The 72,089-nt window shown below is 44.1% G+C and overlaps 1 protein-coding gene across 2 annotated transcripts; it reads right to left on the bottom strand.

The window, feature by feature from the left end:
- Positions 1-11,153: 11,153 nt before the first annotated feature.
- Positions 11,154-45,322, bottom strand: LOC137432771 (V-set and immunoglobulin domain-containing protein 2). 2 transcript variants are annotated; one of them, XM_068124970.2, is made up of 8 exons: positions 45,138-45,322; positions 29,375-29,529; positions 28,462-28,660; positions 17,811-17,957; positions 17,487-17,612; positions 16,232-16,385; positions 15,967-16,105; positions 11,154-11,633 (listed from the first exon to the last, which is right to left on the bottom strand). In XM_068124970.2, exons 1-8 carry the CDS (start codon positions 45,256-45,258, stop codon positions 11,520-11,522), a joined length of 1,155 nt encoding a protein of 384 aa, XP_067981071.2. In that variant the 5' UTR covers positions 45,259-45,322; the 3' UTR covers positions 11,154-11,519. The 2 variants fall into 2 exon arrangements, with proteins under 2 accessions (XP_067981071.2, XP_067981078.2); XM_068124977.2 differs by having other exon boundaries at positions 17,487-17,609; positions 45,138-45,297.
- Between the last annotated feature and the right edge of the window lie 26,767 nt (positions 45,323-72,089).

The following is a 72,089-nucleotide window of genomic DNA, read 5'->3' on the forward strand; positions in this document are numbered from 1 at the left end:
ATCCAAAACCTTGATCTTTTCTACCCCCTTTAATACATCTTCAAATTCCGTTTTCTTTCATGAAAGTCCTTGTAGTGTCCATCTTGTTTATCCAGTGTACCCACCCCACCCCCACCCTTCCACAGATCTCCCGCTATTCCTGATCACTACTGTTGTTCTTCCTTCTCTCACCCCTTTTGTCTCCCGCCACTTTTATTATACGTTGTATGTGTTAGCTCTCATATGAGCCTCGACTTGGTATACAAAAAGATGAAGTGCTACAAATAGATTTCAAAGCTTATAAATATTGCTCATAGCACAGCATAACTACTGTTGACCTTGGGATGGGGAATGGGGCGCATCATCGTCGATCTGACAGTCTTGCTCTGCCTTTTCAACCCCTCAAGGAGAATTGTGCTGTTGTGGCTCCAATGTGACCCAACCTCTGGGGATTCCTTAATATTCATTTTTTGGGTGCTTGAGCATGGTTGGTAGGATAGCCTAGAGGTACTCACTTAGAACCTTACACTCACCTTTGACCTTTCTAGCTTTGGGTTGAAACTTGACCCAGCTATAAACTGTCATCTTGGTGGTTCGCAGGCAGAGCGAAATACACCAATGTGTATGTCATTCCTTGAATCGATGGCAAACTGGGCGTCCTATCTGCTGACAGTGATTAGTGGATGTTAAAGGTCCCATGGTCAGGGGCACGGGGGGGGGGGGGTAACCACCCCAGGGCCCAGACCTAATAGAAACCTGTAGCTATTTCCTTCCATTTTTCTTTTGTTTCATCTAATGATTGTGACGATAAAATACCAAGGGCGACATTATTTTATATCTTCCTTCAAGACACTCAGGGTGATTCCCGACATGCCATTGCCATGGGCAGTAACGCTCTCCCTCATAAAATAAACTACTGTGGGAACAATTTACATAATGATATTCACTGTAATGACGTAAATTAATACAGGAGTGTTGGCCACAACCCATCTGGATAAAATGGGTGAAGAAACAAATCCGCAAAAAGAAATAAATAACCCCAATTTCCCTTAAACATGGCATGTGTTTCTGACGATGAAAATCCGGAAACCTCTATCGGTTGTTTACTAAAAAAATAAAAAAGAATGGGGACCGACACTTGGTATTGCACCCTGGGGCCCGTTCCGGCTCTAAGTGGGCCTGCCCATGGCCATAGCTGTCGCCAACAAGCAAAGCTTCCACATCCGTGCGCTACATATGAATGGATCTGGACAATGCATTTTCAAAGCGTTGGTTTGAAGCATAGTGTGGCTCAAAGGTGTAAAGCATGGGCTAATTATGAGCTTCCGTTTCACTGCTTAGGCCCACTGAATTGCTTAGGGATTCGTCTGTCTGTAGTGGTCTTTACTGCTGTCTGCAATTCCAATTGGCTTGCCTAATTGCTGCCATTATCCCCAACCTGCCTCAAATATAACTTTGTATATGAAATATTCACCGAGTTGATTTGTTAAAATACATTTGGATTTTACTTTTGTACAACTAGCTTTATTTTATTTTATTCTGTCATGCCACACGTAAAGACCACCCTCGTCCCATCAAAAGCACTATCGGTTAATTTTGGTAATGGAGATCATTAAGGAGGCACTTTGCATCTGGTTTAATGAGCTGTCTGATCACACCTCATGGGAATAACAGCAATCTACCCCTTGGGCTTGTTACCGTCAACCATCAATGTAGCCTCTGTTCCCCGAAGCATTCTTTTTGTGCCCCATCTCCATCAAATGAAGCGCATAGCATGTTCAGACAAGTGTAGCACATTGGATTAGGTGAAAATGCTTACTCTATAAGCCAGTATCGGGGACCGTATACCATGTGCTTGTGCTAATTGTGTTTAATTTTTATTTTTTTATTTTAACTGAGCTATGAATTGAATCCAAGCTGTCAAGCCACCCTTAAGATGTATAGCACATTATTGTACGAGATAGCTTTAGAGCAGTCAGCAATATATTTGCATCAATGATTTTCAAATATATTTACATCGAATTTGTAAACTCACTTAGAAGCAAATGCATGACTGAAATTACTTAAATACATTTTAAATTGATGCTATTTTATACTAGATCTTTGTTTTAATATATCTTATATCGGTAATGGTGTGTGCATGCTGGAAATAGTGCCACCTTTGGTGGTAGCCACTATTACAAATTATCTTCCTTTATCTTGCTATAATTCACCAAATGTCCGTCTGTCCGTTCGGAGGTACCGCAAAAACGGCTAAACCGATCGCAACGATATTTTGGGTGAGTATTCCAGGGACCCCCTGGAGTAAAATAGGCTATATTGTTTTTCAGAGTTTTCGCATTTCCCAGTTTTTCCAAAACGATGGAATAATATTTACCGATATGAACAGTGATGTGGCTTTTATTGAAATTCTACAAATACTGTTTAGATTTTGATGACAATTATGAACCTGCCATGAATGTGGAAGTGGACAGATGACGGCAATGCGCAGGTTTGATAATATACAAATACAACAGTCATTCAATCGTAATGTTAAATCGTGAAACGTTAATCGTGTTAATCGTTTTGTTAAAATATCAATTGATGATTTGAATTAAGTGAATACAATTACGATTTTGAATTCGTAATTGTGTTCACCCAACCGTATGGAATGTCACATCAGGATTTAAATGTTTGTTAATGTCACGACTGTTGTTAAAAGTTTATTTTTTATATGAATGTTATTTAATTTGTGATTTGAGTTATGCTGTTTGGAATGAAAAAAGAGATATCGAGTTCAAGTTAATGATGAAATGCCGTGACGGTTTCTACTTTCTGAATGTGAACTTCACAGATCGCCATATGCAGATTCGCCACGGACCCATGATCGATGTTTCTATACGTGACGTGAACGTACCCGTTTGTTTGCGGGTACGTTCACGCTGTTGGTGTTTTCCAGGTATGTTCACGTGAAGGACTTCCGTTTTTCATGGAAGTCCTTCACGAACTTGCTGTCCATGTCTGACGTGTGACTGAAGGTGCTACAGGAATGTGGAATTTATTGGTTTCATGCTTTAGCATTTGCTGTTTCTGCATTGCCTGTTTGCTTCTGGCCTCCCACCTGTGCGTAGCACAGGTATCGCACTAGTCTTCTAAATAATAAAATGGAACCTTCTCAAAATTATATATTGTAATCAAGAAAAATTCTATAAAAATTATAATGTGCATTTCCAAGAATGTGCCGCACATTGCCCACTGAAGGTGGGTCGAGAAGGGTACTCCGCCTGAATGGTAACCCAGAGGGCAGGAGTGCCTGCCAGTTATCAATGTTGTTAAAATGATTTACCATGTTGCAACTGGTGGCATATGTTGGGGATTTCAAATTATCCAAAAATTATTCCTGGAGAATCCTGCAGCCGAGTCAATAATATCAATGAAAGTAAATAATGCTGCAACCCTAGATTTTGTATGAGTTTAGTCAAATCTCCAAAAAAGGTTGAATCCTTGCTTCACATGGTGTTCCCACCCACGGAATGAAAAACTTAGGAGCAGAGAACATCGTTCAAAAAATGTATTCAAACGAGCTGAATCGAAGGTGTCACTAGAACTTTTAAGGTACATTTTGCATGTTTGGTAGAGCTGCAAAAAATTGGGAACCTCTCCATTTTTTTTGTACACTTTTCCTTTTTTGCATCCCTCCCAGGTTGTGTACCTTATACATCCACTTGATAAACAGGAAGCAAATCCATGATTAACATAAAGTAGATTTTAAGCAAGGTATTTACATTCAACTTGGCAACAAAATTGACTTCTCATACAAAATTGTAATCTCTAACCATGTGATTGGCTACTGCGACTTGCCATGTTTAAGCTTTTAAGTAAATTGCTGAGTACAGAATTTCCATATTTATACTGTGTGAATGGGAATTCTTACCAGTACATTACTGTTCAGCAGTATAATTTTTTTTAAATCTGATTACAAGAACATCACGTGTAAGTTCCTCATTTAGGTAAGAGATTTAAGCTATTTTGTCTGAATCTCACCAAAATAACGAGTATGACTGGCACATGGTACCTATAAACTGACTTATGTTGATGATTTAAAGTAAATGACTGCACTATGGTTTATGTTTATGATTGTCCAGGACCTTACTATTCCAACGTGATTGTTTCTATTGAAACAAAATAAACCATGCCTTTTTCTGAAAAATATTATAAATGTTGTTTATTTCCTTAAGATACAAATGGACTCTTCAGGATTAATTAACTGATAAGTTGCATCATTATTTGAACTACCTGCCATATGGGTGATCTTGTTCCAAGTGTGCAACACATTTTGCTGCCCTTGGATATTTTCTGCTGACACAACTGCTTTGACTTGAATTTCTTGCTGATTTCCTTTGTAATATTGCTCTTGCTGATTTCTGTTCAACTTAGGTGGCCTTGGTTTTTGAGGCATCTCAATTTTCCGGGGGGGGGGGGGGGGGGGAGAGAATATACCATCACACAAGTTACCAATAACCCCACACCCCTCCCCTCACAATCCCCCATCACCCTAGCTAACAATACCTACGACAACCCACACAATCCCCTTTCAACCGTCACCCAAGTTACCAATACCCATCACCACCCCACACCCCTCCCTCCACACCACCTCCCCCCCCAAACCCCCACTCCCCTTCATCATCTCCCATCAGTATCGGAATCCGAGCTCGCAGTGTACCATTTCTCTATGTACCGCCGCTGGCAGGATCACGGTGAGTTCGCAATGCAACGTCTCTGGCAAACTCGAAAATCGACACTGCGTATTTTTTCAGCACTTTGTGGTTGGCAAATAAATAAAATTGCCTTCGAATTAGACCGTGATTAATGATTGCCAATGGTTTTACAGAAAGAAAAAAAAAATTGCGTTTGGGTTCCCCTTTAAAGGTCTTTTGGGTCTTCAAGGTCTTTTCAGTCTTTGGGGTCTTTTTGGTCTTTGGGGTCTTTTCATTCTTCAGTGTTGCAATTGTGGTTGGCGTCAAGTCAGCTGTCCAACCAATGGGTGAAGATTGAACATACATGTATACATACATACATACATACATACATACATAGTCGTGGCCAAAAATATTGGCACCGTTGCACGTTTTTCAAATAACTCACAATTTTCTCTAAAAAGAAATTGAAATTGACAAAAGTATTTGGTCTCCACAATTCTTTATTTCACTGTTAATATTACAGAACCTTTGTTTTTAATTCAGAACTTAATATATCCTTTTAAATCAGAAAATAAACAGAAATGGCATTGACAAAATTATTGCCACCCTCGACTTAATATTTGGAAGTATTTGGACAACCTTTGGACAAAATAACTGCAGTCAAGCGCTTCCTATAGCCATGAATGAGCTTCTTCCTACACCTCTGTGTACTGGCAGTTTGGCCCACTCTTCTTGTGAAAACTGCTCCAGTTCTCCCAGATTTGAAGAGTACCTTCTCCCAACTGCTGTTGGGATTTAGATCTGGACTCATTGCTGGTCACTTCAGAACAGTCCAGCCTTTTGTCTTGAACCATTTCTGGATGCTTTTTGATGTGTTTGGGGTCATTGTCCTGCTGCAAGTCCCATGACCTTCGATGGAGATCCAGCTTTCTGACACTAGGTTGAACATTGCGCTCCAAAATGCCTTGCTAATCTCCTGATTTAATGATGCAATGCACACATTCAAGGCACCCAGTGCCATGTGCTTTTCAAAAAATCTCTAATTTGGTCTGATCTGTCCACAGGACTTTCTCCCAGAAGGATTTTGGCTTGTTCAGGTGTGTTTTAGCAAACTCAAGTCGCGCTTTCTCAGCAATTGGGTCCTCCTGGGTCTCCAACCATAGAACCCCATTTCATTGAGTTGGTGACAGATGGTGCGAGTTGAAACTGTCGTACCTTGTGTCTGAAGGTCAGCTTGAAACTGTTTGGCAGTTGATCGAGGTGCTTTCTCCACCATTCCAACAATCCTTCGCTGCAATCTTCGATCAAGTTTTCTCTTGTGGCCACATCCAGGGAGGTTGGCTACAATGCCATGGGCCTTAAACTTCCTAATAACATGGCGTATGGTGGACACAGGAACATCAAGGTCTCTGGAGATGGACTTGTAGCCTTGAGATTGTCCATGCTTGGCTTCAATCTTGTGTCTGACCACCTTGGACAATTCCCTTGTTTTCTTTATTTTCTCCATGCTCATTGCGGTACACACAGTGACACAAAACAGCAGAATGACTCCTTTTCTCTATTCAAACTGGTTGAATGAGTGATTTTTATATTGCAGGCATCTGCAACTCACCATAGGTGTTTTTTGTTTTGTTTCACTGCAAACCAAAGAAATACATATGTGGATATCAAAAGATTTTTTAATTACAACAATTTTCTGGAAGAAATGTTGCATCATTTGAAAAAAGTGCAAGGGTGCCAATATTTTTGGCCACGACTGGACATACATACATACATACATAATCACAAACACTTGCTCCATTATATACGTATAGATGTTTATAGCAGATGAATTGTAAACCCTAAATTGGGTCTGCCAAGAGTGTTTAGCAAGACTTTGTCTCCCCTCCATCTTTGTCTCCCCTTCATCCTTCACCATTAAATGTTTTATTTTCCATTTATTTGATCGATACCATTTTTTCATTTCTTTTTACCGGCCTCACAACTGACGGTACTCGAACTGGTTATGAAACATTTCTCTTCAATCGGACCAATCGACGGTGTGCTCTAGCCGTGCTTGAGGGAATCATAGGTGGGACGATTTTGAAACACGTTTGAGGAGAAAGCTGTTGAGAGCAGGGTGTCATGGGTTTGTGCTTGGAATCTGGAGAGAAGCTTGTGCTGTCTCTAGCAGCCTCTCCACAGAAGCCTTCAACAGAACTCCTTACTGGAGCATCGCCAGAATTATTCCCCTTCCCTCCCTCCCGCACCCCTTAGTAGGAGGAATGGTCCTGAGAGTCTGGGCACAAACCCCAAGTTCGCACAGACACACGGGAGACCCACCTCACAACAAATCGGGTGTGGGGTAAAGTGAAGCCTGTTCACCCCATTGATTATAGGCAAGGGTGCCTCACTCGGCTCGAAATCCAGTATTCTTTTATTACGCGTATTTATCATGTTTGGTGTTGGTTATTATTAAAGTAGCACCACAAGTGTGTAAGATCGCTGACCATGCAGTAGCCATTGTTATTTACGTGGGTCCCAGCAGTGTGTTTCTATGTATGTCCACACACAACGTCGTCATCTTTCACTGGAAACGTTTGAAAAACAAAAAACCCGATAACTTGATCAAGCGAGAACCCGCGAACTTCCTTGAAAAGGATAGAACACGAACAATCTCCATCGGTTGGCATTCTTGGGGAGGAGGAAATGCCCCGCTGAGTATGGAGAGAAAAGCGGCGCCATTGTTGACATCACTGACACCCAGAGTTTCGCGGGAAGGGAAAGTAGTGACGACACTTCCCCCAGACTTCGTGGCTGTGTTAAGTTTGTCTCGTCAGTATGTCCGTGTGTGTGTGTGTTTTATTACGAGCCTTGGCCCAGGTATGTATAAAAAACATAGGGGCAATACCCCTGGTGCTCAACTGGTAGAACTAGATGGTTTTCATAGAATACTTACCCTGAGCAGTCAACTTGGTGCGAGTGAACTCTTGTTTTTGAAGTTTTTTTTCTTTGATCCAATATGGCTGCCAGACCACGTGACATAAATTTATATTCTCTAATATAATTGTTGCGTAGATCACGCTCAATAAATTTCAAAATGATCAGACTAAGCGTTGTCCTAGTCAGTTTATGACGTTGTAGGAGTTGCGGACAACGAGAGGGTGAAACACTTCTTCCTTGTTCAAGGCTCCTTTATTTCAACAGAACTAAAACCCGAACGGAACTCATGCATCTTTTATAACTCAAATCACTTCCGCCCCAGCCTCTTAAGGGGGCGTGGCTCCAACAAGCGAGCGCACGCCACGCCCATACCATCAATCGACCCACTGGTCCCGTGCCTGTGGATTATGCTTCAATGGGGTAACCCCCACAACGTCATCATTAACGTATCTTATTCCCCATGGGGAGTACTTGACAATGAGCCATGTTTCAATTTATTCCATGGAGTGGGGTCGGAGATATAGAGGGGCAATTTTTTTCGGTTTTTCCAAGATGGTGCCTTTACCGCTGAACTATGACGTCATAATTATCATTTAAATATTCTACAGGAGGAGGCGCTCCTATGGTGAAAATTTCGTGTCAATCGGTCCAAGAATTGCAGAGAAAAAAAATTCATACTGATCTAATCGAGCGTTGTACTTGCCGAATTATGGCATTACAGTGCAGCCTGGTGTTGGCTTAGCAGTTAGGGTGCCCGCTTGGGATCCTAGGATCCTGGGTTTGAAATCCCGGTTGATCACTGAATTAACACCAGAGGGTTGACTCAGCCTGTCATCCTTCCGTGGTCGGCAAATTGAGTACCAGTTCACTGGTAATTCCCTGTCGCAAGAGGCGACTAAGGTTTGGTGGCAGGAAGGGCATCTGGCCATAAAACATTGCTTTGAAAAGGGGACCACAGTGCTCAAAAAAGGCCAACCCCTGTTCTGTGGGGGAAAATGGCCTCGAAAGATTTTTTTTTTTTTTTTTAGTGCTGATGACATCATTAACATATCTCATTCCCAAAGAGAGTGCTTGACATTGAGCCATATTTCAATTTTTTCCATGGAGTGGTTTCGGAGATAGAGGTGCAACTTTTTTCGATTTTTTCTAAGATGGCGCCTGTACCACGTGGCCAATGACGTAATAATTATCATCAGAACAATTCTACAGGAGGAGCCGCTCATATTCTGAAAATTTCGCAATCAGACTAACAGTTGCAGAGGATTTTTTTTTTCGTACTGATCAGATCAAGCGTTGTACTTGTCAAATTATGATGTCATAATGGAGGCACCTATGACATCATCATTAACATATGTTATTCCCCATGGGGTGTACTTGACAATGAGCCACGTTTCAATTTTTCCATTAAGCGGTTTGGGATATATAGAGGTGTAACTTTTTTCCAAGATTGCGTCCGGACCACGCAACGTATGACGTCATAATTATCAGCAGAAAAATCTACAGGCATAAAATTTCATGGCAATCGGACCAATGGTTGCCGAGAAAATGAATTTTTAAAATGCAGACACAGCACAAGTACGCAACCGAATGCCTAATCCTGCTTTTCGCTTCGCGAGCGCAGGGTAATAAACAGTATACTGCACTGACTAAAGGTATTTTCAACCAATTTCAATGCTTGCTAGAAGACACGGCAGCATGTAGAATCACACTAACATAATCATAAGACTTAAAACAAACAAAAAAATACCTATTTTGGGGGGCAACCCTCCCCTCCCCCACCCTCAACCCCGTATATCTCCTCAGACCTACATTTTTCTTATGCCGTGAACAAACATTGATACATCACGGTGGTGAAGGTTGTGGTCAAGTTTCATCGAAATAGTGTGTGTAGTTTCAGAGAAAAAGCAAATACCTATTTTGGGGGTCAAACCTGGATCCACGTCGACACCCAATAGACTCCCTTAGACCCCAAGGTTTTTTTTTAATGCCATGAGCAAACTTTAGTCACAACACAACAAATATCATTTGTGCCAAGTTTAGTCACAATGCCACCAGCGGTTTCGGAGAAGAAGTTGCAAGTGTTTATGGACGGACGACTCGCCATTGCATAAGCTCCCCTGAACTTCGTTCCAGGTGAGGTAAAAAGCATTACATACAGCGTAGAACAAGCCTTCTGATCTCATGAGCAGGTCCAGAACAAGCCTTGAAAGTCAGTGGGAAGAAACGGTGTTGGTAGTGATGGGACTAGAAATGCCCATTCACATTTAACGCCACTGGGGATGAGTACTTTTGCTCACTTCCTGAAGTATCCCACCCCTGCACTCCGGGGGACAAATTTCAGCAGATGGATTGCAGCGCACGACAGCCAACCAGTGTTAGATAGCAAAAAGCGGACATGATTAGAGACACTGTGCAGGGACAATGAAACCCCTGACAGAGTAGTTTGCAGGGAGTTCATGTGCAGATCAGGTGCAGTTCAGTTCCGGAGAATAAATTTCCGAAGAACACCAGGTGTCCCGAGTCCAGATGCTGAGGGGAGGAGACCGGGCAGAGATGACTAGGCTGCTGGAGTGCCAATCAGAATGAGAGAGAGAGAGAGAGCTCCTAGCGGAAAGCAAAGCGTTCAGAGCAGAACGCAAAGCGTTTCCAAGTGGAACATAAAAGGGCGCCAACCAGGGTGCTTCCCAAAGCACCAAGCAGGACGGGAGCTCCTAGCAAAAGCAAAGGGAGGTGCTACTCTCCCGTGACAAAAGAGAGGCGCTCCTAAAAATGCCAAGCAGGATGAGTGCTGACCAATTCCCGGTATACTTGACTTCTTACACTTCTTACATGTCTTACGCAAGCGTTCCCACACACATAATATATACCCTTGCATATACAACATTGACTCACACTGTTGTGGAACATCAACTTGAATCAAACAACAGTTCGTTTCAGAGATGAGCACCACACAATACCACATGACAGCACACCTCCCACCTGCATCTCTTACACACCTGCATCGACACCTCATTGAACCCACGTGAGCCAAGCCTGTTCACTTTCGGGTTAGAAAAGGGTTGCCAATTCGCCCCATCTTTCTCTTTCAATCCCCCTTTTCTATCTACTTTCCTCGGAATGTATGGGGTGCCCACGTCTTGCTTGTGACAATGTTGACTGTACAAGGGGCTCTTCTGTGCTCAGGGTAAGATTGATTATTATGTGACACTGCAATCTCCTGTAAATATGGGTGACACTGCAATCTCCTGTAAATATGGGTGACACTGCAATCTCCTGTAAATAAGGGTATTTCAACACGAGACTTCTCGTTTCCAAACCTGTTCGTGTATTTTTTTTCCATTGGCTTAAGTATCCCAGTGCATGTTTCAAAGAGTCAGCAATCTTCGCCAGCTCACTGGTCAAATTGAAAACTCCTGTCCGAATGTGCTGAGAATCATTTACAAAGCCACACCTCAGTAATGAGGCAACCAGCAGGCCAAAATCACAAATGTATCCCTTTCCCATGAGCATTCACAAATGACAACTGAATGTCGCTCCACCCTCTTCCCCAAAAAAAGGACAATTTTTGCCACAAACCCGACAACATACCTTTATTGTGTTGACATAAAAACATTCAGGCAAACATCATTGAAGTCATTTATGATACATTCAAACAATTTGTACTACTTGAAGCAATTCAGTTTAAATAAAAAGAAGAAACTGGAAACTGGAAACCTTCAAATTGTATTGATTAGCACCAGGTTGAAATTCGACTTTAGCAACTCGGCTTTAGTGTTTGTATAAAAAGTTCATGGCACTGCAGATTTTTTCAACTTCATCACAGAATTACAAGCTCAGAAAGGTACAATTCTATAATTAGTGCTTTAAAATGCAATATAAAAAAACCTTACACCCTCTTAAAACAAATAAAAACAGCAAAATGCTCCAAAGTTCCCAGATCTAGACACTGTCATCTGACTTGCGAATGGATGCGTACAACACCTTTTCAGAGGGCTTTCTGTAACCATCCTCGTCACTTAAAGGCAGCTCCACATTTGTGTACAAAGGCTGGGACTGCATCGACACAGGAGCAAAGTGCATCACAACATCTCAGAGTAAAGTGCATCACAACAATCCGCCGCATCCCCTCACATTTCCCTCCTCATTCTACCCCTCCCATTTACCTCTTGCTCCACCCCCTCTCCAACCTTCCTCCCCACCCCACCTTTTCTAAGCTCCCCTTGTCCCATCCCTCTCTCCAAGTCCCCTACCCCTTCTCCACATCCCTGCACCCTGCCAATAGGGCCTCCTATTCCTGTGGATATCCAGCATCCAAGGCCTCCTCTCTAACCTGACAGATCTCCTAAACCAGGTCACAGATGATAAACCAGATATCTGCTAAAGATAATCTTTTCTCCCAAAGGACATCCATGATGCCTTAATGTCTCTCCCTAGTTATTGTTTTCTCAACTCTGACAAGCCTGAACACTGTCCCGACCACAGAGTTACAACTTACATCACAAACTCCAATTTTCACTGTGCGTGTGCTCCTCTTACACCTCAAAACCCCAGTACTACCTTTGGCTGCGACTTCCCCTCCACTCCCACCTCTTATTTGTGTGTTGTCCTGTCCTATCAATGGCTACACCATTTGCATCTCTCTCAGTCAACGTGGACCATCTTTTCACCACTCGTATCAACTCTCGCTTCCTCAAAGTGGGGATTTCAACTGTCACCATGCCAATTGGCTGGTTCTTGGCACCTCTATCACTAGCAGAGGACTTGTGTGACTCCATGAGACTGACTCAATCTGTGAACTTTCCAAACCAAATTTATGCAATTGGCAAATCCTCTCTTCTGGATTCGGTAATGACCCTGTTTCCTGTTCTTCCTCTACTCAAATTGGTTTGTCTGATGATGTGGTTGTGAGAGTCAACAAATCTCTGACCATTTCCAGAGCCACCTCAGTGCTGACAAGTCTGGCAGTTCACTCAGGTTGAAGGGCAGGGACTGCAAGCAGTCATCTCACTTCAGGACTGGTCTCCTATATCCACCACCCCTGAAATATGAAACCTCTCAGTCTGGGAATTCTTCCACAGACACCTGCTCTCTCTCTCTCTCATGCACAGATTCATTCCATCTCGTCTTCAGTTGTCATACCCTTCCTCCCATCCATGGTACACTGAATCTTGTGATGAGGCAGTTGCCCTGAAACAACTTGCCTTTGCCTCTTGGAAGGCAAATCCAAACTGAAGGCAATCTCAGTTCCATCCACCAAGCTCGGAACAAGTTTGTGTCCACCCTCAGGAGTGCCAGGAAGCACTATCTCTCCACACTCAAGATTGAACTCTCAAACCTGTCTCCCTCCTCTAAATCCAGGTGGCGTCTGGTCAAATCTGTTTCTGGTATTTGTTCCCGCTCCATCCCCTCCCTTACCTCAAACGGCTACACAGCTGACACTGCACGTGACAAAGCCAAATGTCTCAACTCTGTGTTTGCCTCAAAGTCTTGTGTCCCAAACCCATCTCTCTCTGTACCCACCTTACCCAGTGGAAACCAGATGCTCCTGGACTTTGTGTCCTTTTCTCCCAACAAGGTGGAGAAGTTTCTGTCAAACCTCGACTCTGATTCTGCAACTGGACCAGATGGCATCAGCCCACATGTCCTAAAATCCTGCTCTGCCACTCTTTCACACCCTCTTTTGCAAGGTCATCTGCCATCTGCTTGGAAATCAGCCAACATCACCGCTTTACACAAAAAGGTGCAAAAACAGATCCTTGCAATTACAGACCAATCAGCCTGTTCCCAATAATCAGCAAGGTAATGGAATTGATAATCACTTCTGATATTAAATCCTTCCTCTTCTCCAATGGCTTGATCTCGGATCATCAATTTGGATTGCAACCAGGTCATTCTACTCTGGACATGTTGCTTCTGCTGTCTCAACAATGGATGGAGGTCGTCAATGCCAAACAGGAAATCAGAGCTGTCTCCCTCGACATATCTCGTGCCTTAGATATGGTGTGGCACCCCGCCCTGCTATCCAAACTCTCATCTTACGGTATCCATGGTAATCTCCATGCATGGCTTGAGGACTTCCTCTCCGGTTGTAGTCAACGTGTGGCCCTGAATGGAATTCCCTCATCTCCCCTTCCTGTTCAGGCTGGAGTTCCTCAGGGCAGTGTTCTGGGCCCTGTGCTTTTTCTAGTCTTCATTAATGATCTCTCCGACTCTCTGGAAAATCCTCTCTATCTTTTTGCTGATGCCTCCACGCTCTGCCACTCCATATCTCAACCCTCTGATCAGCAGGCAACAGTCTCTTCACTCTCTGCAGACCTGGACAATATCACAAACTGGTTAAACAAGTAGAACATGTCTTTCAATCCTGACAAATCTCACACACTCACTATGTCTCTCCGAAAAGACTGTCTGGAAAACCCTCCCATCTACTTTTCAACAATCCTCTCAAATAAGTAAAAAGACAGAGCTACCCCAGCTCTGTCTGGGCTCTGTCCCCCAAATATTCTTACAGGACACACAAGATCTGCCAGCAACCCTCTTCTGGTGAAACTGCCAAAATCATGACATTCTGCTCATCTTCACTCCTTCATTTCTCTTTTTCCCACCTCTGGAACAAACTCCCTCACTCTCTTCAATCCCACTCTTCACTCCAGGTCTTTAAAACAGCTGTTCACCACCATCTCCCATCTCCCCCCATCCAAATCCTTGATCTTTTCTAACCACCACCCCCCTCCCCCCCATTAATACACTATACACCCCAAATTCACCTTTTTCAAATTCCGACTTCTTCCCTGAAATTCCTAGTAGTGTGCATTTGTTTTGTACCATGTACCCTCTGCCCACCTTTATCCCCCCCCCCCCCCCCCACACAAAGTCCTCTCTCTTCCACAGATCTACCGATGTCCCTGTTCTCTATTGTTGCTGTGCTTGTGTGCTTCCCTCGCTTCCCCTATTGGCTCCTGCTCCCTTTATTATATGTTTTATGTGTCTCTGTTTATGTTTTTGTGTTAGCTCTTATATGAGCCTCAACTTTGGAGAAAAATATATAAAAAGTGCCATTCAGGCCACCTCCACACAAGGCTTCCAGACTTCCACTCTCGTAGCCGAAACATGGCTCTCAATGGGATCCTCTCATCTGTTCTCTATTTCTAGGCTGGAGTGCCATAATTCCCCAAGGCAGTGTCTTAGGCCCAGTCCTATTCCTAATCCTAATCTTCATCAATGATCTTTCTTACACTCTGTAAAATTGTCTGTCTCTTTGGTGAAGACTCCACACTCTGCCCAAACATTCCTCACCCTACAGATAAGCAGGTAGTTGCTTCTTTCCTCTCTGCAAACCTTATTCAAAATGGCGAGCTGGTCCAACACTTGCAATGTCTTTCAATCCCAACAAATCTCACACACAGCCTGTGACTGTCTGTGACTGTCTGACTGTCTGTGGCTGTCTGTGACGGTCTGTGACGGTCTGTGACGGTCTGTGACTGTCTGCGACTGTCTGCGACTGTCTGTGACTGTGTCTCTCTCTCTCTCTCTGAAAAGACCATCTGGCAAACCCTCTCATCTACTTAACAATCCTATTGAAGAAGTTCATTCACTCAAACATTTGGGCCTCACTATCGGCCACAATCGTTCGTGATAGAGCAGTGCTCACTCTCATGTTGGTTGAGGTGCCTGCGTCACACCATGCTTAGATAGAAACCAAGGAAACCAAGGCCTTCAATGTCATTAAAATCTCTCGCGATGAAGCCGAGTGCCTGGGTCTATCATTTTCACATCGCAGATATGTTGTTAATCTGTCATATGCGACCTTGCTGGTCTTGCACCCTCTGCCCTTTCCATGCTGTCTCCTCCCCTCCCTCCCCAGATATTTGCAGAGCAAATGCAGTCTGTCAGTAACCACCTCTTGGTGAAACAGCCAAAAGACACACTCAATGCTCACTCATTCGGTCTGCTTCCTCCTCCCCCCCCCCCCCCCCCCTCCCCGCCGCACCTGTGAAACCAACTTCGTCAGTTTCTTCAATCTCATTCGTCGCTCCAAGGCTTCAAAACAGCTGTTCGCCACCATCTCAGGTCACCACCTCATTCACACAACCATGATCACTTGTACTTCCACTAATACTCCCCATGTGCACCTCTTTCCAAGTTGGCATTTTCCCTTTCACTTCTGTAATTGAGAGATTGTGGCTCTGTCCATCTTGGTCATTCCGTATGACCTCCCCTTCCACACATTTTTCTCCAAGTCTCTATTTTGTCATTCAACTGCACTGTGGTTGCGCCATCCCCCTCTTTTATGTTGTCTATTCGGTGTTCTAGCCCCTCCATGAGCCTCGACACAAAATACACACAAAAAGACATTGATGGGAAAACTGAAATGTACAGTGTTTACCTGGTCATTGGTTGGTGGTGGAGGTAAATGGCTTGGTGGTAGTTCATTCTTGTAATCTTCGTCATCAGAATCATGAGAGTAGACGTGATCAGAATGACGAGTTGGAGGACGGCTTGTGGGAGGGCTGGACCCATCCTCACTTGACAGACAAAACACCATCGCTCAGAACATCGTATGCCCAACCCCAGGCTCAAATGAAGACGTGACATTAATCAGAGCTTTACCAAAAGCATAAATTGCAGACCGTATTTCGTAACAAACTTACTACAAATCGGAGGGGCGATTTTTGGTCTTCATGCTCCCAGAGCTCCTTTTTGTATAATACCAGTAAAGAAAGTATCCAAGTGCAGCCAGTGCTACTAAGAGCAACAACACTCCAATGACAGCCCCTGCGACATTGCCTGCAGATGAACTCGATGCTGAGAAAGTCCGATGCAAGGTGGCACACAGTTTGCATAGATCAGCATTGTGGCCAAAAGTTAGTGAACAAACATGCAACTCTGCCTTACCCACAAGGAAAACTCCACGACAGTTATATCTGTTAAACACACGTATCGGTTTTTTTCATTTCAGTTCCAAAAAAAAAATAATAATAATTAAATAACACAAAAACAACACACACACACACACACACACACACACACACACACACACACACACACACACACACACACACACACACACACACACACACACACACACACACACACACACCACACACACACACATCTGGTTTTTTCATTTTTGTTCCTCACAATTCTATCTCTCTCTTTTATTTATTCACACACACACACACACACACACACACACACACACACACACACACACACACACACACACACACACACACACACACACACACACACACACACACACACACACACACACACACACACACACACTCCACCTTCTGAACTTGCACATGGAGATAACAACACACACTTTGTGCTAATTAAGTGGTATTCCCACAACCTTTAGCGTTTAAGTTCCACAGGGGCACAAAGGTAAAAAATGTAAGCTCCCAACGTGGAGAAGACCCTCACCCTCCCCCCATCCTCCCCCCCCCCCTTCACCCCTTCCTTCGACCTCATGGCTTGGTTTTTGCTCTGATGTGCATTGTCAGCTGTGAGACCTTATATAGACAGGTGTGTGCCTTTCCAAAACATGTCCAATCAATTGAATTTACCACAGGTGGACTCCAATCAAGGTGTAGAAACATCTCAAAGATGATCAAGATAAATGGGAGGCACATGAGCTAAATTTCAAGTGTCACAGCAAAGGGTCTGAATACTTATGTCAATGTGATATTTCAGTTTTTTCTTTTTAATAAATTTGCAAAACTTTCTAAAATCCTGTTTTCTCTTTGTCATTGTGGGGTATTGAGTGCAGATTGATGAGGGAAAAAATGAATTTAAACGATTTCAGCATAAGGCTGCAACATAACAAAATGTGAAAAAAGTGAAGGGGTCTGAATACTTTCTGAATGCACTGTATATATATCATATTGTTTGCTCAATCACCATTCTTAGTTTTCACCGAGAGGAGGGAAGTGCACACTCCAAAGCCTATCTTGTTCGACGCATTGCACTGGTAGAGTCCACTGTCGACCACCGTCACATTTTTCAGCCACAATTCCCCAAGGGCTGCTGCATTCAAGGGATAGATGGAGCAAAGTAAAAGCTCATCAATAAAATTTAAATGGCAAAAATATACAAAGCAATTAAAAGACCATCTTAAGCAAATGAAATGAACAGGATGCTCAAATAATCTCTGAGGCCTTAAATGAAAACTGCTGCATCGTTCTATATCACATGAACACACACACGCACTTCACCAGTACCTACTTGCAATCGGTAGCGTCGACATGGAGTTCAACCGGGTCCAGGTGTAAGATATTTCTGGAGTTCCAATATCTGCATTGCATTTCATTTTCACGTCATCGTTGATACTGGGTTGTCCACCTTCCAAGGAGCATATTGGAATGGGTTTCACTGGGTTGAAGAGAAGTGGGCACACAGGATGAGATTTTTTAAAATTCTGAAATAAAGGGGCACAAGCCAAGCAATGGAATTTTAATACTTTGTAATTAAGCAACGTTAATCTATTTTTGAATGATTCCATTGCAAAACCACTCAAATGTTCAAATTAGGAAATAAAGAGAAAAACTACTTTATATTTTGCTTTGCAGGCCATGACAGTTCTTTCTAATGAATCCCCCTCTTCCCCCCTCACCCCCACCACCACCGCTCCTTCTCCCGACCTCATGGCCGTTGATCGGTTGGGGATGGGTGGAGGGGAGAGGGAATGTCCCCTCCCCCCACTTTCGAAAGAGGGGGAGGGACAGCATATCGACTGTCACCCTCACAAAGGATTATCAAACGGTTTTCCATGTGCTTGATTTTATACATTTTATGAAAACTTTGAATGAGCAATTAATTACTTGGAGAGAGGAGTATTAATGGATTTATATGAGATTTTGGAACATAATTAATACTGGACAACAAAACGGCTCCACATGGCACACCGCTCTGTGTTAGCATGGGCAGACCGGCACATGAGTGCAATTTAGCACTTGAGGGCTTGTCTAATATTGTTACAATACTGGGGTTCAAGGGCTACCAGGAGAGGGCTCCTCGGACCTGCTCAATGACCTCTGGACCTGAGGCCACCAGCCACGGATAACTCCGCGGTCCAGTGGGTTGCAAATCAACCACGGATGACCGATTGAAACCACCAAACCGAGCAGGGTTGGCACTCCATGATTAACGCGTTACATTACTGGTGGTTTGGTGATCCCAATTGGGGACTTTACACTCTCCAGTTGAACATCCGTTCACGAACATGATACTTTATAATCATATTTCATCTTTGATCGTTAGATCCAATCACATAAACACGACGTTTTTGAACTTTTTTGATCATACCACCTGATAAGTGCTAAATGCAGGAAATTGAACCTCGAGAGTTAATTACCCATTCACACCTCGTTAAGACAGACTTCACTTCACCACTCTTTCGCCATTTCACATGGCATTCTCCCCACGTGACGTAAGGGAAAGCATTCTCCCCACATGACGCGAGGGAAAGCATTATCTCCCCATCACAGAGGGAAAGCATTCTCCCCACGTGACGCGAGGGAAAGCATTCTCCCCACGTGCGCGAGGGAAAGCATTCTCCCCACGTGACGCAAGGGAAAGCATTCTCCCCACGTGACGCAAGGGAAAGCATTCTCCCCACGTGACGCAAGGGAAAGCATTCTCCCCACGTGACGCAAGGGAAAGCATTCTCCCCACGTGACGCGAGGGAAAGCTTTCTCCCCACGTGACGCGAGGGAAAGCTTTCTCCCCACGTGACGCGAGGGAAAGCTTTCTCCCCACGTGACGCGAGGGAAAGCTTTCTCCCCACGTGACGCGAGGGAAAGCTTTCTCCCCACGTGACGCGAGGGAAAGCTTTCTCCCCACGTGACGCGAGGGAAAGCTTTCTCCCCACGTGACGCGAGGGAAAGCTTTCTCCCCACGTGACGCGAGGGAAAGCTTTCTCCCCACGTGACGCGATGGAAAGCTTTCTCCCCACGTGACGCGAGGGAAAGCTTTCTCCCCACGTGACGCGAGGGAAAGCTTTCTCCCCACGTGACGCGAGGGAAAGCTTTCTCCCCACGTGACGCGAGGGAAAGCTTTCTCCCCACGTGACACGAGGGAAAGCTTTCTCCCCACGTGACGCGAGGGAAAGCTTTCTCCCCACGTGACGCGAGGGAAAGCATTCTCCCCACGTGGCGCGAGGGAAAGCATTCTCTCCACGTCATGCGAGGGAAAGCATTCTCCCCAAGTGACGCGAGGGAAAGCATTCTCCCCACGTCACGCGAAGGAAAGCATTATCTCCACGTGAAGCGAGGGAAAGCATTATCGCCATGTGACGCGAGGGAAAGCATTCTCCCCACGTCACAGACGGAAAGCATTATCTCCATGTGACGCGAGGGAAAGCATTCTCCACACGTCACAGAGGGAAAGCATTATCTCCATGTGACGTGAGGGAAAGCATTCTCTCCACATGACGCGAGGGAAAGCATTCTCCCCACATGACACGAGGGAAAGCATTCTCCCCAAGTGACGCGAGGGAAAGCATTCTCCCCACGTCACGCGAAGGAAAGCATTATCTCCACATGATGAGAGGGAAAGCATTATCGCCATGTGACGCGAGGGAAAGCATTCTCCCCACGTCACAGAGGGAAAGCATTATCTCCATGTGACGTGAGGGAAGCATTCTCCCCACGTCACAGAGGGAAAGCATTATCTCCCCGTCACAGAGGGAAAGCATTATCTCCATGTCACAGAGGGAAAGCATTATCTCCACGTGACGCGAGGTAAAGTATTCCCCCACGTGACGCGAGGGAAAGCATTCTCCCCACGTGACGTGAGGGAAAGCATTATCTCCCCATCACAGAGGGAAAGCATTCTCCCCACGTCATGCGAGGGAAAGCATTCTCCCCATGTGGCGAAAGGGAAAGCATTCTCTCCACGTGATGCGAGGGAAAGCATTCTCCCCAAGTGACGCGAGGGAAAGCATTCTCCCCACATCACGCGAAGGAAAGCATTATCTTCACGTGATGTGAGGGAAAGCATTAATCGCCATGTGACACGAGGGAAAGCATTTTCCCCACGTCACAGAGGGAAAGCATTATCTCCATGTGACGCGAGGGAAAGCATTCTCCCCACGTCACAGAGGGAAAGCATTATCTCCCCGTCACAGAGGGAAAGCATTATCTCCATGTCACAGAGGATCATTGATAAAGATAAAGCATTATCAGAGATAAAGCATCATCTCCACGTGACGCGAGGTAAAGCATTCCCCCACGTGACGCGAGGGAAAGCATTCTCCCCAAGTGACGCGAAGGAAAGCATTATCTCCCCGTCACAGAGGGAAAGCATTCTCCCCACGTGATGCGAGGGAAAGCATTCTCCCCACATGACGCGAGGGAAAGCATTCTCCCCACGTGATGTGAGGGAAAGCATTCTCCCCACGTGGCGCGAGGGAAAGCATTCTCCCCACGTGGCGCGAGGGAAAGCATTCTCTCCACGTGACGCGAAGGAAAGCATTCTCCCCACGTGGCGTGAGGGAAAGCATTCTCCCCACGTGGCGTGAGGGAAAGCATTCTCTCCACGTCACAGAGGGAAAGCATTATCTCCCCGTCACAGAGGGAAAGCATTATCTCCATGTCACAGAGGGAAAGCATTATCTCCACGTGACGCGAGGTAAAGCATTCCCCCACGTGACACGAGGGAAAGAATTCTCCCCATGTGACGCAAGGGAAAGCATTCTCCCTACGTGACGCAAGCGAAAGCATTCTCTCCATGTGACACGAGGGAAATCATTCTCCCCACATGACGCGAGGGAAAGCATTATCTCCACGTGACAAGGGAAAGCATTCTCCCCACATTCTAAACACATTACACGAGGGAAAGCATTATCCCCATGTGACATGAGAGAAAGCATTCTACCCACATACTATCCACGTGACATGAAGAATTTTCCCCACTGGACAGTTTCCCTACTGGTGGTGAATCACTGAGATCTGGAGGGTTCTCCCTATTGTTGTGAGTGAAGGCTTCTGCTGGCTGTTGAGATGACCATTTTTCTCCCTCCCGAAAAAAAGCATCAATGGTTGACAACTTGCAGCTGTGCCTCTTCTTTTCTTTTTCAATTTCATAGTAACACTGAAGGCTTTCATGATATTTATATAAACTATGAAATAATAGCGAGTTATAGGAAAATAATCATGACGTTCTGTGAAGCCTTGGTATCTAATTAGTATAGATGTTGTTTCGGAAAAAAACTTTAACCTTAACCGGGACTACGATAAGTGGGGACACCAAGTATAGCATGATATTTCAAAAGGTTGTGGCCAACCTGTGCCAGAAATAGGTGGATGAGATGTTTAGGCGACAAGAACAAGCCGATTAGGTTTTGGTGTTGGTCTGGATCCAGATCTGGCCTATCAGTGGGATACAAAACATAAACTGTTCAGTCTGGAGGAGGTATGCTCCCTAGAGAGTGCCGTTATAGTTTTGTGTCTGTTTTGGTCGACACATTTGGTCTTTCGCTCTCCAACCTTAACCAAACTTGCCAGGAGAACAAAGAATCCATCATAACTCAAAAGACAAAGATAATCGTTATTTAGTTTACCCCCCTCCAGGAGTTCTGAAAGGGTGGGAGGTATGCAAATTATCTATGTAAATATGTACCATATAGAGCTGTTTCCAAGAATGACTGACCGAGAATAAAGGTGTGGAGGTTGAAAGAGGTGACAGTGAGGGAGGCATTAAAAGAGAGACTGAGTATGGTAGAGGATGATGTGGTTGAGCTTGAAAGTGGTTGGATGTCAATGAAAGATAGTCTGTTGGGAGCCATTGGTGAGGTATGTGGTTGGACAAAAAGACAACCGAGGCATTCGGAAACATGGTGGTGGGATGATTAAGTTTGAAAGAGGATTGATGAGAAGAGGAAGAAGTTCAAGGCGTGGCAGAAGGCGAAGCGTACGGGGGCAGAACAGACAGAGCATGAAAGTTATAAGGCAGCCAAGAAGGCTGCAAAGAAAGAGGTAGCAAAGGCGCAGGAGGCATGTAGGAAAATGTTCAGAGAACGCTTGGATTCAGGAGAGGGTCAGAGAGCGGTATTCAGGATTGCAACACAGATAGCAAAAGAGAGGTGCGATGTGATGGGGGTGAGTTGCTTGAAGGATGAAGTGGGACAAATCATTGAGGACCCAGATGGAATTAAAGGAAGATGGAAGAGATATATGAAAATGCTGTTGAATTCAGAGAATGTATGGGATGGCAACATAGAGAGTAACCCAGTTTTAGGACTGGCAGGGAAGATAACTGAGAAGGAGGTTGAGGAAGTGATAAAAGCAATGAAGAGCAGAAAAGCAGGAGGGCCGACGGAAGTTGTGGGAGATATGTTGAAGGCAGCAGGAAGTTGGGGTGTGAAGAGAATGACAGAGATCTGTAATCTGGTGGTGAAAGAAGGCCGCATTCCAGTGGATTGGGAACCGAGTACCCTGGTCCCTCTACGCAAGGGGAAAGGTGACCCTCTGGACTGTGGCTCAAGTCGAGCGAGAAAGTTATTGGAGCATGGAATGAAGGTATTGGAAAGGGTGTTGGAGAGGAGGATAAGGAAGAAAGTGAAGATCAACGAAATGCAGTTTGGATTTATGCCAGGAAGACGAACGACAGACATGCTTTTTATTGTAAGGCAGTTGCAGGAGAAGTACATGGAGAAGAGGAAGAAGTTTCTAATTGGGTTTGTTGATCTGGAGAAAGCATTCAAAAGGATTCCCCGCGAAGTAGTGACATGGGCATTGAGGAAGTTAGGAGTGGAGGAATAGTTGATCAGAGTAGTGACGGCAATGTACGAGAGAGCGCACACAGCTGCAAGGACAAAGGACGGGAACAGTGGTGAGTTTGAGGTGAAGGTGGGAGTTCATCATGGGTCGGTGCTAAGTCCACTACTATTCGTAGCTGTGATGGAGGTGCTGGCTCGGAACGTAAAGGAGGGTTTAACGTGGGAGTTGTTGTACGCAGATGATCTGGTGTTGATTGTGGAGAGTATGGATGGACTGAAGGAGAAGATGAACAAGTGGAAGGAATGTATGGAGACAAAAGGTCTGACGGTGAATATCAGAAAGACGAAGGTGATGCCAAGTGGCAAAGCATGTGGTGAGGTGGAAAGAACTGGGAAGTGGCCGTGTGCTGTGTGCAGGAAGGGTGTCGGAGTGAAATCCATTCAATGTACAATGTGCACTGAGTGGGTTCATCAAAAATGTAGTGGTCTGAGAGGGTCATTAACCAGTGTGGCAGCTACATTCAAGTGTAAGGTATGCACAGGGGGAGCTGCAGATGGAGGAAATGTTGAGTTGGATCTTGGAGACGGCATGAAGCTGGAAGGTGTGAAAACATTTTGCTACCTCGGAGACATGCTGAATGGAGAAGGTGGATCAGACTCGGCAACGGTTGCTCGAATGAGATGTGCATCGAAGAAGTTTCGGGAACTGAGTGGCGTGCTGACAAGGAGAAGAGTGTCGTTGAAGCTGAAGGGAAAGGTGTATGCTGCATGTGTGAGATGTGTTTTGATTTATGGGAGCGAGACATGGGTAATGAACGTAGAGCAGCAACGAAGGCTGGAAAGGGTAGAAATGCGAATGGTTTGGTGGATGTGCAGAGTATCATTGAGAGAGAGGAAGACCAATGATGAATTGCGAAAGATGATGGCAATAGAGCCTGTGATGGATGCTGTGAAGAGAAACAGGTTGAGATGGTTTGGTCATGTGTTGAGGAAGGATGAAAGTGACTGATTGAGAAGAGTGATGGAAATGAATGTAGAAGGAAGTAGAGGATGGGGAAGACCGAGAAAGACTTGGCTAAAGGTGGTGGGGGAAGAAATGCTGGCAAGGGGAGATGTAGAAAATAGGGCAAAATGGAGAAGATTGTCATGGGGCCTGCAAGGCTAACCCCCGCTCTAGCAGGGAAAATGGCCTTAAAATGCCTGTTGTTGTTTGTTGTTGTCGAGCTGTTCCCAGTGGGAGAGCGTATGACCACAGGCCTTCCATCTCAATTGTTTCCTCCTCAATTTTATATTTTCAGATATTATTTTCATTGTCTATTATGTTGCTTTAGACTTGATTGCAAGCGATCCGGAGATATTCCGATGTAATATTTACCTTTTCCATCTTGGAAAAACGTTAGCAACTTGGAGTGTCATTTGCGACATCCAGCTGCTGTTCTTACTATCTGCTCACTGGATTGTTCCTGTTGTTCCTATTGCTTTCTTCGTTTTTTTATTTTTCGTTCCTATTCCTTTCTTTTTTGGACAGTACGGTAGAGAGAATAAATTTTACCCCCACACCCCAAATGCCCCCCCCCCCAAACCCACTCAAATAATTTTCCGAGAAAAGGCAGCACAAGCGCATACCTTCACCAGGCTGAATAGTTTCCGTTTTCTATCCCACTGATGGGCCGGATCTGCATTCGAACCTGAAACAAAATCAAATCGGTTTGTTCTTGTCACCTAACCAACTCGTCATAACCTTTTGAAACATCATGCAAACACATACGCACTTCTCCGGAGTATCGTTAGCGCATCATTTTGGCCCCATCTCTCATTGGTGAAGAATCACTTAAAAAAATTAATAAACTATCGTATCCGGATTCGGATTTTCACTAAAATCGAGTTTTTCTTCCTCGTCACACACCAAACCTGTCCACCAAGTTTCGTCCGAATACTTCCACAACCTTTTGAGATATTGTGTTATAAATCGTTTTTGGCACTATCTCTCAATGGTGAAGAATGACTTCAAAATTATGATATCCAGACCCGGATTACGATCTTCATCAAAATATAATCAATTTGTCCTCATCACACACATAGCCTGTCCACCAAATTTCGTCTGAATCTGTCTAACTTTTTGAGATATCCTGTTCAGAGACAAGCAGACACACAGACAGGAAAGAAAACATAACCTCCGTCCACTTTCGATGGCGGAGGTAATGACAATTTTAAATGTAACTTTATATGACAATGCATATAAAGCAACTTTAAACGAAATAATTGAAGTCTAACATACGGTGACAAATTGAGAGAAATAGACCACTTCCACATTCACAATAACAAACAGTGAATGAAAGCCACAGTGGTGAAATTGTGAAACTTCATATTTTTTATTCTTCTTCACTTCGTTCTTCTTGTTCTCTTCCCTTTAAGGAATGAGGCTGAATGGTACCAAGCTCCTGTCCTGCCTTGAACATGATATCCCTCCACCTCCCTCACACAATCTCCCCATCTCAGCCATGGCCTACCTCTTTTCCTCATGCTTTGCTCCCTCAATCTATCCACTTTCTCGACCTTTCTCTCTTCTTGCACTCACATTTCACACTTCACTGTCCAGCCTACTTCAGCCAGCTTTGTACCAATCTTCCCGTCAAGCTCATCTGCACATGCCAATTTGCTTCCTCAGTTCATCAATCATCCTTCCATTCACCCTCTTCACTTCTGCAATCCACCTGACCCAGATGTCCTCACAGACCTGTAACCTCTTGTTTTCTCTGTCAGTGCCACAGTCTCTAACATACCATTGCGTCCCAGTCCATTGATAACTTCACTCCACTTGTTTTCCAATGTTGTACCAGATCATCAATCCTTCAATCTGACTCATCCTGGTTCCATCATATGTCTCTCCACCTTATTTTGAGTATTTTACAATTAATATGTGCTTTTTGATTATTTGTCAGGGGAAAAAATGGAAAAACAAATTACCCAAGTAATATTCTCAAGAATCACCTGTAAGACGATCTAACGTTTCCTTTGTTTTCTCACCGTATATCACTTTGTTCCATATTTTTGTTTTGAGATCTCTGTTTCAGTACACTGTGATAAAAATTATTAAGGGATGAACTGACCTACTTGCATCCACCTACTTGCATGAATTTGCTTCCCAGCTCGACAAGCTGCTGATCTGTACTATCCTGTCATTCCACGAATACCGCAGTTTCTCAGACGAATCTTCAGATTTTCTGGTCGTTCACTCATTCGTGTGCAGTGCATGCATGGCTGCTGGTTTGCATCATTGCTAGGAACGCGGCTGTGCCAGTGATGGTGTGCCTCCTACAAGTTAAAGGAGGAATTTGGAATTTGTTCAGGGTGATAGCAATAATTCAACTGCGCTACACATAAGATTCTGTTGGATCTTTCCTTTTCTCCTTAAGTTGGCTCTTGGGCTGAATTCAGATAACATTGATCCTCGGCTTCCATTCCTCTCCATCAAGAATCTTGATGCCCACCAATAACTAGTGCTGGCAGACGTCTCCTCAGGTTCAACATCCTTTTGATGGATGGCGCACACATTTGATGCCGCATCATGCATGCGAAACACCACCGTGTCAAGATTCAAACCCATGCCAGATGGTTCATGGGTGAGCGAGCACACCTCTGCCAGGCTGAACAGTTTACATTTTGTATCCCACTGATAGGCTGGTTCTGCAGCCAGACCTGAACAAAAATCGAATTTATCACACCCAACTTGTCCACCACCAAACCACAAATCTTTCTCTGGTATTTTACCAATTTGCTTCATACTTAGTGTGAGAAAGAAAAACTGTCGCCATATATTTTCATATTTCTGTTGAGACCAAGGCTCAATTGCAAAGAAATGAGTGGTATCATTTTTGATACGGAAGAATTGCATCTCAAATTTGCAAATGTCTGATAAGTGATCCATCTACCACGGCTGTTTTGTACTTATCTGTAGTACAAAAATGAGGAATACATCGTTTCAGTGAAAGGATCATGATTCATGGACCAAGCAAAATAATTTTCTCAAATGTTTGAATGAGGCAATTTTATTATTAATAGTCATTCACTCCACTCAGCCTGTCATCCTTCCGAGGTCGGCAAATGAGTACCAGTTCACTGCTAATTCCCTGTGTGTCGCAAGAGGCGACTAACAGGGTTGGCGGCAGGAAGAGCATCCGGCCATAAAACATTGCCTTGTAGCGGTTACCGCTGGATGTACATAATCGCCTTGCACCGGCCAGAACACGGCCAGACGCGCCTCTCCCGGGCATGCCCGGACTCACTGTTCCCGGGCACGCCCGGTCTCGTCTTTCCCGGGCATGCCCGGTCTCGCCTTTCCAGGGCTCGCCCAGAGCGTCCGGGCATGCCCGCTATCGCCTTTCCAGGGCTCGCCCAGAGCGTCCGGGCATGCCCGCTCTCGCCTTTCCAGGGCTCGCCCAAAGCGTCCGGGCATGCCCGCTATCGCCTTTCCAGGGCTCGCCCAGAGCGCCCGGGCATGCCCGCTCTCGCCTTTCCAGGGCTCGCCCAAAGCGTCCGGGCATGCCCGCTATCGCCTTTCCAGGGCTCGCCCAGAGCGCCCGGGCATGCCCGCTATCGCCTTTCCAGTGCTCGCCCAGAGCGCCCGGGCACGCCCAGCCTCGACTTGCCAGGCCGCAGCCAAACACGCCCGGGCAGGTCCAGACTCGCCTTTCCAAGGCTCGCCCTTGATACCCGGGCATGCCCGGTATAGCTTTTGCCGGGCAAACTTCCCGACATAAATGTGTATATATATTGTTGCCCGAAAAACGGGCTTGTCAGAATACCTGAGCTGTTTGGTTTCAATAAAGCAACTCGGACGAATTCCGTCTTTGGTCGCGTCAATTCTTTCGACTCGCGTTGGAGCGTAGCCTCTTCAGCCTCAAAAAAGGGGACCACGGTGCCCAAAAAAGGCCAATCCCTGCTCTGCGGGGAAAATGGCCTCCAAAGGTGGTTCTTCTTATTCTTAGTCATTCACTCCAACCAATCCACCCTCACTATTGTTTTTAAACTTACCCGATTATCAAGAAACAAAGAGACAAACCAAAAAAATGAACTAATGTTGGATTTAGTGATAATATAATTTGTACCACAAATTGGTTTGTCAATAAGGAAGTAACATTGATGGAGGAATCTTACCAAGTACAGTCAGCTTCACGTCCACACTGCTGATATCTCCATGCTTCTTCACCTTGCAGATGTATTTGCCACTGTCAGACGTTTTAGTAGAGCTTATCATGATCGATGCATCCCCACTCAGATAGTTTCCGGTGAAGTTATAACGACTATTCTGGCCTTCTAATGGTGTAAATACCTGTCCGTCAGTCAACATCACAACCTGTGGGAGGTACATTATGTGGAATTTTAGTTGTATATTTCAGAGAGTTTATGTTCAGACTCCAATTTAGGATTTCCTACAAGAACTTGATGCGGTTATTTAGCATTTCAAAATGCTAGGAAAAAAAACAATCCAGAAACAATGCCAAGATATGCAAGTAAATGAAAGTTGACAGAACGAATGAAAATATTGAGCACGTACATTTAGAAAACGACCAAAATAAAAAACGAATTATGGGAACCTGCAGAATGCATGGAATTTGTGGCCTAAGACTTCTGCACAGTCCTGTATCTCACATGTAAACAAACATCTTCTTATTTTGTGGAACAGCAAGATATGCATCACAGAGCATGCTCAGTGGGACCATGGATACTAATGCATGGAGGATGCATCGAAATAATATTGTAAACAAAGGGTCATAACTTCACTTAAATTTGGGACAATTATTTCAACAATCACATTTGGACAAATACTGGGTAGATTAAGGGAGGGAAGTGAAGGGGATCACGAGGGTGAGAGGTGGGGAACTTGACTACAAATCATGTCTCGTGCGAGACTACAAATCATCTCAATCTAGCACATCCTTAACATAGCAATTACATGCCTGGAAGTTTTTGAAATCTCAATATCTTTGAGTTTCTCTCAATACGAACAAAACCAATAAACCTTAAGATAACAATAATGAAGTGGTCTCTTTAAGAATGCCAGTATTACCGGCTTCGGTGCATCGACGAGCAACCATTCGATGTCCAGCGCTTGCATGTTTTCAGAATCTGTTTCATATGCACAATTCATTTGGACTGCGTGTCCCTCAGGTCTTTCCAACGTTGCAGTGCTGGTCGTCACTTTCATCGACCCCACCACCTTGCCTGTTGCACAAAAATAACATACAATTCTGTAAAATGTCAAGCAAAGCACCAGGATAATAAAACAAAATAGAACAAAGAAAAGGATAGCTGGTACAACAACTTACATCACAACATCCATGAGAATATAAAACGAACAAAAATAATGATGGTAATAACTCACAGCATGAAATGTGCATATGCTTTGAAATCACTTCTTTTTTTTTTTGTATACAGGATCGAGGCTCGTGAAAGAGCTAACTTTTATCACACAAAAAATCAAACAGACACACAAAACATATAATAAGGGGAGCGGTAGACAAGATGGGGAGAGAAGGGGAAGCACACAATCAGAACATTTGAGAGCAGGGAGAGGAGAGGACAAGGACACTGCAAGGACTTCCAGGAAAGAAGTCGGAATTTCCCCCCAAAAAAGTGGATCTGGGATGAAATTAGCAGGGGTAGAAAAGATCAAGGTTTAGGATGGGGGAAGACAAGAGATATTTTTTTTAAATGTAGAACAGCTGTTCATGGTGGTGAACAGCTGTTTTAAAGACCTGGAGGGAGGAGTGGGATTGAAGAGTGAGGGAGTTTGTTCCAGAGGCAGGAGAAAAGAGGAATGAAGGAGTGAAGGTGAGCAGAGACTGTTGAACTTGTTTGTTGTCTGTTGAACTTGGATCTGAATCCCAAAGGCAGTTCTATGGGAAAATCAATATGATATAGGGAAGAGGGGTAGTGGTTGTTGTTGTTTTTGTTGTTGTTGTTGTTGTGCTGACCACAGTCATTTCTGGTTGAACAAACCAGCGGCACGGAGATAACCGATCGATCTTACAGGAGCGACCCAAAGATCCCTTACATCCAAGATGTTGTGCTCTTGCCTACATGAAGCCAGGATTGCGCAGTCTTCCATATGTTTTATTGTGTGTGGAGTGGCTTGGCAGTGGTTGCAGGTGTCGCCGGTGGTGTCATCGAGTCGATGTTTGTCATGTAAAAGTTGTGGCTGGTGTCCACAGCGAAGGTGTGAAAGGTGAACACGATCAAACCTGGGGAGTAATTTCTATATGTCATCGATGGGTGGGGGTTTTGTGCCCAAGATAGCGTTTGGGCCCCAGGTTGTTTATTGCATTTATGGTAATGTGGGTGTGGATGTGTTTTGTAGTTTCCGTTGTTCGGTGGGGAGATGTTATGAAGGATGTCACTGTCGTGTCTTTATGGTGTAGTTTTAATGTGTCGGGGCCTGTGGGTGGTTGTACATGCAGTGGCATGGGTGATTGGGTTGGCATTTGCCATTGCAAGGAAATGTCAACCTCTCGTGTCTAGGTGGTCTTTGATTTTTATCATTTTTACTTCTGTGTGTAGGTGCTCGATGGGTGTTATTAATTTGCAACCTGTGATGACGTGAAGGGCTTTGTTTTGTATGGCCTGCAGGGTGTTGAAATGTGTGTTTGATAGGCTGGAGGCCCAAGATGAGTTGGAATAGTTCATGATTGATCTAATGTACCGTTTGTATGTTTGTGATGTTGTTTTTTTGTGGTGTCCGAAGTCTGTGCCTGTGAGTGCCCAAAGTGTGTTCGTCCTGGGTGTGCATGCTTTTTTAAAGTTTGTGATGGGCTACTTTTAGTCTGTGGATGGTGAGCCAGGTCTGTAGGGTGCTGAGGAAGGGTTGAAGTTGTGCTGTGGCAGTGTTGGTTATATCGTCCACATACGAGGCTATTTGTACGTTCTCGGGTAGTTGTGGAATGTCGTGCATGAACAGATTAAAGAGTGTGGGGGAGAGGACCGAGTCTTGAGGTACTCCATTTGAAAAGAATCATGTGTGTCATGACCTGCGGATAAAATTTACAAATGACTGTCTGCATGAAAGGTAGTTGGCCAGCCAGCGTTTGGTGGTGTTGTGCATGTTTGTGTTAAGTATTTTGTTTGTGAGCAAGAGCTTTTGGGCAGTGGCTTTGGTTGGTGGTAATACTAATCCACAATAGTAATGATGTATTTAACCTGTTTAACAGGGAGATTTCACCACAACAACCCACACCCTCCCCCAGAACCACCTACAAACCAGCAAAGTACCTTTATATGATTAGGCCATTAAATCTGCACCTTAATTCTCTGGTAAGAAGTGCAATATGGTGATGGCTTAATCAACACCATTTTGGACAGCGACTAATTCTGATGTACCATACTCGTCAGTGCTGCCAAAGTAGTTTCTTGCAAAGGGTCTTGCCAGGTGGTTTGCCGTGGCCTTCCCAGTAGTTGCTAGGGCAGGAATTTGGAACTTGTTCAGAGTGCCAGCGGTGGCTCGCCGAAGGATACCATGTGATATTTAACATCACCAACTGACACTAGCAAATGGGATGCCCAGTTTAATATCCAACCAAAGGAAAGCACACACTTTGAAGAATCACACTGCAGCGACTAATACGGTTCCAAAATTAGAGGAGTTCCCCGTTCCAAAAGTCGAGGCAACAACAAAGTCTTTGAAAATAATTTTCCAATTTATTTCAGATATATCTCTATAGGTCTCGACAGGCTACAGATAAACAGGATTTATCTCTACCTTCAAACTGTTTGACAGGTGGAAAATATAACCCTATTTCACAGAAAATTAAAAAAGTCAGCAATGAGCCTTTTCAGCATTACAGAAACAAGAGAACAGCACTCGGTAGAGTGCATACCTCTGCCAGGCTGAACAGTTTAAGTTTTCTATCCCACTGACTGGTTCAGGTCTGGAACCAGATCCGGCCTAAGTGTAAATGGGTTATTCTAGTCACCTAACCAACTCATCCACCAAGTTTTGTCATAATCCGTCCACAACCTTTTGAAAAATCATGCTATATATATATATATATATCGTTTTTGGCTGATACACCTCTGAACGGTGAAGAATCACTTAAAATTCTAGTATCCAGATCTTGATCCCAATCTTCACCAAAATCTATTCTTGTCACACACCCAACCCATCAGTCCACCAAGTTTTGTCCAAATCTGTCCTTAACCTTTTGAGATATACTGCCCCCAACCAGACAACCAGACAAACAAAGAGGGTGAAAACATAACCTCCGTCCACCTTCGGTGATGGCAATTACAAATTAAAATGGTACAAAATACGTTTCAATTCAATGGTTAAACCTTATTGAAAAGCAAACCCTCCATCATAAAACTTAATCAAGGAATAAAAATAAAATAAACTAGAATGAAGTTGATGTCACGACTTCCCAATTCCCCACGCTTCCCACCGAAAGAAAAGTTGAAAGATTGAAGAGAGCTCCAACAGGAATCACCCAACATCAAATTTTGAGTTAAATTTTTTTTTTGTTCTGACTCATTTGACCCTACGTCCCCACCTCTTAGGGCATGAACTGGGGGTCAAATCCCCCCAAAAATCGTTAAGAATTTAATGCGTTAAATCTATCTATAATTCCAGTAATCTCTGTGTGTATGTTTGTATGTTTGTATGTTTGTCTGTGACCGCTGTTTCTCGACAACCACGGGTCCGATATACTTTAAACTTGCCAGGTATATTGCTGGGGACCCGAGGATGTGCCTTTTCAAGGTTTCATATTAATCGGACAAGTAGTTACCGAGCTATGGCGATTTCTTTACCAAACTCCGCAAGCCGTTCGCTTTGGACCAAACCATTTCATGTAAATAGAGGGGGGGGATTGTCACCGTACTCGCAAGCCGTTCGCTTTGGACCAAACCATTTCATGTAAATAGAGGGGGGGGGGGATTGTCACCGTACTCGCAAGCCGTTCGCTTTGGCTTTGCGAATGGACCAAACCATTTCATGTAAATAGAGGGGGGGGGGATTGCCACCGGACCAAACCATTTCATGTAAATAGAGGGGGGGGGGATATAATTTTAGATATATATATAGTACGGGCATGCCCTAGTATTTTAAATGTTGATTTCTTCCACAAAGTTTAATGTCAAACAATGTTTATAAATGTGCCCGTAATTGCATTTTTGGTATTTGACCTTTTGACCCCTCCCAAGTAGGCAGAATCAAAATGATACTGCTCTTGCACGTTTGTGCCGTGTGGTGATCATATCTACCAAGTTAATATTTCTGCACAACCATTTAGGATGTAGAGTGATGCCGGACAAATGAGCCGATTACAATTTCCCCCCATTGCTTTTTTATTTTTTAAAGCGTGGGGATAACTGAAAGATCATTCAAGTAAACCTGCCTGTTTGTGCTGCATCTCAAAGCAGTGAAAATAATCAAAATCCAAGATTTCATTTAAAGAACGAAAATCCAAACAACAGAGGAATTAAACTATGAGAATGTAAGGTCTACATTTAAAGGCTTTCCTGATGAATGCCCAACACATTCGGATTCATCCCACATGCAATAAGAAAGATCAGATGAGAGACAAAGCTAAACTATGAAATACATTAAATATTTGAATAAAGGAATGATAGCGGATAAACTCGTTTGGCCACTCCACACACTGCGGTTTAACATTTTTGACATTTTTATTTATTTATGGGATTGAGGTCCAACCAAGTACAAGTTCGAATCGCATTCTCACCATTATCTTCTCAATGTACAGTTTGCACTAATAGCAATAAAAAGACGATGACAATGAAGCAAAAAAAACCAACTAAAACCTGAAAATCAAAATGACAAACAATAATTCGACATAACAACTAAAGTTTGGCTTGCATTGGTAAATAGGATTGGAAATATGAATAGTTTTCAATGGATAGAGCTAGAACAGTAATGAAAGGCCTAAACAAACACACCCAACTTCCTCTTTCACTTACGCATCATCCTTCATGTGACCAATAAACGAGACACTCGTGCTACTTTTCAAGGAAAAAAGAAACAAGTTGAAGAAGAAAAGGAATCAAGCCAAACCCTATTTGCCATAGAGATGAGATTAACCAGACTATATGGGGCAATGGTGGGGGATCCATCCCGAGTCTGGGAGGTTCACGGTTCCCAAAGTTATACCAAAGACTTCAAAAATGGTACATGCCGTTTCATTGATTGACGCTCAGTATTTAAAATGAAAGAGCACAGATAAGCAACCGTAGGTTGGCAAACATTGCGCAGCTTGATGGGCCAAATGGCATCCTCCTACGTTGAAGTTTCTTGTAAGGGTTTATTGAATAGCAAATGAGGTCAAGCATCATCCCAATGGCACCTTGGAACAGTTTAATCTACCTACTGCCAATGCTGAAGTGGGATGGGCCATTTTACAAGACATCACCTTCACGGCAGCTTCTGACTCTGTTTCGTTAGGCATACTCAACGACTGGTTCTAAGAGAACGCCTCCCAGATCAACAGTTTACATGTGTGCAGCTCATCTTTGCTGGATTGATGACAGAGGCTCAGCCAACAAACATTCCTCTGACCTGCAACTTGGGAGACTCGCACAGTCAAGACTACGTTCCATGAACGACAGCCGGTGGGCAGAAAGATTGGAAGAAATTTAGGAAGCAGCCGATACAAGGAATTTCAAGCACTTCTATGCTGGTCTAAAGGCAGTCTATGGACCATCTTCTCGTGGTATTGCCGCACTCCATAACTCAGATGACCACACCTTATCACAGATTCAAACAATATCCTGGAGCACTACGCTGAACACTCCAAGAGTGTCCTCAATTGCCCCTCCATCTCAGATGCGGCCATTGACCTTCTTCCCCAGCGGCCTATAATTAGAAGACCTTGCCCTCCCTCTGACTAAAATAGAGACCACCAGAGAAGAGATTTCATCTGGAAAGGCTGCTGGTGACCTCTGAGGTTTTCAAGTTTGGTGGTGCCAACCTCCTCACCCAACTGACCCAACTCTACAATACCATCTGGAGTGAGGAGTCAGTACCCCCGGTCTTCAAAGATGCCACAATTGTTCCCCCTGTACAAATAAAAAGGTGATAGGTCATGTGTCTATCTATTGCTGGGGAAAATACTTGCCCACATCATTCGTAATCGCATGTCTTCAACAATTGTCAACAGCATCACCTCGGAAAGCCAATGTGGCTTTCGTGCTGGACATGGCACGACCGATGTGATGTTCTTTGTTTGTCAACTTCAGGAAAAGAGCAGAGAACAACATTGCGATCTATATATGGTTTTCATTGACCTTATGAAAGCGTTTCATCTGGTCAGTAGAGAAGGCCTGTGGACCTGTGGAAGATCAGTAGAGAAGGCCTTACTGTACAAAGTCAACTGTCCCACCAAGTTGATCAACATCATCAGATCCTTCTACAACGGCATAGTTGCTCTTGTGAGGGACAATGGATGCACTTCTGAATCATTTCCTGTTACCAACGGCACAAAGCAAGGCTGTGTCTTAGCTCCCCTATTATTTAGCATTCTGTTGTCCTCTATGCTTCATTGTGCCTTTGAAGATTGCACCGACGGTTGTCTTCAATTTGCAGCATCTGAAGGCAAGTCCAGAATCACGGAAATGTTGCTCCGTGATCTATTTTTAGCAGATGCCAGCACACTCTTCAGCCATAATCTCGAAGATATGCAATTTATTATTAACTTCTTTGTGCAATCTGCTCATGGCTATGGCCTTACAATTAGCCTCAAGAAAACCGAGGCTATGCTTCGGCCAATGCCAGAAGGTGCTTATGGTATTCCATCTATTACTATCGATGACACGCCACTCACAGTTGTAGATAAGTTCTGCTACCATTGAGGTGTCCTGTCGGGAAATGCAATGATTGACGACGAAGTAACATCAAGACTCGGTAAGGCACGTGTGTCCTTTGGAACATCGACACATTGCCACTGACATGAACGTGATATTCGCCTGGACACCAAGATCAGTGTCTATCGCACCATTGGCTTATCGACACTCCTGTATGGATGCGAATCTTGGACACCCTATCGTCGCCATAGCAAATGCCTTGATCAATTAATATATGCGATGCCTTCGTAAAGATTATTGGCATCACCTGGCGAGACAATACCTAACACCTTAAACCTAAACCGCTGTCGTATCTAAGGAATTGAGTATTTCCTGATGCAAAACCAGCTTAGCTGGTCAGGACACCACACAACTGGTCAGGACACCACACAACACACAACAACTCCTTAATTTGTGATTATATGGAAGCCCATATAATCCCAAGAGTGCTATGGGCAACTTAAATTTGGTAAACGGTTATGTGGTGGACAAAGAAAGCCCTACATGGACTCCTTAAGTCTACACTCAAGGCTTGTGCCATTCCAGTTGTCACCTGGGAACATCAGGCCACAAACAGGTCAGCTTGGCATAACATTTGCCACAAAGGCCTGGACCACTTTGAATGTGGGAGACTTTCTATCGAGAGACAGCGGAGGCAAGAAAGGAAAACCTGCCAACGTTCATGTCCACAAGGACCAGTCGATACCTGCGATGTTTATGGTAGATGCTGTGGGTCCCGCATTGGACTATACGCCATCGTACAACACACAATGCTTCGTGAGCACACCAACGAAGGAAAGAGATTTGTCGAACGCGACAACTCATCATCATCATAATCATAATCATCATAATCATCATCATAATCATAATCATAATCATCGAATAGTTCGATGATATTTTCTAAGCTCTGTCAAGGACGAGGGTTGGACAAAACTCTGAAGGATCGGATCCCACACACTTCACTTTCAGACAACTGACAATGCTGATCATGCCGTAACCTCCACGATAATCCAACTTCATCACGAGTACATCAGCAATGCCATATTAACTGAAAACAAAGGTGTGTACTCACTCGTGTGTGTGTGTGTGTGTGTGTCTGTGTACGCAGGTGTGTTATTGGTCGTTTTCTCCATATGCCTGTGTCCAAAGGTGGAACAGAGTCGTCCCAGGTCTCAAAATATCCACCTACGTTTCAATAAGGGAAGTTTGTGACGTTCTCAACTGTTATTTTGTACATTTTTATTGGTCTACCTTGTATCAATGTGCCCTTGACACACTTGCAATATACATATTCGTTGTAACGTATATAACGTGCCAAATAATAATTCTGTAATGTAACAAATAAATAACAATATATAACAATAAATAAGTATAAATAATATAATATAAACAAATAATAATAAATAAATAAATAAATAACAACAATATATAAACAAATAATAATAAATAACAATAAATAAGTAACAAATAAATAACGTGCTGTATATAACGAATATATATATATATATTCATTCAGCATGAATCCAGGCCAAATTCCATATGAATGTCGTAGGAGTACTATTTTACCAATTTGAGTTGTTCTGCCAATTTTTCGTCGTTTCGTCCTATTAAATCATCCATGTGGAGTAGATGTGTCACCTTTTTGTCTCTTTGGGTATTGTTTTATTTGATGTCAGGGTATATCCATGTCTTTGCTCATCAATGAGTGGACCCAGGGCCAGGCAAAACAGGAGGGGTGAAAGGCTGTCTCCCTGAAAGATTCCTCAACATACAGTGCATTCAGAAAGTATTCAGACCCCTTCACTTTTTTCACATTTTGTTATGTTCAAGCCTCATGCTGAAATCGTTTAAATTCATTTTTTCCCTCATCAATCTACACTCAATACCCCATAATGACAAAGAGAAAACAGGATTTTAGTAAGTTTTGCAAATTTATTAAAAAGAAAAAACTGAAATATCACATTTACATAAGTATTCAGACCATTTGCTATGACACTTGAAATTTAGCTCAGGTGCCTCCCATTTCTCTTGATCATCTTTGAGATGTTTCTACACCTTGATTGGAGTCCACCTGTGGTAAATTCAATTGAATGGACATGATTTGGAAATGCACACACCTGTCTATATAAGGTCTCACAGCTGACAATGCATATCAGAGCAAAAACTAAACCATGAGGTCGAAGGAACTGCCTGCAGAGCTCAGAGACAGGATTGTGTCGAGGCACAGATCTGGGGAAGCCTACAAAAAATTTCTGCTGTATTGAAGGTTCCCAAGAGCACAATGGCCTCCATAATTCTTAAATGGAAGAAGTTTGGAACAACCAGGACTCTTCTTAGAGCTGACCACTCGGCCAAACTGAGCAATCGGGGGAGAAGGGCCTTGGTAAGAGAGGTGACCAAGAACCCGATGGTCAGAACAACCATCACTGCAACACTCTACCGATCTGGGCTTTATGGCAGAGTGGCCAGACGGAAGCTTCTCCTCAGTGAAACACATGAAAGCCCGCTTGGAGTTTGCAAAAAAAAGCACGTAAAGGACTCTCAGACTGTGAGAAACAAGATTCTGTGTTCTGATGAATCCAAGATTGAACTGTTTGGCTTCCGTCTGGCCACTCTGCCATAAAGCCCAGATTGGTGGGGTGTTGCAGTGATGGTTGTTCTTCTGGAAGTTTCTCCCATCTCCACACAGGATCTCTGGAGCTCAGCCAGAGTGACCATCAGGTTCTTGGTCACCTCTCTTACCAAGGCCCTTCTCCCCCGCTCTGCTTATATATATATATATACATATATACACACACACACACACACACGTGTATGCGTTATTTTTATTTTTTCACTTTTTCTCTTATCTTCCCTTGGATAATAGGGTGCCAAGATTGATTTATGTTAGGAAGAGCAGAGTTAACCAGCATCATTTATGTTTACGATGTTTTTAATTACAAAGCGATTTAAATGAGTAACAATTAGTGACATCATTCCACTTAATCAAAACATCACAAAACAAGCATAAAGAACCACTCATTCGTAGATGGTCCTGTTAGTTAGTCAGTTAAGAGGAAGCATCGTTCATTTTTTCAGGAAAGCACCAAATTTGGCACAGATATAGTATGGACCTATACAATTGTTTTCCTGAGGGGTGCCCAAAAATTCAGAACCCCTGGTGGCCGCCATATTGAATTTCAACATGACCGCCCTCTGTGACCTATTTCCCTCAATAACTTCTATACTATGAGCGATAACACCACAGTTCCATTGTCTTACCCCATGTTTTCATGGTCTCTGAATCCAATGGGATCAATTGCATAAAGATTGGCATCCATCATCTTTAATTTCAAGATGGCCGCCATGGTGTTTCCATTTTCCTTGAATCTCATAGTATTGTTGCGGATATGGGATTTGCATCCATCCATATCCGCTTGTAAATATTCCCCTATTTCCTCAATACTTCCCAACTCTCCCCAATCCCCCATTCCCTAGTCCCATTTTCTGTAAACAACACTCTGTAGACCCGACCTCCCCCTATTTCCCCCATTAAATGTCGCACCCAGGTTCACCGCATCTCATGTAAGACAACTATAGGACATCTTGCTAGTTATTCTTAGTCTATGTCAGTTAAGGATTCGTTTCCATTAATTCTGACCCTTCGTTGCACCAGAATGTGATTGTATGGCACCGTTAGGAAGTTTAGGACCTCCCAATACCTCCCCACAGCTCTTCCTCACAGTTCAACAACAACAACAACAACAACGAGCGCAGGGAGTGCACGTCCTCACTCCGGCTTGGTAGAAGTGGTGGGAGGGCACCAGGCCTTCCCAACGAGCCGCCATCGGACATGTGCTCGACGGGGTTACCAAACAGGGGCTCCCTGTCGGCTCCTCGTCAAGGGCGGAGCCCGGTAACCCCCGCACCCAATGGAAGCGGCGGACCGGCCCCAGTGGGGCAGAACCAACCAGCCGAGGGCGTGTCACTCCCCGCTGAGCATGCGCAGTGAGAGGGAGGTGACGTCAGATGCGCGCTGAGCTTGGAGCAAGCAAGACCACCTCCGAGCGCTGTGAGACCTCGCTGCATCTTTTGAACCGTGCTTTATCCTGTCCCCGAGCCAAGGTGCACCTTGTGCCATCGACCGACCTGCCCATTCCCGCCATCAAATCCCCGTGTGAGTCTACCTTGTCCGTGGTCTGTCCGGGACTAGATAAGATTGTATTAAAGTGCCCATCTCTTCTGTGTCTTTACCTCACTCTGCCTTGTAATCTACCCCCTTTTCTCCACCACTGTAATTATACCCTCCTCCGGAGGTCTTGAGAACTGTACCCCTTGCGTCCTTTCATCTATCCCAGTCGTCGTGTCCTTTCTATCATTGATTTAGCATAGCGCGATTTGGCCAACGTCTGGGTGAATCGGGTGTTAGTCGGGGAATAACTGTTCGGTCGCGGAGCCTCCGCTCGGCAAATATAACATCTTAAACCGCGGTCCGGAACAGTATTTTAGGTAAAATTTCAATTCCAAGTGATGCACATTGTTTTATTGGTCTCTGATAACAATGGAATGGTATTAATTAATCAAAGTTACATGGGGTAAGACACTGGAACTCCCCTCAGGAAAACAATTATTGTATAGGTCCATACTACATGTAGCACCAAATGTAATGTTTCGATACTATAGTATGCCATGTAAGACGTGTCTGCCACAGCGTTCGATTGCCATTATTTAATTAGTTTATCGAATCACAATCTAATCAATAATAATAATAATCCTTTATCTGTGTAATACATGTCCATTATGTCACTTTTATTTTATGTATGAATTATTTATTTATTTTCAAGCCCTATTTCTTTCTTTCAGATTGAGAAAATGTCCAAGAAGTTCACCCTGGTTCAACCTCGCCCTAATGGGAGCCATGATGATCCACCAGACATCCCATCAACTGACTGGAGTCTATGTGTCCTTTGTCAAGAGACGACATCAGAATCGCTTCAACAGCCAAAGAGGGGCACACGCTTGGATGCTGATGTGAGCTACAAGTTGTTGGATGGTCAGCTGAAGTTAGCACAGGAAAAGGGCTACGATCCATTCAAGATCGACCTCGATCGCATTGATGACGGCAATGGCATTAAAATGACATTGATATCGAACACTGCATCATGGCATAAGTCCTGCAGAAGTAAACTTTCTGTCTCCAAAATTGATAGGTATGCCTCTGCCAAGAAGCAGACATTAGATGGATCAGAAACACAGCAGGGAGGTAGTCCAGTGAAAACACATCGTCTCATCAATCTGTCGCACATTAGTGAGCAATCAGAACCAACTTGTTTCTTTTGTGATGGACTGGGTGGAGATGCTGGACTCCATAGGGCTTCTACATTTGGTTTAGACGAAAATGTCCGACACTATGTGGTAATGCTGAAAGACACTCACTTGCTAAGAAAACTTGCTGGAGAAGATATGGTGGCTATTGAGGCGAGGTATCATAAGCGGTGTCTAAGTGCACTTTACAACCGTGCCTCTAAAGTGTTCTTAGGTCATCAATCGAACAAAGCAGACAGGGAAGAGGATCAACGGTGTCGTAGCATTGCCTTTGCTGAATTATTGTCTTACATTGAAGAGGCACGGAAGTGTGAGCAGGGTCTTGCCACTGTCTTTAGGTTATCAGATTTAGTGAACATCGACAAAGACCGACTGATAGACCTTGGTGTTGGAGAGGATGTGAATGTGAATTCCACACGTTTGAAAGACAGCTTACTGTCATACTGTCCATCCCTGTCAGCCAGTAAAAACGGTAATGATGTGATGCTAGCTTTTGACACTGATGTTGGGGATGCTCTGAAGAGAGCTTGCGAAAGCGACTTCGATGCTGCAGCTATTAACTTGGCCAGGGCAGCACAGATAGTGAGAAGACAAATCTTTCAAGGGAATTATTGTTTTGATGGGACTTTCGCAGATGCCAGCATTCCAAGTTCTCTCTTAGCTCTTCAAACTTCAAGCTCTATGTGGAGTCCACAGCACAACTAGTATCCTAGTTTTTTTTCCATGGATCACACTAACTATGCCAGATGGTTGCCTGTTCATGTGCGAGATATGGTGGCGCTCCGAGAAACTAGTCCACATGTCTACCAGAACTTCTGCCAGGGCTCATTCACTGCCAACAAGACTGGACGGAAATTCTCATCAATAGGCCTCGATCAGGCTCACGAACAATTGAATGTACTCGTGAAAGGAGACGGTGGAGCGGTCGGCCTGACTGAAAACCCTGCTGCACTGAGGAGGTGGATGACAGCGGGCCCTGAGGTAGCTCAAATGATCGAAGAGTTTGAAGAGTTGTACTTGAAGCCGAAGGAGCAAAGGGACCTACACCATGAACAAACTGGTAGTATACAACAAGCATTTGCCAAAGATGTGCACTCCCTTGTTTCAACCATTGAGGAGATGGGCAACCCGTTCGAAGATGACAGCAATGATCTTCTATCACTTGAATCGAAGGAAATAATGCCATCCAGCATTGGAGAGACTGTCATGCACGTTAAAAAGATTGGTAAAACACAGTACCAAACATTCATAGAAGAGCGTCTGGAGAAGCAGGAGAAAGCTATAGATGATGTAATCTCTCGGAATAAGCTTCCACTTTTCAATAGTCCAAAGCAAGTTGGTAAATCAAAGGTGAAGGGAATGATAGCAGAACTCAAGAATGACTGCCATCTGTTTTCACGATTGTACATTGTGAGTCAGCGGCAAGAAGAAGACTTGGACAACTTCTTCTGCCATGAGAACCAGGCGTTTCCTCCAGCGATCACCAACAATGGCAAAATGCGGCAGGGCGCTAAATCGGACCTCTTACAATCGTTGGAGAAAGTTTCCCCTGCTGTCCATGTGGGTCCACAGGTGGAGGCAAAGGTCTTTGATGGGGCGGCAGTTGTCCACCTTCTGCCAGGGGACTCAGCAAAAAACTTCTATGAATATGGCCAGAACATTTTCATCCCATACTTTGAAGGTCAACTGCGAGACACCAGCCATGTAGACATTGTATGGGACACCTATCATCCAGACAGCCTAAAATCTGCCACACGTCGAGAGGGGGTCCGGATCACGCCATCGCATTCTACCTGCAACGAAGATACCAGGGAACCGGAAAAGTTTCTTGTGGAATGATGAAAACAAGGAGGAGTTGTTCAGATTCTTATCGCATATGGTGGTGGATGGTTTGAAAGGAAAGGAGATCTATGCAACTATTGGTGACAGCGTGCTAACATCGCAACCAGATGCCGACATCAAGAACCTGAGCCCATGTACACAAGAAGAAGCGGATACAAGAGTCCTTTTACATGTCCTGGATGCCGTGAAAAAGGGGAGAAAACGGGTATCGATTCGAACTGTAGATTCTGATATTGTGGTCTTGGCAATAGCACACTACTTTACCTACCAGTCACACGGTGTGGAGGAACTCTGGATTGCCATTGGCACTGGTAAAAGCTACCGCTACCTTGCCATCCATAAAATTGCCACCGGCCTTGGCCGCAGGAAGTCCGAGTCTTTGCCATTATTTCATGCCTTCACTGGCTGTGACACAGTGTCATTTTTTGCCCAAATTGGGAAAAGGACAGCCTGGCAGGCTTGGGAGGCATACCCCAGCATCACGCAGACCTTTCATGCTCTCGCTTATAGGCCATCTGTGGACGCTATTACTATGGAACTACAGAGCATAGAAAGATATGTTGCCATCCTCTATGACCGGACTACCGAGATAAAGACAGTGAATGACATGTGCCGACACTTGTTCACGAAGAAGGCAAGAACAATTGATCACATTCCCCCAACAGCAGACACCTTCGAACAACACCTAAAACGTGCATGTTTTCAGGCTGGACACGTATGGAGTCAGGCACTTGTGCCCTACCCAGAACTTCCATCACCAGCTGATTGGGGCTGGATGAAAACAGGAACTTCCTGGACACCAATTTGGACCACAATACCACTGATACAGGAGGCATGTTCAGAGCTTACAAGCTACCATTGTAAGTCGGCCTGTAAAGGCAACTGTAAATGCTCCAGGGCAAATCTGCCCTGCACATCACTGTGTGACTGTGATGGACAGTGCTTGTAGTACTACGCGTCTGTGCGAGAGCCTCCACCTTTCAAGTGCCCACAATATTTTAAGTTAAAACTGCAACTGTGTGTAACTTTGATTAATTAATACCATTCTATTGTTATCAGAGACCAATAAAACAATGTGTATCACTTGGAATTGAAATTTTACCTGAAATACTATGAGATTTAAGGAAAATGGAAACACCATGGCAGCCATCTTGAAATTAAAGATGATGGATGCCAATCTTTATGCAATTGATCCCATTGGATTCAGAGACCATGAAAACATGGGGTAAGACAATGGAACTGTGGTGTTATCGCTCATAGTATAGAAGTTATTGAGGGAAATAGGTCACAGAGGGCAGTCATGTTGAAATTCAATATGGCGGCCACTAGGGGTTCTGAATTTTTGGGCGCCCCTCAGGAAAACAATTGTATAGGTCCATACTACATCTGTGCCAAATTTTGTGCTTTCCTGAAAAAGTGAACGATACGCCCTATTTTTCGGTCTTAACTGCCTAAGGTCTCAGTCCGACGTTTCAACCACCGAGCGGTCTTCATCAAGGTCATTGTTAGTTTTATTCCCTGGACATTCCTGACCATATGCGATATTCCTTCGCTATTCGATGTGTACATGTATTACCTCCAAGTCGAAGGTGTGCCGAACATCTCAATAACTTTAACTGCAGGAGGTAAACACGACATTCGGAACCACCTTGAGTGAGCATATACGGTACTGCACAAAGCGTCAAATTAAAGTACTTATTTCGAACGAGTCGTTGGTAAGACTAAAGAGTACATTACTTGGTGAGTGTGAGCGTTCACTTTGTTGTCACTTTGTATAAAACAGGTAAGGTGTGTGCAGGTAAGCAGGTAAGGTTTGTATCAGCGATGTGATGAAAACTTACCATGAAGATGTAAACCAATGAAAAGGACGATAAAAAGATTCATTGTGGAGATTTTCCTTCTCGTACAAGGTGGTTGCCACACTTGGGCGAGGCGGGTAAAAAAAAAAAAAGTTTCATTCATTACTTCCTTCCTACATACGTCATCCAGGTGAGCAATTGATGTGTGTTCCTTCGAATTCCCCGAGAGAATGACTTTCATTTACGGAACTAAATTAAAACAAGAATAAAAATAAATAAGAAAAGCCTGACTGCGACTGGGAGCTATGTGAAAACTCATTGGGAAAAGTTTAATAAAGAAAGGAAAGTTTGATTTGTTTTGATATTTAAAAACAAAGACGTGTACTTTGGGAATTTGCATGTTTGGGGCGGTGTATGTGTTGGAGATAGGTGGTATCTAACAAAATAGCAGAAAACGAGGTTATCACAGGCTCATGATTACGATATTAGGTTTTTTGATTATCACAATCGTAGAATATAAATTTTTAGGTCTTATATATATATATATATATATATATATATATATATATATATATATATATATATATATATATATATACACACAATGAGCTACTTTCATGATTCTACAATCTTATTCTGTCAACTTTATTTGGCATTAGCAAAAGTACCCCGCGTAGGGGGTTGAGTGGAGAAGAAAGAGGGAGTAGCGTGGAGTCGCTTTGTCCTGGGAATAAGAGTGGGGTCGATCGCTACAGGAGAGGGGAGATATCGGGGAGGGGCGAGGAGAAGGAAAGGGAGGGTGGATCGGGAACAGGGAGATGGAGGATAGGAGGGGAAGGAGAGGCAGGGGGGAAGGTAAGGGGAGAGGGTGGATAGGGGGGCGAGTGGAGAAGAAAGAGGGAGGAGGGAGGAAGGTTTGGGGAGAGAGAGGATAGGGGGGTGAGTGGAGAAGAGAGAGGGAGGATAGGGGATGGGTATGGAGAGGAGGATAGGGGGAAAGGTAAGGGGAGAGGAAGGGGGGAAGGTAGAGGGGAGAGTGGTGGAGAGGGGTTGGCAGGGGTGGGGGGGGGGGGGGGTGGTAACCAAAGGGTCGGAGGAGGCAGGATAGGGAGGTGGGTGGGGGGGGGGGGGGGGGTGGTAACCAAAGGGTCGGAGGAGGCAGGATAGGGAGGTGGGTTGGGGAAGGGGAGGGTCCTGAAAACCTGTCGTTAAAACACCATACCATCTATTTATCATGAAAGTAATAATGGCAGAATTTCCCTCTCCTCTGCACTGTAGCCTCTCCATACCTGAGGGTTGGCTGACTGATGTGAAGATACATGCTGTGACAACTAGTATTACCCATTGCCCAGGTGTGTGTGTGTGTGTGTGTGTGTGTGTGTGTGTGTGTGTGTGTGTGTGTGTGTGTGTGTGTGTGTGTGTGTGTGTGTGTGTGTGTGTGTGTGTGTGTGTGTTCTGATTCACAGGCCACACCATCTGACCCACGGGAATCTCAATTGACATCAAGTGTGACCATTCCTCCAGAATGGTTTTGCACTTTGACTTTCCCCCACCCCAACACCCCACTCCCATCACAACCCCGTTCCATTCCAAACCGCACACCCAAACTCAGGTTCACCGGGGTGACCAGGTATCACCCCCACTCCAGTTTCTACCCCCACTGCCTTTCCCCCCTCCCCTCACCATCCCCCTCCAGATTCACCCAGATCCCACCCACTCCCTCCTAATACCTCACAGCCCTCCCCCACATATTCTCACCACCCACCCTGTGTGTTTCCATGTCCGTGTGCATGTGTGTGTGTGTGTGTGTGTATGTGTGTGTGTGTGTGTGTGTGTGTGTGTGTGTGTGTGTGTGTGTGTGTGTGTGTGTGTGTGTGTGTGTGTGTGTGTGTGTGTGTGTGTGTGTGTGTGTGTGTGTGTGTGTGTGTGTGTGTGTGTGTGTGTGTGTGCGCAATATAAATATGTAAGACAAAAAATACTAATCCCATCCCCTTCTTTAAGGCTATTTGTATCCCTCCCCCTTCCTTTCCCTTTCTAAATTTGTACTTCACTGTGTGTGTGTGTGTGTGTGTGTGTGTGTGTGGTGTGTGTGTGTGTGTGTCTATATAAAATATGTGTAATATGTCACGTGTGTACACAATATCGTGTAATATACATGTCTCCCCTAGTCCACCAAACCTCTGGCCCCCCTCCCACCGGGTCTGCCAAAGCTCAAACCCTCCCATCCGACAGCACAGGCTCTCTTAGTCCCATCATCCAGAACAATATCGGGATCTGAGGGGGTTTACCAGCAGTCAAAGTGGGTCCAGGTTTGACCCTCCCCCTCCCCCCAACCCAAAATAGGAATTTTGCTTTTTCCTCTGAAACTACACACACAATTTCAATGAAACTTGGCCACAACCTTCGTCATCCGTGATGTACCAAAGTTGGTTCATGGCATTAGAAAAATCTGGGTCTGAGGTTTCTTCGGGGGGGAGGGGGTTGGGTAGGGGGTGGGAGGGGAGGGGTTGCCGCCAAAGCAGGTATTGTTTTGTTTGTTTAAGTCATATGATTACGTTAGTATGATTCTACATGCTTCCCTGTCTCCTAGCAACCGTTGAAATTGGTTTAAAATGCCGTGATAGTGTTTAAAATACCTTAGCCTACCAGGTGAGCGCCCAGGAGTATTGCCCCTATTTTTTTTTTAACACCCTGCTGATTGGTAGATCTGAACCTGAAATGAAATTAAGTCATCAGCTTGACAGATTTATTAAATCTGGTGTTTGTGTGTCACAGGCATGATGGGCTGAATGGCCCCCTCCTGAGTCAAATTTCCTTGTTATAGCTTGGTAACAGGCACACCCCAAGCTTGCCCTGACTCCCCTCCCCGCCCCCCCCCGATCCCTTGCCCCAGGTGGTCACCTGAGTCACCTGCCCCTAAATCTGGCCCTGCTTGTGACCATCCACCCCTTATTTACATACTGTTACGTTTGTGAGGGGGTAGGCAATGGAATACCTTAGGGCCAGGTCGGATTGTATAGGTAGTGTGCTCCGTATGTCGTGTAGCCACCTTGATTTACATAAGTCAGGCCGGATGTCGTGTATGGTCGTATCTTTATCCCCATGGTGAGGGGTGGGGTTATGTTAATTAGGTAGGGGTTAAAGGTAAATCCCCTGTATGTAAATGGCCTCTGTGATTTCTCCTTTGTTCGTTATGACACACAGCACACCCGCCATGCACTCCACACCTAAAAATAACACGAAATAATAGTACCCGGAACCAAGACATTCAATTACCGCTGGCGCCATCAGCCGCTACACCACAAAGGCCGGCAAGTGGCCATGAGGCCATGGTCTGATGAACGATTGGTCAGGATGGCCATAGAGCGAGGAGATGGACTCGCTGATTGGAGCACACGCATACGGCATCGGATGACGTAAGAGCCCGGGGAACAAAAGAACTGTGTCCCGGCATTTTCTTCATATACGGTACTGCACAAAGTACCGGACTTCACGCCGGAGCCTGTTTCCCGCGCACGGACACGGGGACCCGTTCGAGGACCGACAGGGTGTAAGGGGGCCGCTGAAAGCTGAGTACTGAGCAAACGCTTCACACAAACACATTTATTATTTTCCAGTTATTTTCCCCTTGTGTTGTATTCGAGTCTGTATGGAGGGCCCCTCGATTATGAATTTTAGGATACTGTGCATTTCCTTTGTTTCCTGACATTTATTTTTTAATTAAACCTTTTTATTGTTCCATTTTAATTCCGTGTCGGTTTGAGTTGATCAGCGTGGTTCGAAGACGTCCAGTGGAATCCGTGCAGGTAAGAGCTTCACTACCCTTCGCTGCATCATCCCCCGCGAGTATTAACACGCCATAGTTGGATTGAACGCCTCGGAGTGATAAGCTCGATTGGCTACCCATTACCTTGGAGGATCTTAATCCCCGGAAACTCGACACTACTTTTTAGCATATCATCCCTACATCCTTTTACATGAAAAATTTGTATTATAGGTATTAGGACTGGAAGGCTTCCCCTTGCTTCCCATGGCTTAGCATACCGCAAAATGCATTGCTTAGCATACCGCAATCAACGTTCTCTTGAGCTCATCCACTGGTCTACCTGTCCACCGACACAGATAAACACTGTATGTCTGTCCAGGACATTTTCCTTTTTTTACCATTTGCACTGTTGTCAGCAAATTTTCAACAAACCATTATTATAATATGGAGAACACAAATTAATTTTTAAAAAAACAAGAAATAAGTCGTGCATAGCACGATACTTGTGGAATCCCTAAAATAAGTTGTTGACCTTTGGCCTATGATGACCTTTTGGCCTATGTTGACCTCAAAAATAATTGGTGGTTGAATTCAGTGCCCGGATATGCAAATCTTGTTCACATTTCAAGTCAATCGGATGAAAATTGAGGATTTTAGAAACCTCACCTTTGACCTATGTTGACCTTTCGGTTAAATTTGGCCTCAAAAATAATTGTTGTTTGAATTTAGTGACTAGATATGCAAATCCTCTTCAGATTTCAAGTCAATCAGATGAAAATTAAGGATTTTAGAATTTGCCAAAGTTGTTGACCTTTAGCCTATGTTCACCTTTTCAGCTTTTAACCTCAAAATCAATAGGCTTCTTTCTTCCTTATGATCAACTCTACCATTTGGTGAAGTTTCGTAAGTATCGGTTTAAAATTGTGACCTATAGGTCATTGACATACAGACAAACAAACAAACAGACAGACAGAATAACGCACAAGACCAACCAATATACTTAAACAATCTTCGATTTCGCAAACAAAAAAAAAAAAATTCGCTATTGTTTTCGTCAAGTTTAGTTCAACTACAAAGCGGATGCGGATGGGTTTTTCATTTTGAGATGCTTTCCATTTCTTCATTGTACACAGGCATGACGATGTGTCAGTGTGTGCCGTCCCTCGGATATGGCCATTGAACTAGATGCCAACTCTGCCAGGATTAGATGGTGGAAGTTAAAAATCCCACAGTGCCCTTATTGCGAAGAGTAGGCAAGCCATCACCGGTATCCTGAACAAATTCCAAAATCCCTGCCCTAACTACTGCTGGGAAGGTAATGGAAACCACTCAGCATAACCCTGCCAAAGGAACTGCTTCCTCCCTGTAAAAAGGGACAACTCATCTTATAAACTCATATGATCTTTGTCCCCGTTAGTTATCTTGTGTTCGTTTAATCTTTTCATCCACAATAAAAACAATTCCATGTTTTTGTTTTTATTTGTGGTGTTTTCGTTTGTGTGTGCTTGTGCTCGACCCATCGGAATTGTTACACACAAAAAACTTGAACAACTTGGATTCAAGTGACATTGCCCTGGCAAAGAATGGACAAGCATCACCAGTGATGGTTAAAACTGCAAATACTCAAAAATTCAAAAACCCTTGTTTTCAAAGATAAACTGGATCAATCCAAAAAATGCTCAGGACCTGATGTTATACTGACAATAGTCCACAAGGGGGCAGGCGATGAATTAAATCTATGTTACATTACAAAGTACAAAGTACATTATACTGACTAAATAAACGAATGATAACTAGTGATAACTAATGATAACATAATGATAACTAGAACGGCACTCAGTTGAGAGCAAACCTCCGCCTGGTTGGCCATATCACTCAATGGTGAAGAATCACTTAAAATAATTAAATAATTCTCATATCCGAATCTATATTCAGATCTTCACCAAAATCGAATCGATATCTCAAAAAGTTGAGGATGGATTCGGACGAAATTTGCCAGAGATGTAGCGTATGTTACAAGGACGAAATGATTGATTTTGGTGAAGATCCGGATTCGGATCCGGTTACTAGAATTTTAAAGTGATTCTTCACCATTGGGAGATAGGGCCAAAAACGATACGTAGGAGGATATCTCAAAAAGTTATGGACGGATTTACACCAAACTTGGTGGACAGGTTGGGTGTCTGACAAGGATGATTCCATTCAATTTTGGTGAATATATGAATGTGGATTGTTCTAGTTGTCTTTGTGCATCCAACGAAGACCACCAGTGTTGAATTAGCAACTACACGTGGTGTCATGGTCTGTTCTGCGTCTGGGAGGTCGGTGGTCTTGGAAGTCTTTAAAGATGGTACATTGGTACAGCTGCTTCCTTTCTTGATGCTCAGCATTTAAATAGGATGGAGCACGGACAAACAACCATGGGCTCGTATGACAAACTATAACAGTAACTCGTGCAGACAAAAACATCCCTCCTTTATCATAGTCAGGTTCACTATGTCAATAAATTATATTTCGTTCAAAATCATGGTAGATTAGCAAACCTATACATTTTTGGAAAGGTTATAGCATAAGGAAACTAAAAATCAATGTTTACATTTGGAGAGATACCTGTATGGCGGCCATTTTGGATTTTCAAAATGGCCACTGTAAAATACATATTGTTGTGGATATGAGAATTGTGTTTTTTTATTGTTGTGTAAAGTGTTGTAAAAATATCGCCCTCCTTCCTCCAGTTGTGTATAAAGGTCAAAGTGCATCCCGTAATTAGGTCATAAACAATCACGTTAGCCAATCATAGATTTCCTCCTTGTTGGTAGTTTATTTCCTTATTCTGTGTATTAGGCTAAGGCTTTGTCTTCCATTAATTAATACTCCATTGCACCGAATCAATTAAGAATAGCCCCCCTTCAATAATTCCATTTCCCAGCCAAACTCTCCATCTCTGGGTAAAGCATCTCTCAATTGTGTAAATAGTAAATAAATAATAGTAGTATTTCCAACCTTTTGCCTTCGTCTTCCTCTTCTTCGCATCCGTGTCATCTTTGTCTTTTCCCCATTGAAAACCTGTGGCACGATTTGGCCCACGTTTAAGGAATCGGGTCTTAGTCATTGTTAATAGTTCGGGCCGCGGCCGCCATCCGCTCGGCAAATCAACACCTTATCCGCGGTCCGTAAAAATTGGTGTCTGGGGGTGAGATTCGGACCTAAAGTGCGAATAGCGCGCTCAAAATTACGGGTGGCCCAAAAATTTTGTTTTATTTAAAAATCTTGAATTTGGAAATCGTGCCATGGCTGGTCAAGGTGATCGGATGCAGGTGGGGGAAATAGAAGAGGGGTTAGGGGTAACCCAGGACAAGAGGGAAGAAATGGAGGAGAGAAATGATGATGTGGTTGAGGGAGTTTCAGGCGCGCAAAATGGCGCCCTCGCGCACGTGGTTGTAGCGGCACCAAATTTAGCCGCGCCCGTGGTTGCAGAGGCACAAAATAGCGGCGCTGCGGCAGCCGAGTCCACGGCACTGGGGAAATTGGACCTCTTTATGGCACAAATCAGGGCATGCTTCGTGGTGCAAAGTAAGGAAATAGATGAAAAGATGGATAAATCAAGAGCGGAAAGCAGAGAAATGGGACAAATGATGGAAAGGAATAGTGAGCAATTAAGAGACGGGTTAAACAATATGGACAATAAATTTGAGGGTTTAGACAATAAAATTGAGGGGTTAGACAACGGGATAAAAGAGGTAAAGAATGGGTTAACGGGGCTAGAAGATAGGATGGAAGGCAAATTGCGGGAGATAGGGGAGCAATCCGCCCGGGAAATCAAACGGATGGGGAACCAGATAGAGGAGGTGAAAATCGGGTTAGCAACCAAATTGGATGCCCAGAGGGATGAGTTGGAACAGATGAGGGTGGCATCTACCAAAGAGATGGGAGAAATGAAGGAGGAAATAAGACGAGGTGTAAGCGAGGAGGTCTCGGGGGTACGCGAGAAGGTAAAGCGAGGTGAGAAGCGTATGGAGAAAGAGGTGATAAATGGGATGGCTAGGTTACAGGGGGGCATAGAGGACCTGACGCAGGAGGTGGAACAGCTGATGGTGGGACAGACGGAATTAGTGGAGCAGGTACAAAAGAACACTGCGGTACTAGGAGGGTTAAAGGCGACACAAAAAGAACTCAAAAATGACTTGATAGCGACAAAGAGGGAATGTCAGATGGTACGTGAGGGACTGACAACGAGGTTGGACGAGGTGACGGAGGCAATGGAGACGAAGGACCGGGAGGTGAGGACGCACATAGAGACGGTAAAGGAAAAATTAGAGGAAGAAATCGAGGAGACGCACCGGGAAATAAAAGAGGTGAAGCAAAAGTTAGAGGGTGTGGAAGAGGGGGTGAGTGAAATTAAGAAGAGACGGAGGGAAACTAAGAGGGAGATAAAGGAGGAAAGGATGGAATATGTGCAAGGTCGGTGCTCAAATCGTGATGGTGTGCTCGCTAACCAAATAAAGAGTTTGCAGGTGGCGAAGGAGGTGCGGAGACGAGGTGCCGAGGTGAGTGGCGATATACGCGGAAATGTATATGGTGTGAGGGAAGCTTCAGTCGGCTTGGGGGTTGGTTTGGAACCGGGTGTTCGTGAGAGGCCGCTGGAAAGGTGTGCGACAGGTGCAGAGTGTGAAGGAGGAGGTGTGCGAGAATGTCCGACTCTGGGGTGTGTGAGGAAAAAGTGCGCGCCGAGGAGTGAGTGTGCTGTCGAGAGTGAGTTGGTCGTAGCGCGTGTGCGGGGGGGGGGGGCACATGGAAGCGCAAAGTGGGGAGTGTTGCAGGGGATGTAACGGAAGCATGCACACCTGTGGTGAGTGTTACGAAGGGTGTAACGGGAGAGTGTGCGCAAAAGGATGCGCAAAAAAGGTGTGTAACGGACGGGTGCATGAGGAAAGAGTGCGCTGTCAAGAGTGAGGGTGAATGCGCGACCGAGAGTGGTGGTGAAAGTAGTAAGAGTGACACGGAGCGTGAGTTGGTTGTGGCTGGTGAGAGAGGATGTACACCAGAAATGGAAGGATGCACACCTGGAATGGTGGAGCGCATATGGGAATGCACACTGGAGTTGGTAGTGTCAGGGAATTTACTGGGGGACTCACAGGACTCCAAAGACCGGACACAGGTTACAAAAGGTCTCGTTTATTAAACTGTATTCACTTCATCCAATTACCAAAATGATACCGCATAATATAATGGATCAGGTTAGCTCTTTTCGCTGGTCCTTCTCTCCATCCGACACTCCCGTTCGGTCAGCGCTTCACGTAGCAAGTACTCGTTCATTCCATCGTTCCGTCGGGCAGGGCCTCTGAGGACAAGTGTACTTTACTCAACGTTTGCTCTCGTTATATCGCCAAACTGGACTTAATCTCCTCTCCGCTAATGTCCCGGGGTCATGCATCGCACCGAGTCCTGGCATCAGCTCGCTCCCCTCCTGCTGTGTAAATGGAAATCACAGCAGGGGGGGGTGCTCTAGCCTGGGGCCTTGACCAGGTGTTTCAAGAGATTACATTGTTCATACACATAAAATGTATCTGCTTTGTTACCAGGTTAATTAATAAGTTACCAGGGCCAATCAATATGTTACACTGAGTTACACTTCCACAATTCCCTCATCTTTTTGTTTTTGTTTATATTAACCATTAATCTAAACATCAATATAAGTAAACAATCAATCACTACTAGTAAACATCATTACAAGTATAAGTAAATAATCAATCACTACTAGTAAACATCATTACAAGTATAAGTAAATAATCAATCACTTTGGTAATCAAATTCCCTTAGGCATACACCGTCATCCTGCAAGAATCACAAAACATTTCGTTGGTCATTGACTTCTTCCATATCGTTCAATCTATTGCATTTGCATCACAAATATATTTTCAAAACAACACTTCACCATCACCAAGATACAACAATTTCACTTCATTTTCAAGTTTTGTAAAGCATCTGCACCATCTGGCACAAAAACGTTTGCCTCCACACAAATGTTGACTTTGTTTGAAAGGAAGGGCTGATCACTTGTGTTTGAATCCAGGTATGAAACATTTTCTCCTAATGTCTTCATAGCTCCTGCACTACTTCGTGTAGGATTTCGCTGTTGTGGTAACACTGCGGAGTCATAGACTGACCCTTCTCTCCATGTAGCATTCTTGCCACTTTTTGCTGTGAACCATAATGATTCCTTGAACAAGGCCTTCGCCCAGTTGTAGTCGACTTGCCTCTTCCCTCATTATGAGTGGGCAGCAAGTATTGGTGTGACGTTGATTGGCCAGCAAGATGTGGAACAGGGATGCCGGATGCATCCACAATGATGTTGGGACCATGGTGTTCAGGTCATTCATGGTCCTTACCAGGAGCAACCAGCAGAATCGTGCACAGCTGTTGTGACAAGGGCACAGCCGTTTTTTGCAGCTCCATGCTGGTTCCCCGGACGTTGGTGAAGTAATAACATATGTCCCCGCATTTCACAGAGGTTGCAGGTAAAATGTCGTTGTCCTGCAACTTCTGATGTGGTGAATGTTCGAAGTCTTCGAACAAGAGTAAGTGATCGCCTTTCTTTCATATGTTGCAGTGTGATCCAGGCAAATGGTCACATAAATTTCCTTGGTGAAGGTAAGCATTCATCTCCAAGTTACACGGGAGAATGTCTTCATCATTCTTTGAGAAAGAGGGTGTATGCCACGATTAACTTCATTTTTTAGCCACAAATTTTCTTTCTCGAACTTCTTCCCAATTCCGTTAGCACTCCCTTCAAAATGTGATCTCGTCTTATCCTTATGCTCAGTCACATCTGAATCTGCTTTCCACACACACTGAATCAGATAGGGTACATCTTACCATGAAATCAGCATAATCATGTATATCTTCCGACAGTTTCACATTCAACAATTTGTTGTTTTTCCTTAACACAAAAAGTTATATTCATTTATATGCGTCACACAAATAATATTCAATCAGGTATGTATTTTATTACTAAACTAAGAATAGCATTGTATATGATTACAATCACAAACGGGAATACCTAATTCCCAACAACAATTTTCCCAAACCAACAAATTAAGCATAATGTATTACCATAATTCCTCTCCACTTTTTCTTTTCCTTTTTTTTTTTTTTTTTTTTTTTTTTTTTCCTAACAGTGTGTCACTCGTGGTGATATGAGTTCATTGATATTGTAATTGACACAACTCATAACATTGTCGTTATGCCATTATCTTAATTCTACTGTTTATGTCGCCATAAAAGTCTTCCTTTTCTGGTTCCACATTTCTTTCCTCATTTGTCACTTCATGTGTTATCATCGTGTTGTTGGTTACCTTATTCAAACACACCGTCACTAAGGCTTTCAAGCAAGCCACCACTAAAATAATTGCCAATATAACTACTAAACCAACAAACAAGTCTGCTACTCCTTGTATATATTCATACCTATGACATAGTTATATGTCGATGACATTTAACATTATATACCAAACTAACAAGCTTCCTAAAAGGTAAATAAAGAAAATCCCTTAATATGTAACATAATCAGATTATTTGTCTTACCCTGATCCCCCTATCTCCCGGGGTTGAACTCAATCCCCTGATCATGAGTGTAGTTGTGATACATTTTTCACTCATGTTGTATTAATATTAGCAGGTAATTGTATGTCATGTAGGCAAATAAATGTCACTATCCCAAGTAGGAATATCACATGTTGAAAATGTAATGTTTATCAATGCAAGGGGTGTTAAAATGTAATTCAAATGACTGTAAATCACTACTATCATTTATCTACCACTGAATGTTCTGCTGGGCTGCTAGGTGCAGCCTCATTTTCTGTGGGATCGTCCACCTTAGCCCCATGTGCTTGTTTGCAATGAGGGGCATGAATCCAACTTTCTATTTTGGGTCCATCTTTTTTTTTCTATTCTTATCAATCTCCTATGGTTTGTCATTTCGTTCCAAGATACCGCAACCAAAGGTTTTAACCAAAGCTCTACCAAACTATTTCCAATTTGAACAAAAAATGCCAGTGAAACAATGATTCGAAGAATTAACTTCAAGGGGTCAATAAATTTATTCTATAGCCAGATCTAATTTTCCCATCCAATAGTTTGCCTTGCCACATGTCATATTATAACACCTTAATAAACCTTCGAAAAAATGTTTCCCATCTCAACAAATTTCCTTTTTTACAAATAGCCATGTGTAACTTACGTATTTAACTACAATTTCCTCTCAATTTGTTTGGCCTAACTGGCCGCAACAGTGGCTGCCAGCATGCAGTACCGTTTTTTATCTACCAAGGAAGTGTTCCACACAAGACCTCTACCAAAATGTTGTTTGTAAAAAACAAATCTGGGATTTCTGATTACATGGATGCACACTCTCAGGACATTTTCAGGCTGCTGTTAACAATCCACTACGATGACTTAATTCCTTTACCCACAATCAAATAATTAGTACAAATTGAGGATATTATCCCTATCACATTCTTTTATAGATTCATTATGTTGGATCTAATTTTTTCCCAATAATTTTCCACTGCTGTAAGGCGGAACAATAGCTCTCATAAGTCTTAGTAATATCGTACTTAATTTGCCCAGCAGAGAATAATTTATTTACTATCCTTTCTCATCTGTTAACCAGTGACTTTGTTTAAACTCCAGAACTGAAAACCCACAATAGTTCAAACCAGCAAAATTTTCTTTACTATTTTCCCATATCATCTATGCCTAAAACACATCCATACATACAGCACAATTTATATGCTGATAAAATTCAAAAATTCAAAAATTCAAAAAAATGGAATCCCAAAATTACTCACAATTTTACTATTAATTAATGGCTGCTCATAACCCAGCACATCAAATTTTTTATATTCCATTTCCCTTGACAAAAGAGATAATGTTCATAATCAAATTATATTTCTATTTTATTTTACGGATTCTCTGGATATTCAATCCCATCCACATATCCCAATCCCATCCACATAAAACTATCCATTTCCAGACAGGCACACTGTCGGTGTCAACAATCTTGTAAGATTGATACACAAAAACACACACACACATGCATTATGCATATTTGTTTGCGTTGGAACCATTATTTACAGATCAGATGGGTGTCAATTTTATTTCAATTTCATAAAATTTGTCAGTCAAATCCAAAATGCTTATAGACAAATAAACCAAAAGTCCATTCTTAGAAAACCCTTATGATGTCACATTGAAATTACCCTTTCAGCCTTCACAATAATCTATCCAAATTTTGACTACACACCCATTTGCATGTCAGTCGACCATTGACCTATCAATCGTGCGGAACAATAGTCCGAAATTCCCACCTGATCATCATGTGACTCTTGTCACTTGGTTTGCCAAAAAAATTGCAACGCAATTGTTCCAAACTTTGTAAATTTAAAATTGCTGTGCCCAAAATAGAAGATCCAATTTTGGCATTTGATCAATTAATTATTAATTTGTTTAACAAGCAAAAAGAAAAAATGAATCATTCTTGCTCTGAAAACTTTTCAGACACAAGAATCATCGACAGTTATTCATGTTTGTCCAGTAATCGAATCTGTTGAGGCCAATCATCATTTGGGATTTGCAGCAATGAAGGCCTAATCATTGTCTGAGGTACCGGTAAGCACTGGTACCCTTGATCTTGGTTTGCCCCATGACCTTGTCTTCCTGTTGACATACGGACATCTTCTTCTCCAATGTCCCATCTTTCCACACTCGAAACACCGGTTTCTGTCGTTGTCTGATCTGTGCACCTGTGCACTTGTATTGCTGGGCTGCATCTCTACATCCCTGAGTTGCCACTGCAATCTCTCGTTATCTCCTGAAACACGAAAAAATTCTCTGTACCGTCCTTTTTGGGGAGACAACTGGAAATCAGATGGGACAACTGTGACTTTCATTCCTAATTTCGAGGGCAGTTGTGCATTTGTCTCCTCCACTGTATCCTGTATCCTTTTTATTTTAAGTTCTAGTTCCGTTATCCGTTCTTGCTGTTCCCGTTGTCTGGATTCACCATCCCAAAGATGGAATGCAAGCCAGTCTACCGTTAGATTCTGTCTCTTCCTGGCTTTCAATCTTTGTTCCAATCTTTCCAATCGACTTCGCTCAAATGTACCATCTCTTGGAAACTCCTCATCATGTCCCTTTGTCCACAAATACCAATTCTCGACCTGCCTTATAGCTTCGGCACCATAACGGTCGTACATATGATGTGTACAAGTACCTTTTTGTGGAATCTCTGGTTGTCCTTGTGTGTTCTTGCAGGCTCCATTTCCCATTCTGCCTTTTATCAAAGTAGCGTTGGATGTGTTGTAGCTTGTTCCAGGTTCCTCCAAAGCTTCACTCGTACCTCCAGGAAGGATCTCTCCACCTGTTCGCACGGTGATTTCCAGAGAATCTCCCTCAGCTGTGGCTTTTGCACAATCCAATCTCACAGATCAGTATTTGCAGATGAGCCGGAGGGTCAGTATGAAGTGGGTGAATCCTCAGGTGTCCGCTCTGTTTGACGGGGAAATCACACAATGGTAACCGCACATATATATCTGTATATAAACTCACCACCTTGCTCAATTTTCCCAGGTTGTCTCCACATTGATAATATCTCGCAAAGATATCAAAGCTTCTTTCTTGAGACCGCATTTTCATCAATCAAACAATCAATATATTCAATTCAATTTATTCAGTTCAATTTATGCAATTAAATTCAATCAATTAGATTCAATCAATTAACAATTCAATCAATTATTCAATTTCAATTAATTCATCAATATTCATCAATAAATCAAATTAATCATTTTGAATGACTCCTTGCATAAGCCCTTTCCCCAATGATGTCAGGACAGGTCCATCCATTGACTGAGATCGAATTTCATCGGTCGTCACCTCGGATTCGTACCTCATGTCAATTGATGAATCGCCGTCCTGTCCTAGGGTCATATCTGACATATTTTCCCATTTTGCCTGGTCTCCACAAATTTTCTTTGCAACCACTAAAGGCAACTCATCCTTCATTCGTGAGACAGCCAAAATGGATGGCAGATATTAAAGTTCTTTGGGAAAAATATCTCATCATTTTCCTTTTAATAGTACCCAAAATCTCTTGGCAATATAAATTTCGTAAAACTCCTGAAATGGGACTGTCAAATTCCTTCAATCATGCTAAATTTTGAAACTCCATCGCTTGTAATACCCAATTTATCCCATAGGGCTTGAAAGTTCTTTCCCAAGTTCATGCAATCATTCTGCATTTGAACCCTATGATATCATTCATAATAATCATCATGATTTTATAGTCATGGTCCTATCATAATCATCTATTTAAACGAACATTTCCTTTATCACCACAGCTATGTGGTATAATCAACAATAGAATAAAACTGTACATAGCAACAGGCTACCTCATGGCCACTTAGTATACCTATTGACAATAAGTCATAACAATATCGAATAATCATTGAACAATTCAAAAATCGCTCCCACTGCTCTAGCCGCAGCATCCGTGATATTTGTTTGCTCATTCCCTATTCCTGATTCGTCATCAAGGATCTCCATCATCAGACAGCGTACTTAATTCCGCATTTTAATGAGAATTCAACAGGAATTTACGACTCAAAGGAAAAAGAACGAGCAGACCTTTTGCAGGATGATCGTTACAAAATCGTTACATATATTAAAGTATTTCTAATGTCGACAAATCATATCTTAATTCTTGCAAGATTTGGTTCTTTGAATAAATCACAGCACCGGGAGAACCAGCTCCAAAAATGGATCTTTGTGTTTATTCAGCACCCTAGTAATTGGTTCTTTGTGTACTAATTACACAGCACCCAGGCCCCGCTCATATGGATCTTTGTGCAGCGCTACACAGCACCTGAGCAAAAGGGGTTTCATCTACATTTTCCCTATCTGGTGTACCATCCGTGATATTTGTCTGCTCATTCACTATTCCTGATTCGTCATCAAGGATCTCCATCATCACACAGCGTACTTAATTCCGCTTTTTAATGAGAGTTCAACAGGAATTTACGACTCAAAGGAAAAGAACGAGCAGACCTTTTGCAGGACGATAACTGGAATTAGTCGTGAAAATATATCCAAAATACTCAAAATAGACACCCACAAAAATCGTTTCCATTTAAAAAACATCGCCTTTACTGCTCCAGTCGCAGCATTTGTCACTTTGTTTGCTCATCCGCATGACCAAAACGAAATAAAGGGAGCTCAACCATTACACTGCGCTTTTAATGGCGCATGCCATAGAAACTCAACGCAATTTCGACTCGGCCAGCAAACGAGCAAATTGTGCAGGATGTTAACTGGAATTAGTCGTGAAAAATATATCCAAGTTCACAAAAATACACACCCACACAAATAAACAACATTTATTCCGTTTAACAGAACAAACATTTCCTCTATCATGACATGCATGTCTTCAAAATTATATGCCCAAGAGAAAAAGTAAAATTAATTAAAACTGCGGGCAGTGATGATCCGGGGACCATACCGCTCCATCCTGATTGGACGAGTGCGTGCTAGAGTCGTTAACAATGACAGTCCAGATCCGATTGTTCAAAATTTCAACTCAATCGATCGAAAAATGAACGCAGGGATGCATTTTAAAGGTGCAGTGGCACTAACTGAGTTGCCACGAATATGGCCACGAAATTGCCAATATGGCCATCACAAAATATTTTCCTTAATCAATTGGCTCACAGCATAACCAATCTGCAAGTATTTCATCCGAAGATGTATCTCTGAGGACTTTTAATTAAATAAGTCATTTATAAATCAACGAGTTAATTTATTAAATGACTAATCAATAAATCAATATTTTCCTTGACAGCCACCTCACCCGGTCAGTGTCATGTCCAAACATCAGCCTCCTCACTCAACAGGTGCCTGAGTTAATGTAATGCAATTACTGTAATAAGATTACTGCAATTACTGTAATGATTACTGTAATTACTGTAATTACCGGAACTGTAATTACTGTAATTACCTCAGGTAATTAGCATCAGCAAAACACAACATTTGAATGTTCCCAAAACGTTGGAGCAAAACGTTGCAACAACGAAAGTGAAACGTTGTGGCGACGTTGTGGAAACGTTTTACAACAACATTATTTCAATGTTGCAGGAAAGTAATGTGAAAAACGTTCCCAAAAATGTTCTCTCTTTTTCTGTCTCTCTTTCTGTCTGTCTGTGTCTCTCTCTCACTTTCTGTCTCTCTCTATGTGTCTGACTCTCATCTTTATCTCTGTTTGTCTCTATGTCTCTCTTTCTTTCTTTTTCTGTCTATCTCTCTCTGTCTGTCTCTCTTTCTCACTTTGTCTCACTCTGTCTATCTCTTTTTGTCTGTCTCTCTCTATGTGTCTGACTATCATCTTTATCTCTGTTTGTCTCTATGTCTCTCTTTCTTTCTTTTTCTGTCTATCTCTCTCTGTCTGTCTCTCTTTCTCACTTTGTCTCACTCTGTCTATCTCTTTTTGTCTGTCTCTCTCTATGTGTCTGACTATCATCTTTATCTCTGTTTGTCTCTATGTCTCTCTTTCTTTCTTTTTCTGTCTATTTCTCTCTGTCTGTCTCTCTCTATGTGTCTGACTATCATCTTTATCTCTGTTTGTCTCTATGTCTCTCTTTCTTTCTTTTTCTGTCTATCTCTCTCTGTCTGTCTCTCTTTCTCACTTTGTCTCACTCTGTCTATCTCTTTTTGTCTGTCTCTCTCTATGTGTCTGACTATCATCTTTATCTCTGTTTGTCTCTATGTCTCTCTTTCTTTCTTTTTCTGTCTATCTCTCTCTGTCTGTCTCTCTTTCTCCCTTTGTCTCACTCTGTCTATCTCTTTTTGTCTGTCTCTCTCTATGTGTCTGACTATCATCTTTATCTCTGTTTGTCTCTATGTCTCTCTTTCTTTCTTTTTCTGTCTATCTCTCTCTGTCTGTCTCTCTTTCTCACTTTGTCTCACTCTGTCTATCTCTTTTTGTCTGTCTCTCTCTATGTGTCTGACTATCATCTTTATCTCTGTTTGTCTCTATGTCTCTCTTTCTTTCTTTTTCTGTCTATCTCTCTCTGTCTGTCTCTCTTTCTCACTTTGTCTCACTCTGTCTATCTCTTTTTGTCTGTCTCTCTCTATGTGTCTGACTCTGACTATCATCTTTATCTCTGTTTGTCTCTATGTCTCTCTTTCTTTCTTTTTCTGTCTATCTCTCTCTGTGTGTCTCTCTTTCTCACTTTGTCTCACTCTGTCTATCTCTTTTTGTCTGTCTCTCTCTATGTGTCTGACTCTGACTATCATCTTTATCTCTGTTTGTCTCTATGTCTATCTTTCTTTCTTTTTCTGTCTATCTCTCTCTGTCTGTCTCTCTTTCTCCCTTTGTCTCACTCTGTCTATCTCTTTTTGTCTGTCTCTCTCTATGTGTCTGACTATCATCTTTATCTCTGTTTGTCTCTATGTCTCTCTTTCTTTCTTTTTCTGTCTATCTCTCTCTGTCTGTCTCTCTTTCTCACTTTGTCTCACTCTGTCTATCTCTTTTTGTCTGTCTCTCTCTATGTGTCTGACTATCATCTTTATCTCTGTTTGTCTCTATGTCTCTCTTTCTTTCTTTTTCTGTCTATCTCTCTCTGTCTGTCTCTCTTTCTCACTTTGTCTCACTCTGTCTATCTCTTTTTGTCTGTCTCTCTCTATGTGTCTGACTCTGACTATCATCTTTATCTCTGTTTGTCTCTATGTCTCTCTTTCTTTCTTTTTCTGTCTATCTCTCTCTGTCTGTCTCTCTTTCTCACTTTGTCTCACTCTGTCTATCTCTTTTTGTCTGTCTCTCTCTATGTGTCTGACTATCATCTTTATCTCTGTTTGTCTCTATGTCTCTCTTTCTTTCTTTTTCTGTCTATCTCTCTCTGTCTGTCTCTCTTTCTCACTTTGTCTCACTCTGTCTATCTCTTTTTGTCTGTCTCTCTCTATGTGTCTGACTATCATCTTTATCTCTGTTTGTCTCTATGTCTCTCTTTCTTTCTTTTTCTGTCTATCTCTCTCTGTCTGTCTCTCTTTCTCACTTTGTCTCACTCTGTCTATCTCTTTTTGTCTGTCTCTCTCTATGTGTCTGACTCTGACTATCATCTTTATCTCTGTTTGTCTCTATGTCTCTCTTTCTTTCTTTTTTCTGTCTATCTCTCTCTGTCTGTCTCTCTTTCTCACTTTTTGTCTCACTCTGTCTATCTCTTTTTGTCTGTCTCTCTCTATGTGTCTGACTCTGACTATCATCTTTATCTCTGTTTGTCTCTATGTCTCTCTTTCTTTCTTTTTCTGTCTATCTCTCTCTGTCTGTCTCTCTTTCTCACTTTGTCTCTTTGGTCCATTCGCAAAGCCAAAACGAACGACCACAGAACCCTCGCCATTAATATCTATTGTAAGCGTGCCAAATCAATAAGTATCAATTTTTTTTCTATGAGCCTCGACCAGAGAGTGGTTGCTACCCACAAACACTCGTCGCGAGCTGTTCCATTGTCTGTTGATTCCCATTCTGCTGTTTTTGTCTCATAATCAAGATAAATTTGGAACAGCCCTTAAATTAACACCAAGCAGATCAATTTTTATATTTAAATATAAAATCATTTCCTCATTAATTCATAATCATAAAATCATTTAATCCGTGTCACCCATGCTATTTATCTAGCAAATTTCGTCAAAAAAATACAACAAGTTTTAGTTATGGCGGGAAAACTGAAAAAAAATTCTCTATTTAAAACGGGTGTACACGATTGTACACGTGTACGGACGGACCTTACCGAACCGGCAAACAAGTCGCTTCATGCACATCAGTGGTGCGTTTCTTCGTGGCGCGTGTCAGAAGAATTACACAGCGCAGGAAAAATACGTATTTACAGAAATCGTTAAAAAAAAAAAACTCGGATAATCGCTAAAATCGTTGTGGCCGGTGTACCATATTGGAAATATATATATATATAAATATAATTCCGTTTCCCGGTTCCCTGTCGCTCGCTGAGCGCCGATCAAGTCAAGTGCTTCGAACAAGTGCAAAAAAAAGTAGTACTTTATCCGTGTGCGAGTGGGTAAACGAGTGTACCGGCCTTACACGTCCTGGAAACAAGCGGTCGCAAGGTGCACACTTGCTCCGCCCGCTTCCAGGTCACAGTAAGGCCCTTTAATAACCAGCGCAAAGAAGCCCCAGATCACCTGCTCCCCCATGTATGTACCCATAACTTCCAAGTTCATAAATCATATTGAACAAGACAAGACACACTCACCTTTTAAAGAAGACTTGCTTGTACAATTGATCGCAGCGGTGCCTCCAAGATTGTCAGGGAATTTACTGGGGGACTCACAGGACTCCAAAGACCGGACACAGGTTACAAAAGGTCTCGTTTATTAAACTGTATTCACTTCATCCAATTACCAAAATGATACCGCATAATATAATGGATCAGGTTAGCTCTTTTCGCTGGTCCTTCTCTCCATCCGACACTCCCGTTCGGTCAGCGCTTCACGTAGCAAGTACTCGTTCATTCCATCGTTCCGTCGGGCAGGGCCTCTGAGGACAAGTGTACTTTACTCAACGTTTGCTCTCGTTATATCGCCAAACTGGACTTAATCTCCTCTCCGCTAATGTCCCGGGGTCATGCATCGCACCGAGTCCTGGCATCAGCTCGCTCCCCTCCTGCTGTGTAAATGGAAATCACAGCAGGGGGGGGGTGCTCTAGCCTGGGGCCTTGACCAGGTGTTTCAAGAGATTACATTGTTCATACACATAAAATGTATCTGCTTTGTTACCAGGTTAATTAATAAGTTACCAGGGCCAATCAATATGTTACACTGAGTTACACTTCCACAGTAGTGAGGCACGTGATTGGGTGTGCAAGTGAGTGCACACCCGTGGTTGTCACAGAGGAGGTGAATGAGGAGGGGGCGCGAAGAGGTGTGTTGGTGAGGTGTGCGAACGACGAGTGTGTGCAAAGGTGTGCGGTGGTCAGGTGTGTGACCAAGTCTGTGAGCGGAAGGAGTGTACCTGGGTGTGTAAGAGAAGGTGCAATGACAAATAGCATGGAGACAGCTGGATGTGTGAGCAAGGAACGGGCTGCGGGGTGTAAGCATGCGAGTGGAGCATCGACGCTAACCGGGTTAGTGGTTAGAGCGACTTATAGCTGAAGCGGGCCTTCGGTGCGTGCCGGGCAGCTAGGTGTGCCGCGGGGATCCGCGGGGATCGTAACCGCGGCGGTTTGGAAAGAACCGCCGTGCGGGATCCACGCCGGGCCGCGCTCTGAACGGCCCCGTCCATGCTCCGCTAGGCGGAACGGGCGGGCCGGTAGGAAGGGTCGTCATGGCGACCCCTTTTTGTTGAGGCGTTCCGGCAGGGCGAGATCGGGCCATTGGACGGCTCTGTGCCGAGATGGTGCGTGGGATCTCGGCCCGGGTAAGCGTCCTTCCCTGCACCGAGTGCCGGACGCATCCAGCCACCAGCACCAAGCAACCCGCATTCATTGCTCGGCTTTGTGAAGCCGGGCTTTGGAAATGAATTGGCGCACCGAGAGGCTCTAGTGAGTAGACTGTGATGAGGATAGTTTTGGACCCGAAATTGAAAAAACTAAATTTGATGATTGGCAAGGATTGGCAGAGTGATGATTGGTAGTGATTGGCAAATTTTTGATTGGCTGGAATTTGGTGTGCAAAATTGGTAGTGAGAGATACCCGATGTGGTGGGATGGCAACTCTGCCATCTCTCACAAGCGGGGGCAAAGGAGCACTAGTCTTATGGGGTTTGGTAGTGAAAACTAGCCCGGGAGGGTTAGGATATCGTGTGTAGGGATCTAGAGATGACAATAGGTAACGTTAAGGTTAGGTAGTGACAATGATACCTGTAGTGGGGATGCAGGTAGATTAGTTGGATGATAATGACGAGGGAGCGCAATAGTTTAAAGGGGCGACTAGGAAGCGCAAGTTCCAGAGGGGAGTAGTTAGATGAGATGATGCCGTGTGTGTGAGGATTGAAAGTGTATTGAGCAGGGTATGAGTAACAGATTGTGATTGTGAGTTGTATTGTGATTGCACAGGTGTGCAACTGAACAGGTGGATGGAGCAGTGTATGAGTGAGAGTGATAGTGATGGTGGTGTGCTGTGTTGACCAAATGGTCCAGGGAGGAATGAGGGTGCAGGTAGCACCAGTAGGAGTGATTGCACAGGTGTGCAACTGCAGGTGTATGGAGAATGGTTGTGTGAAATACATGGAGTGTGGAATATATGGAGTGTGGAATGGATGGTCGTGGAGTGAGTATGGTGGAAACTGTGGAGTGGAGTGGATGGTGCGAAGGTGTGGATGGGGGAAAGGAGGATGGACCCCCATCACGAATACCCGGGGAGGGTAGTTTAAGTGTTAGGTAGAGGGTATAGGTAAATTGTGGTTGGATATTGGCATCTGTGGTGCGTGGTGGAAGAATGATGGTTGAACGGGTGCATTAGTGTCGTGGAAATGGCTGGGCGTGTAGCCTGTTAGTGCGTGTAGTCGGATGGCACTCCACCACTGTGAGGATGTCGGCCAGGTGAGGCCGCAGGTGGGCTCTGGGAGCCGGTAGAGTTGTTGTGGATGGGGCCCGAGGATCCGGAGGACGGACCCGGGTAGCCCAGTGCCAGAGGGCACCGAGGGGTGACAGAGCCAGGAGGGGCCTTCCCCAGTTAGATAGGTTAGGGTGAGGAGCTAGGTAAGCTCGGGTGGCAACTAGAGTGGTGGAGGTGTGCAGGTGGGGAGACCTGCTGGGAGAGCTGCACGACCCAGCCCGGAAATTGTGCAAGGGCACCGGGAGATGAATCGGGGGAGTGAGACCCCAAATTGATGAAGCACCACAGTTTGGTCAATGGGAATTTGGTTCTTAAAACCGCATAGAGTAAGATGGTCAATGGTTTGGCAGGGAAAGACCCCGGGTAGTGTAAAGTGTGTTAATGTCATTTAGAGGATAGTTAGGATGGAGATCTCCTCGCACCATCTGCATCCACTCACCTGAGGTGACAAAGCTCCACACCATGCCGTGGTTTGTTGGTTTTTATTATTTTGATGCAAATGTTTGGAATGTGAGACGCATCATGACGTGGGTGTGACATTGTGCTGATGTTCCATCTCTTCCTCCTTATGAGGATTGATGATGAATTGGGTGATGGCAAATTTTGGTTAGAGGGATTGTGGTGACGAATTTGGTATAGGAGAGATATGGGGAGACGCGACAGTAGTGACGAATTTGTAAATGTGTAGATTGTTGTAAATATGGGGTAAGGGCAAGGGTAGAGTAGGTGACAGGGGGGGTGACGTACGGTAGGGACGAGCTTTTCTCCGCTCCGTCTCCATACGCACCTCGCCTTGCATTGCCTTTATTGATGTGGAACCTTGTGATCTTACCCCTCGCTCATCTGTCTTCCCCCCCCCCCCCCCTCTTGTCTCCCACACGAGGACTGTGCGCCACTGGGCGCCAAGGGGAGCGTGCGTGAGTCCGCCATTGGGCGCCCGAAACTCTCGCAACCATAGCTGTCTGCATCGATGCACCACCTTATGGACCACATGTCTGTGGCTGAGCACCACTTATGGACCCCATGGGTTGGGGCATGGCCCCTCTGCTGGAACCGGCCATGAAGGCCCGAGATCTTGCTGGCGGACCTTGGCCACAGGGCACCTATGCCCCACAGGTGAACCATACATAGTCGGCCCCCTGTGGGCCATAAATAAAAGCAATGGACACATTTGGTGCATTTTATTTTATGTGCAAATAGGCTGCCAGCAAAGAAGATGACAACACCAGGAAGATAACAATAGCCAGCAGAGGGAGCCGAAGAGCAAGACCAGCACCAGGGTTTGTTGTTTTTATTTTTATTGAACTGTGGTGACTGTGCACCGGTTGGTGCTTGATGGTGTATTGGTGCGTTGTTGGGTGCTTCGTGGTGCGTCGATGCAGAGCAGACTGTCTCCCCCCCAAAAGAACAATCACAGGTCCTGGGTTGCGTTTTGTAAATAAAATAGCGTCATTGTAAATAATGCGCCCCCACCGTAAGTGTTTTAGTTTGAAAACCATTCCGCAATTCGGTTAGTTGTGGGCGTGAATCTGTTAGGCAGGGTGCAATGGAGCAGCGGGACATATTTATTTATGTTTTAAAACTGTTACACTCAGGGTCAGGTTAAATGTAGAGGGAACTACACCTACGTGCCACACTAAACGTAAAGGTAATAGGCCCGGGACGTGCCTAAGAGGAGGGTGCAGTGTTGTGGATATGAGAATTGTGTTTTTTTTATTGTTGTGTAAAGTGTTGTAAAAATATCGCCCTCCTTCCTCCAGTTGTGTATAAAGGTCAAAGTGCATCCCGTAATTAGGTCATAAACAATCACGTTAGCCAATCATAGATGTCCTCCTTGTTGGTAGTTTATTTCCTTATTCTGTGTATTAGGCTAAGGCTTTGTCTTCCATTAATTAATACTCCATTGCACCAAATCAATTAAGAATAGCCCCCCTTCAATAATTCCATTTCCCAGCCAAACTCTCCATCTCTGGGTAAAGCAGTTCACAAGCGTGGGGTGCACGCCCTCTCATTTCGCTGCTATAGTGAATATGTGCTCCATGCTCTGTTTGAACAGGAGGGGCGGGGTCGCCAGGGAGAGGCAAGCCCAGGGCGCGCCACGAAGGGCAGGGCTGTTCAGCCCCATGCCCAAATAAGGAAACAAGCCCGTGGCTCGCCACGAGGGGCGTGCCGTCGGCGCCATGCCCAAATAAGGAGACAAGCCCGTGGGATTGCCATACAAGGTCACGAAACAGAGCACGGGGGGGAGGGTGGTACCGAAACCGGCGAGGGCATGTCACACCCGCGCTGAAGGTATGAGAGAAGGGTGTGATGATCGCAAAAGGAAGATACACCAGAAATACGGCAGATGAGTCCAGATGCGTAAGAGAGTTGGCAGTCCACCGGGAGAGAGTTGAGAGTTGCACCGGAGTTGCGTGAGAGATACGGAAAGCCTTTGGGTGGTTGTTGCGTGAGAGATACGAAAAGCCTTTGACAAAGAGCCGCTTCAACCAGCCCTGTTTCAACCAGCCGCGTGAAGCCCTGACGGGGCAGTGAGTGACCCTGCCGGTGTGCGGTGTAAAGCCGAATACAAGGAGCTGACGGCTCCTCGCTTCCCACCCGGAGTGGACCTGCTCGCTGTGCCCTGTGATCCCACCTGCTCATCCCTCCAAACGATTCCTGTCCTTCCATCCTTTTGTGTACGTGAGTTTGTTTTGTGTGTTCTGTCCAGGGTAATAAGTTAAGCCTGTTTAGTTAAGCTAGAGTTTCACTGTGTCCTTCTGGTCCGACCCTCTTTCTACGTTATTTTATTATCCTTCCTCCTCCTTAGTTTCTTTCACTTGTGTAAATAGTATATAAATAATAGTAGTATTTCCAACCTTTTGCCTTCGTCTTCCTCTTCTTCGCATCCGTGTCATCTTTGTCTTTTCCCCATTGAAAACCTGTGGCACGATTTGGCCCACGTTTAAGGAATCGGGTCTTAGTCATTGTTAATAGTTCGGGCCGCGGCCGCCATCCGCTCGGCAAATCAACACCTTATCCGCGGTCCGTAACAATTGGTGTCTGGGGGTGAGATTCGGACCTAAAGTGCGAATAGCGCGCTCAAAATTACGGGTGGCCCAAAAATTTTGTTTTATTTAAAAATCTTGAATTTGGAAATCGTGCCATGGCTGGTCAAGGTGATCGGATGCAGGTGGGGGAAATAGAAGAGGGGTTAGGGGTAACCCAGGACAAGAGGGAAGAAATGGAGGAGAGAAATGATGATGTGGTTGAGGGAGTTTCAGGCGCACAAAATGGCGCCCTCGCGCACGTGGTTGTAGCGGCACCAAATTTAGCCGCGCCCGTGGTTGCAGAGGCACAAAATAGCGGCGCTGCGGCAGCCGAGTCCGCGGCACTGGGGAAATTGGACCTCTTTATGGCACAAATCAGGGCATGCTTCGTGATGCAAAGTAAGGAAATAGATGAAAAGATGGATAAATCAAGAGCGGAAAGCAGAGAAATGGGACAAATGATGGAAAGGAATAGTGAGCAATTAAGAGACGGGTTAAACAATATGGACAATAAATTTGAGGGTTTAGACAATAAAATTGAGGGGTTAGACAACGGGATAAAAGAGGTAAAGAATGGGTTAACGGGGCTAGAAGATAGGATGGAAGGCAAATTGCGGGAGATAGGGGAGCAATCCGCCCGGGAAATCAAACGGATGGGGAACCAGATAGAGGAGGTGAAAATCGGGTTAGCAACCAAATTGGATGCCCAGAGGGATGAGTTGGAACAGATGAGGGTGGCATCTACCAAAGAGATGGGAGAAATGAAGGAGGAAATAAGACGAGGTGTAAGCGAGGAGGTCTCGGGGGTACGCGAGAAGGTAAAGCGAGGTGAGAAGCGTATGGAGAAAGAGGTGATAAATGGGATGGCTAGGTTACAGGGGGGCATAGAGGACCTGACGCAGGAGGTGGAACAGCTGATGGTGGGACAGACGGAATTAGTGGAGCAGGTACAAAAGAACACTGCGGTACTAGGAGGGTTAAAGGCGACACAAAAAGAACTAAAAAATGACTCGATAGCGACGAAGAGGGAATGTCAGATGGTACGTGAGGGACTGACAACGAGGTTGGACGAGGTGACGGAGGCAATGGAGACGAAGGACCGGGAGGTGAGGATGCACATAGAGACGGTAAAGGACAAAATTAGAGGAAGAAATCGAGGAGACGCACCGGGAAATAAAAGAGGTGAAGCAAAAGTTAGAGGGTGTGGAAGAGGGGGTGAGTGAAATTAAGAAGAGACGGAGGGAAACTAAGAGGGAGATAAAGGAGGAAGTGATGGAATATGTGCAAGGTCGGTGCTCAAATCGTGATGGTGTGCTCGCTAACCAAATAAAGAGTTTGCAGGTGGCTGTGGAAGTGTAACTCAGTGTAACTCATTGGTTGGAACTAGTAACGAACCAAGGTACGAGCAGGTGGTCGTAAGAATGTCAGGAATGCATCTCGCCCTGTCGAAGCTGGGAGTCCTGTTGTGTAGCTTTAGCACGGCCCCGGGCTAACACACATTCCCAAGCCTTCACTATTGACTTGGGACATCGGGATGCAAAGAGGGTGAAGGAACTCCCCAGCAGGGGGGCGAGCATGCATGAC

Source organism: Myxine glutinosa, chromosome 1 (genome assembly GCF_964187855.1).
Source record: "Myxine glutinosa chromosome 1, kmMyxGlut1.1, whole genome shotgun sequence".
Lineage (NCBI taxonomy): Eukaryota > Metazoa > Chordata > Myxini > Myxiniformes > Myxinidae > Myxine > Myxine glutinosa.

What these genes read in the sequence shown, in the direction of transcription:
- LOC137432771 (XM_068124970.2), bottom strand. Translation starts at nt 45,258, where the DNA reads ATGAATGAAACTTTTTTTTTTTTTACCCGCCTCGCCCAAGTGTGGCAA. An exon ending in CATTGGTTTACATCTTCATG is followed by an intron (nt 29,530 to 45,137) that starts GTAAGTTTTCAT and finishes TTTGTGCAACAG; the next exon opens with GCAAGGTGGTGGGGTCGATG. An exon ending in TCGTCGATGCACCGAAGCCG is followed by an intron (nt 28,661 to 29,374) that starts GTAATACTGGCA and finishes TACCTCCCACAG; the next exon opens with GTTGTGATGTTGACTGACGG.